This window comes from Coloeus monedula (assembly GCF_965178545.1).
Source record: "Coloeus monedula genome assembly, chromosome: 15".
NCBI classification, from domain to species: Eukaryota; Metazoa; Chordata; class Aves; order Passeriformes; family Corvidae; genus Coloeus; species Coloeus monedula.
This window is the reverse complement of record NC_138795.1, coordinates 9,036,323-9,101,009: the sequence shown is the minus strand read 5'-3', so window position 1 is coordinate 9,101,009 and position 64,687 is coordinate 9,036,323. Positions and strand designations below refer to the sequence as shown.

Below are 64,687 nucleotides of genomic sequence, written 5' to 3'. Positions count from 1 at the left end.
CGTTAGTGACAGACTTTTCCCAGCGGGCAAACAAAACAGGAAAGTCAAATTCTAACTTGAAAAATATGAAAAACCCTCGGTGAAGATGCCCAAGGGCCTAAGGCAGTGCATGGGCCAGGTACTCAGCTATCATTAGTGCATGAGGATCTGTGAGCACCAGTGAGGCATCCCCAGCTCATGGTGCTGCCAGCTCATTAGTGCTGGGATTACCCCGAGATTTACAGTCTGGTGAACATGGAGAGCTCAGGCCTGGCTGGCGCTTGCAGGTGATAATTTGATGGAATAGGTTAATTCCAGATGTTGCACAGCAATAAGCTGCTGTGGTATTTTCCCCTGGATCCTCTCATTGCTCTTGCTGCTGAGTTCATCTTCCCACAGGTAATGCCCAGAGCCGCAGCCCTGGGTCCCCTCCACACCTCCGCTGGCAGCTGGGAACGCAAAGGAGCCTCTGGTGGCAGCGAGGAGCCTTCTGTAGGTAGCAGGATGGGATGAATCATGGTCTGTGATTACATCAGACTCTGCAATATATTTCTCATTTCTTGAACTAAGGCTTTTATGGGACAATAGTTCAGTGTGTGCTCTGTAAAAGGCAAGGGAGTGAAGGATAGCAGGGAAACCAGAGCAACGAGAAATAAATAGGCCATGGCAAGTATGGAACCTGCTTCCTGCTCTCATTTTTGGTTTAAATTCAGTACTTAGATAGCACTGGACTTACCTTCCAGCTGAAATCAGTATTGCCCCATATCCTCCTTTCCTCCTTTAGGTTACTTAGACCCTTCCAAAAGTTAGAGAAAAAAATTATTTAATTAATCATTGTTAAAAAATAATAATTGGCAATTATTTAATGTAGTTGTTCATTAATCCATTAATCAGGATATATAGGAATGTCAGGCTCTTCTTACTACACCCAAGCAATCCAAAACCTTTGCCTGGTGGAGGTTACCAGCCCTGTTTTCAGTGCTGAGGTGTGGTGCAAGTCAGGGGGGCTGTGGTCAGGACCCCCGCAGGGCTGCCATTCCTGGTGCCAGTGGTCCCCTTTTGCAGGCTGTGCCCAGGCCGTGGAGCAATTGCAGCCACTGCAGGACTTCCCACACGTGAGTGCTCCGACACGAACACTTCATGTAAATCCTCCAGGGCTCATAACGCCATTTCTTTACAATGACTATTTTGGCTGAGAGCAGTATAAACTTACTGGAAAATGTTACAAGTCTCAAAACTAGACATTTTCTCTGCTCCCTGGTTTAATCTATCTCCTTTTCCCCTCAGCGTCTCTGTGTTTCCATCCCACCTCGTTCCCCAGGCTGGAGCTGGTGCCTGCGGGTTCCCATGTGTTCTGGACCAATCATATCACTTACTGGAAAAGAATTGCATGGTTTTGTCCTTCGTGGGGGAGGAATAACATGACACTTGTGCTGCCCACCATACTTGTCTGCACCTTAGGAGAGTTGCAGTCAGGGTCCAAAGTCCCCATCACTGAGATGAGCTGTGAGAGGAAGAGGGGAGGTGGAGGCAGCCTGAGATGGACAGGAGGGAGGTACTGGGAGGCATTAGGTGGCAGGTCTGGTGGGTACAGGCTTGGGGATGCACAGGGCTCAAGGAAAAGGAAACATGCTGTTATATTAGCACAGGGGACCCCAATTTTGCGGATTTCTGGGGTTTTGGTGAGGTTTTCTTTATATCCATTTCCTTTAAGGAACAACTACTATGAGGCAACTGCCCAGGGCATTGGGGAAGGGAACAGGAAGCATGGGAAAGGGTGGGGGGATGGACAGCAAACCCACCTTCCAGGTGGGGAGAGGAGGGAGAGGGCTCTGGGAGACAAGTTTCCCCAAATTCCCTCAGGGAAAACATGAAGCACCCAACAGGACCTCTCCTGGGGCCAAGGATCTGGTAGCAGTGGAGGAAAAAGGAAATAAATCATCACCAGGAACTGTGTGAGAGGCAATGGGCTGAGTCAGCACTTGTGGGCTCACTGTCACACAGACACATCTTCTAGTGGTTTTATCTCAGGAAATTTGGAGGACTGTTTCCAAGCAGTGTTGGCCATGTTGGGCTTGCCTGGCTGATGTGAATCTGGGAAGGGTTCAGCGTCCAGCTGCTTTTCAGATGGATGTGATGTGATCTATTCTCTGCACAACTAGTGGATTTGAGTTAAAATGGGGCACTGATGTCTCTGAGGAGATATCTGTGTTCTTTTACAGCACATGGTTGTGCTGTTTTGCAACCAAACCTCGTTGTTTGGGATTTTTGCTGAGTTGCTGTATTTTCTGCTTCACCCATTTATGGTACATTGCTGTGGAAGTGATGCTGATGGTGAAGCTGGCTTTACACCAGGCAGAAAATCTCAACCCATGACATCTCTGCAGCACAAAGAAGTGAGCAAGGGCTGACTTTTTGGTTTATCTAGCGAATGTCTGGTGCTTGTTCTGAGGCTGGAGCAGTTTCCAGAGGTGTTTGCCAACATTCTCAGTGCTTTGGGTGTCCAGATAGGGCATCTTGTACCCCATCACTGAGGGTCCTGTTGAGCTCCAACACAGGCTGTGGGCTGGCTCCTGCACAGGTCAGCTCTGAAGCCCATAAACAAGGAATAAATCTCCAGGAGCTGAACATTTCATCCTGTCAACCTGGGAGAGATTTGCTCAGATGACTTACATTAATTTTAATGGAAATTGTGTGCAGAAACCACAAGCTTAAATCAGAAAGATTATGTCAAAAGAGCAGACTTCATATTCATAAATCTAAATGACAGACTTCAAGTGGGTTTTTCTGTTCACTGCAAAGAACCCATCACTATTTTCAGCTTCTTAAAGCTGACACAATGCCCAGCCTTCATGGGGATCAAGTTTTGGAATGGTTTTCATATTTCAAAGGATAAAGGAAGAAACCTCCCCAAGTAGGGTCATGTTAATAAGCAGCTGCACTAAAGGAGCAGTTCTCAGAGACTTCAGCACAAGTTCTGGCTTGGCATCTCACTGCAGTCTCTGTGCCAAGGTGGGATGAACTGCTGAATAACATTTCCTTGTGGTGGTGTGGTTGGGAGCATGGCAAGGATGTTGCATCAGCCCATCCTGCCTGCCCATCCCAGTAAGGAGACTGGCACTTTCCATGGAAGAAACGGTCTTTCCTGTCCAGCTGTACTTTTAAAATTCTATCCATTAACTGCGATGAAAGGAGGGAAAAATATAACCTTCAGGAATGTCCACAATGGACAGTATTAATTTTTTGAGGATAATTTAGCTTACAAGGTACATCTTGAGCTTGTGTGGAGATGAGGGTATAGGACAAATCCAACACAGCAATCACAAGCTGATCAAAATGCAATTGAAGAAAGTTATGAAATTTAATGTATTGCAACAGGTCAAGAAACCCATGACATGTCTTTGGGCAAAGGAAAGGACCTGGCAGCCAGGCTTGGAACCAAAATCCTGTTGCATTCTGTGCCTGAGAGAGCCCCTTGTCACAGAGCTCCCAGCCTTCTCCATTAGCAAGACAAGAACACCACCACACGGCTCTCCTTGCTTGGGTGGAGGGAACCGTCAGAAGATGTCCCTCTGTTCTATCCTGAACTGCTTCCCAGGCAGCCCTCCCACCTGCTCATTTTCTCCAAAGCCATCCTGACCTCGGTGCCTGCTTGAGTTCCTACCTGTCTCCCTGGGGCTGACAATACCAACATAGAAGATGCCTGTCTAATGCCACCAAACTTTTGGAGAACCTCACAGCCTAGGGTTGTCAAACCCCACTGGCAGGAGACAGATCTGCTACTTGTTTCCTCTCTACAGATCCTAAAATGCCAGTGTGACGTGGTGCCCTGTGCCAGTGTTCCAGCAGCAGCTCTGGGGGAGCCTAGGGCAGGTCTCAAGACCAGCTGGGATGGAGATCTCCTCATGAGCCATCAGACAGCAGCCCTGCTTCTGGGGAAGGAAGAAAAAACCCTTCCTGAAAAACCTGCTTTTGGAGGCAGGGTGGAAAAAGCTTTTCTGCCAGGAAACAGTAGCCATCACTAATGAACAGGGAACCACTTGTCATTAGGCTCTTGTCAGTGACTGACATGTTTGTGGCTCTGGACATCTGGAAGGGATTTAGCAGAAAGGTCTGGTTCCTGTGACACTGCTAATCTCCCTGGCTGATGGATTTGAAGGGAATGAGGTAGAGAGAGAAAACTGAAGATCCAAGGGCTGATTCTTCCCACATGTGAAATAAATAAAGGACCTGCTCAGGGAAGAGGGTGAACAACCCCATTCTGCAGCATCAACCACTTTCTCTTGCTTTTCCCTTCTCTGGTTATTTATTGGAGTTAACTACAATATGCTGAAAGCAAAACACACTCAAACCCCCGGGGCATGGGTTTCTGCAGGGTAGTGGAGGCTCAGGGACTCTCCCCTCTCTGACTCCCCAGCCACCTTCCCCTCTTGAGCAGAGTGTTTGGGGCTCAGTGATGTTTCCCTGCAGAGGTGGTGAGCAGAGCTTGAACTATACTCCAGACCACCTCCTCCTACAAACTCTCACCCAGATTTTGTGAGTACTTTTGAGGCTCAGCCTGGGATCCTGCCTTTGGACCTTGTGCACCTGCTCAACAATATGACCCCAGCAGACCCCACTGCTGACCTGAGACAAACGTGGGAGTCCTCCCACTGCTGCAGACCTGGGGGAGAGACACGAGGACCCAGAGGCTTTAACTGTTGGCAAACCCGCATCTTCCTGTGGCATAAGAAAGAAGAGTTATGGAAAAAACTGGCAGAGAGATTTCCCAAAGCCAAATCTGGTGGCTGGTGGTTGGGACTCACCTCATCTATGGGAGGCCTGAGCTTGGCTGCAGGTAAAGGGGCTGCTCTGGGTTAGTCATGCTCAGAAATCACTCAGTCTTACAGCAAATTGCACAGCTAAAGTCTGGTTCAAAACAAAGGACATGATCTGCCTTTACAATCTCCTTCACTACTTGGTTGTCAGGTTCTTCTGAGAGTGACTCAAATTTCATCTTGTCTGAGGTTTGGGAAACCTTCCAGCTGTAAATGCCACCCAGAATGTTTTGGTTGTGTTCTTTCCCTTGGTTCAGTCCTGCTCAAGAGAACCTCATGCCTAGACATGGTGCTGCTATACATTGTGTACTGATGAGCAATGTATTTTACGTTGTTTTGCTGACTATGACACATTATTTGGACTATTATCTTAAGCATGGCATTCCTAAAATATACCATTGGATGTCTCATGGTTTTGAGATGGTCTTTTTTTAGTACCATCTGGGCTAAAATAATAAGGGTCTGTCCAGGACCCATGAGCTCAGACCTCAGTAGGATTCACATACAATTCCTAATTTGGACAATTTTGGATTCTAACAGTCACTGGAGGAAAATGGTCAGGGAATTCCCTGGTTCTTCAGTTTAAGGTGTAAAGCACCAAAAGCCAGTGAAAGCTAATGAGCAAAACAAAGATACCTTAGCCACCTAAACAAGTATTCCCAGCAGTAATCAGCTCAGAGAGCCTTTAAATGACCTTTAAAAAATATTTTATCATACTCTTTTCTTCACTTTTGAGAAGGGCTTTTACTTAAAAGAGCTTTCAGAGAGTTTGCCAATTGGATTTTGACAAGTTCTGAAAAGTTAGAGCAACAGGTGCCCCGTGCTGGTGCTGGAAATTCAATGTTGGCAGCCCTGATGTGCTCTGGAGCAAGTCTTTGTGTGTGTTCATGGGTGTGTACTTGCACATCATGTCCCTAAACCCCTGTGGTTTTTTCCTGGCCAGCCCCAGACAGGGATAAGTGTGCTCCATCTTCCACCTACCTGACCTGGCCTCTAGAAAAAAAGGAGAGTCTGGGATTCAACAAGCATGACCTCATCCAGGGAGTTTCACATTACTGCGAGGATTAGGACCATATGACTGGAAAGCCCATCTGATAAATATTTGTTCCTGCTCATGGATGAAGCATCTCTCCTGCAGCAGCTGGAGGAGGGAATGTTGTCTTCCCGCTTCTCCCAGCTCTGCCGGCACGCTGGGCTCCTGGTGTAAATCAGCCCATCCCTGTGCTATTATAAAAGAAGCAAATGTGTCAGCTTGCCAGCTTCAGAGTTGGAGAGTGATGAGTGTGGACAGTGCCAAACCATTGTGAAAAGCAGACTTAGAAAAATCAACAACTAATAATGAAAAAATTAGTCAGTCTTGATTGTGTTACAACTGCCAGACTAATCCTGCTGGAATCCTCCCAGGCCAGAGCATCACTTACTCACTTTCTCAGTAGCTGGCAACTCTGCTTTTTAAAAGCAGTGGTGGAAACTACTTTGGTTTTAAGAAAATCTTTATTTGTAGTGAGGTTTTGCTCCATTTGAATTCCAGATTTCCAGGCACTTGGGGCTAATGGGAATACAAACTCCTATTGCATCACACCAAAGAAATCACTCCTCTGATTCTTCCCGTCAATGCCCAAAGCTGAGTTTGTTGACCCTTTCTGAGTGAGAAGCCCCAATGAAATCAAGAGCTCAGTTTGCCTGAAGAAGAGGAACTGGATTTAGCCCAACATGTCTTGCTTTACAATGTGCTATGTCTCCTATAAAATCCATGTCTCCAGTTTCTCACTGCTTTGGCTATGCCAAAGTCCTGGTGCATGCTCAGACATCCTCTACAAGACCTATTCCCACACCTGCCTCTCCTGTAGAAAGCCATAAACCTACGTGCATGTGAGCTCAGAAACGTGCGTGTGCTTTGCAGGACAAATCAGCGCGTGCCTGCTTCAAATACTTGAGTGAAACCTGTAGAAAATGCTGCTCCTCATATTTTATGGAAAATAAGCAGCAGGGACCTGGCTGGCTGTAAAAGTGTTTTATCCAGGAACATATGTCTGTACATTGAACTTGCATAATGAAGGCAATTATTTTCCATTCAACTCTCCTGACATATATTGCAACATTTGTTCTCAGCAGTGGTGAGGAAACAGATCCAAACCACTCCAGCTCTGCCTGGCCCTTTATCAAGGAGCCTCTGTGAGCACTGCTGATCATAATATTAAACCATTCCCTCCTAGAAACAATCACTAGCCTTGTCATGTTATCTATTCAGCTGTAACTAGAAAACCACTGCAACTAAATTAAGGCATATGCCCCCCAAAATTCCTCATTGTGATGATGGACTTGAAATATCTAACTGAGAAGTGTGCATCCATATGGTTTTGGGGTTTCTAGGTGCATGTGCATCATGGACTGGGGGAAAGCTCTGCTGGACATGCAGTTTCAAAGCAGACAGTGGTGAATGGGATGTCTCTGTCAGAGGAAGCAGAAGGAAAAGGTGACATCCAGACATGAGGAAGCTGGTGAGGTGTAGAATCACCTTCAGAGTGCAGTGTCAAAGCTGCAGGAAAGCCTGAGGAGGTGTTTTGCTGCCAATGGTGTGATGCTAGGCAGGAGAGCACATCGAGTGGAGTTTTCCTCTTGTACCTACACAGTCCAGCCCTGTGGGGATCAGTGTGGAGGTGGCCGGTGACATCTTTCCAAGCTGTTACAGAAACCAAGAAAGGAGAGCTCTCGTTTTTCTCCCTCCCAGTTGTGCACAGCCTCTCCAGTGTCAGGTCTGTATAGAACAGAATCATTAAGATTGGAAAAGACCTTTAAGATCATCACTTCCAAATATTAACCCAGCACTGCCAAGCCCACCACATGAGCCACATTTATTGAACACTTCTATAATTCTACAGAACTGGGATATCAGTGATGTGCAAATACTACATGTAGCAGATACCAATAATTTTTAAATTTTCATTATTATTTTAAGCCCTATTTCTTCTCTTAGATGCAGCATCTCTTATTAAGGTGGGACTCAAAGAAGGCAAGGCAGCCCTGAGAAACACTCTGTTGTTCTCCAGTTTCTTCACTTCCTGGAACTTAATGATTCTAAATATTTTTAATATTTTCCTAACTGCAAGAACCCACAGGGCTTGGAAAAACCCTTGGGATTATTTCAGAAGTATGGATAATACGTTGGAAAATGTACAGTAGGGAACGTGCTGGCACTTTGATGCTTTAATGGCTTTTTTTTTTTGCTTCAATAACACATTAAATGCATTGAGAGATTTTTGTGCAGAGGCCCCATGATCTGTGGGCAATGCTCACCTTGCCACGTTGAGTGTAGCATAGTAAAATGTGAAAATCTGAAATTATTGTTCTGAGCCACGTAGGGGCTTTTTGAGGCTGGCCTTGAAGTCAGAGTTTTGTCATGTTTTCAGGGAGCTGAATTTCATCCAGAGTCTGCAGGCCAACAGGAGCAGCCTTCTGGCTACGCACCTCCGGTTACGAGATGGTCTATTGACATAATGGGGTTTGTGTATCTTTTTGGCAGGCAATGCCTTCTCCTGCCTGTTCTATTTAACCAGAATTAATGAGTATCTTGGGTTTTGTTAGGTTTTTTCCTTTCTTTTTTTTTTTTTTTTAAGGAAGTTCCAATATATCATAATAAACTAAATGAATTCAGGTTTCAAAGCTTAGTGTCCCAAAATAACACAGTTGTAATTTGGCTCACGATGCTCCAACGTTTGCTCTCTTCCTGCATTACAACATGGCCTAGGGCCAACCTCAGCAGATTACTGTGCTGACGCTGGGCGTCTATCAGACCTTTAAATCAGATGGAGAAGGCCAGAAAAAACTTGCTTTTATCTGTTTTGAGGTCTGCAGGCTCTGCTCGTCAAGTGGTTTGCTCTCCAGTGATGTCACAGACTTCTCCATGGCTTACGCAGCTATGCATGGAAATGAATACTCCCCAGAAAGATATGTCAGAATAAGATTTCTTAGGGGTTTTCTACTTCATTGCTGGCTTGCTGAAAGTAAGAAGATAAATTGCAGGATAAGGAATAAAATGAGAACATATGAGAGCTAGAAATGCCTTGTGGGAGCTGTTTTCTATCTCTCTTTTTTATTTTTCATATACATGGACGATATGAATAAGTGACACTGAATTATTCCCTGAAAGTTGAGTTGCTACTTCTTGTGACTTCCTGCTCTGTAAATCTACTGTATCACATATCTACAATATTGGGCAGTGGAAAGGAGGCGAAAACAGAAAACAGATGGGGAGATATCAGCTTGGCTCATAATTCTACTCCTGAGATTCAATGGGTTTGTTTTGTGTGTGTGCCTGTCAGCGAGAGAGCAACAGCAACAGAGAGGTGTTCTTAAAAAGACTTTACTCAAAGTATCTAATGTGGGAAGATAATTGCAAGCTTATACGATGAAGTAAGAGAATTGTTTTGTTTATACAAGAGAAGATAAAGCACATATTTCTTCCATCACAATGATACATTAAAAGGAAGCAGAATATTGTGTGTAATTGCTTTTTTGGCCAGTGCTCCTGAGGCCCCTGAGGACAGGACAAGGGGTGCCTGCCCCATCTAACCCAGGACAACCCTGCTTAAATGCTTGAGGAAGGCACTTTAGCACTGCTCAGTGTAGATTAATTGAGCCAGAACTAACAAGACCCACAATAGTATCTTCACCTTTAATCAGAGAGGAGACACCAAACAAACAGTCACTGCACATGGGCATGGAGTGACAGGACAAAGGGGAGTGGTTTTAAACTGACAGAGGGCAGGGTTAGATGGGATATTAGGGGGAAATTCTTCCCTGTGAGGGTGGTGAGGCCCTGGCACACCTTGCCTGTTACAGTGCAGATACTGTAACACGCGTATCAAACAAGGAGGCCCGTGGAAAAGAAATATTTATGGACTGATTCTTGATAGATGTTTCAGAGATGTTTATTTCTCCAGCCGCCTGGCCGGGATCTGCTGAGGAACTGCTGCAATCACGGGACCCGAGGGTCCTTTGCCCACGCAGGGAACACAAACCAACCCATGGGAACGAGGCTGAGCAGGGGCAGGGAAACCCCGTGTCTGTGCCCTCAGGGCCCCTCTCCCAGGGCTGCACGGCGGGGGAGGGACCCTGACATTGCCCAGAGAGGCTGTGGCTGCCCCATTCCTGGAAGTGTTCAAGGCCAGGTTGGATGGGTTGGAGCAACCTGGTGTCAGAGACTGAAATGTTATAATTTATGGCTGGAGAAATAAACATCTCTGAAACATCTATCAAGAATCAGTCCATATGTATTTCTTTTCCACGGCCTCCTTGTTTGATACCCGTGTTACAGTATCTGCACTGTAACAAATGGTGGGTAATGCAGGCAGAACCATCCCCGATCCCTAAGGACAGCAACTGATTTGTGAGTAAACTCTGGATTTCTCTTCTTCTTTTGTTTTGCTATTCCATATCTAAACTATGGAGGAACTGTGGAAAGACTCTTGGCTCTCAGAGCCGCATATGGACATTTATCTTAAACTTGAAAAGGTTCTTGAACAACGATTTGTAAATTTTAGCTTAATTCAAGCTCAAAAGGAACTGAAACACTTCCTGGCATGGTTGTTTAAGAACTTTTTCTGTGTTTCTTGGGATTTAATTCTTACCAAAGACTTTTGGAACATTGTTTGGACACAGTTAATTTTTGAGTCAAAATATATGCCAATGGAAGAATATTTTCATGAATATTATTTAATTACCGAGACTGTTGAGCAATGTCAGCTGTGTCTTGGCGAAGGGAAGCCTGGCTCAGGGACTGTGCGACCTCGGCCACATGGACCGAGCGCTCTGCGAGCAGCAGCGAGGCAGTTCCCGCGTGCGGGCAGAGTGACACGAGCTGCAGTGTCGGCAGCGGAGCGAGGTGTGGCGGGAGCAGCGCAACCCAGCAATGCCCACCCGGCCCCGCGCAGCGCGTGGTGGAGCGAGCCCCGTGAGAGGAGCGGCACGCGGGCGAAGGCTGGCGGCAGCGGAGCGGAGCCGTGCCTACCCGAAACGCGCGCTGGAGCAGGGCATGGGGGAGTCGTCGCTCGGGGGCCCGGCCGAGACGTGGGTGCAGCCCCAGGCAGCCGCAGCGCAGCTGAGAGCAGAAGCGGCGGCACGTGGGGAGCTGAGCGGCGCGGCCCGGCCCGGCCCGCGTGGCCCCGAATGCGACCCCGGGAAGAGCGCGCAGGCACCAGCAGCCCCGATAGCCCCAGCAGCCCTGGCAGTTCCAACATGGAAGCGAGCGAAGACAAAAGAGAAAGCAAAAACGCAGCGAGACAGAAAACAGAAGCCACTCAGAAAAAGGAAAAAATCACCCTAGCTAAGGTTTTAGGAATAGTAAAATGGTATAATGTTAAACAAAATTATGGTTTTATAACGAGATGTGACAACCAGCAAGACATATTCATTCACAGAACTGCTACTAAAAAGCATAACCCTGAAAAATGCATCCCAAACTTGGGAGATGGAAAGGTGGTGGAATTCAAAATTGTGCAAGGTAGAAAAGGGTTACAAGCAGCAGAGGTCACTGGGCCTGATGGTGTTTCTGTGAAAGGCAGTATATATGCTAAAAATCATAGTCATGTTAGACAATATCTCCATTATAAGCCCCCCCTACAGTCTCCCTTTCCTAATCCCACTTTCTCTTTTTACCCTATACCCAATATGAACCCTTTCCTAAGTTTACCCCATCCCCAGTTTATTCCTAATCCATTTTTCACCCCATGGCTTCCCTATACAATTCCCTTTCCCTACAACTCCTCTCCGATGCCGAGGGGGGGATGAAAAGGGGGAGGGAAGAAATTAAATCCTCTCCTGCCTCAGTTTCCCCACAAAGCATGACCGGAGAGTCCTGTCTCCCTTCTGTCAACCTTAGATGTTCCAGAGAATCTGTTTGGACATTTAAAGACTCAGAAGGGTGGCTTGTTTTGTTTTAAAGCTATTCTTGTTATGTTTATCCAGTTGTTTTCAATGTTAAGTTCTAAATCTCTTTTGTTAAAAATAAATGGGTGAAATGTTGGGGTCCCTCTCCCCGCTGTGCAGCCCTGGCAGAGGGGCCCTGAGGGCACAGGCACGGGGTTTCCCTGCCCCTGCTCAGCCTCGTTCCCATGGGTTGGTTTGTGTTCCCTGCGCGGGCAAAGGACCCTCAGGTCCCGTGATTGCAGCAGTTCCTCAGCAGATCCCGGCCAGGCGGCTGGAGAAATAAACATCTCTGAAACATCTACCAAGAATCAGTTGAAATGTTATAATTTATGGCTAAAACATGTTCAGGAAAGACTTTTGCCTATTATAACAAAACTGTATAAAAGCTGCAGAGAAGACTACCACACCCTGACTTAGGCCCTGCACTGCTCGTTGATGGAATGAGTGACTCGGGTGTGGGCTGGGGAAAGAAGAATACATTCACACAGGGATCAAGCTTAGCGCCTTTGGGTTGGAGACCACAGCACCGGGGCTACTGATGCCTTGAGAGGCCACCTAAAAGCAGAGACTAGACAAGAATAAGGGAACAAGGGTAGGTATTTATTCAAAGGGCCTCCAAGGTACACCCTGGGCAGGCCAAAGTCTACACCCAAGATGGATCCCGAGTCACGAATTCTTCACACTTTTATAAGTTTGGGCCATTTGCATATCAGGGTTAATTGTCCAATTATAACCTCAGTTAATGATGTAATTACCCCAAGTTTGTCCCCCTTCAGGGGCTTTTTAGTTTACACATTTTGGGGTCTTGTGTCCTTGAGGTGGAAACCTAGAGAGGCTCATTATGCCTAACCAGCATGAGAGAACAGTAGTCAAGAGGCCACAAGAAACTTCAGAGTTACACACCAGGCAGTACAGGACTTGAAAAATATAAAAGTTAAAACCTAAGGCATCACTATCAGCTGCCAGGCTTGCACAGACCCTCCCACCAAAGGGTGGTGGGGAGAGAGGTTTTGGGTGTGTAGTGAAAAAGCCTCTGATGAGAGGCAGTGAACGCCCATCCTCCGCTGTGCAGACCAGCTCAGCTGTGGGCCCCTGCACCCCAGGAAAAGCTGCATCCACATGAAAGACAGCAGAGGAGGTGACATGGCCCATCAAAGGCCCCCCAAAGGGGTCCCCAGACCCTGCACCAGAGCACTGCAGATGATGCAACAGATCCAAAGTGTTGCAAGGGACAGTGTCAAACTTGCCCTCCCCAGGGGAGGCACATGGGCGTTCGCACCTGGCCCAAACATAATTAATCCATTGGATTCTTTACTTTTGGATGGCGGGCAGCGGGGGACCCACACCACCAAGAAGACCAGACGGAAGGAAGCCACAAGACGTCGTTAGGACCCTCAAAAGGGTGATCTGTCTCTACCCTGTCACTCTCTCCCTGTCCCCCCACCCCGCACACCTCATTTTCTATTTCTTTATTTTTTTCTTTTCTCTTTCTTTCTCTTTGCCTCCTTTACTATTAAATAAAACATATCAAGTTTTTGGCACCAACATCTAGCCTCGTTTGGTACTAATCAAGTTGTGGGGTATATTTATCCATTTTATTTACAGAGACCTAGTTTTCCTCACTCTTCTGTGTTTAAACCAATTTGTAACACCTGGTCTAGGATCATCTTGTTCCAACCAACCTGCAGGGACGCCTTCCACTAGACCAGGTTGCTCAGAGCCCCCTCCAACCTGCCCTGTTATGTATGTTACTGCATGTTACTGTACATATATGTATTTTACTATTTTATTAGTATGTTACTGTACATAATAATAACACTTTAAACATATAGAGGGCCTTTTGGACACAGTTTTGTGTGGAGCTGGATCATAAATCCCATTAATTCCCTGCTGTGTGTGGTAGAGGCAAGTGGGATTAGCTCTCTTCCTTTTCCAGCACACTCTGGACACATCAAATGGAGCTGTCTGCAAAGGGAAATGAGGAGGATTATGTGATCTTTATCGGGATCTTTTTACTAGACTGATGTGTGAAAGCAAGAGCATGGTGTGAAGGACCATCTGCCACATCGTTAACACATTGGACATGGAAAACAGACCCAAAAGGTAAATGCCAGAGCATTTGGGGTGAAGAAGTTGTTCCAAAAGAACTAAAAAGACACAGAAGGGAAATATATTCCCCTGATGCTAGTATGGATAGTGAAAACAGGGAACAAAGTGAGAGTGTGGGATGAGATGGGATGTATTTCACACCAGTGCATGGACAGGCTTGTGGTTACTGTCCTTTCCCACCAGTAAGTGACTCCTCTGCACTCCCAGCCCAAGCCAGGCATGTCATGGCATGACTGGCTGTCAGCACTGCAGTCACCAGGAATATTGCTCTGTGATATTCTGTGTCCACCTCTCTGGACCACGTGTTTGCTTCAGCCTCATTTGTGCTGGAGCTGCTCTGATTGCTGTGTCCCGTGCAGGACTGTGCCTCCCGCCATGGCAGCGATCCCTCCCCCTGACATTTCAGGAACACCCAGGAGTTAATTGAATGAAGGGTCACCTATTTATTCTTCTGAATAAATTCTGCTGAGTTTCACACAAAAGCACAACAAGGATGCTCAGAGCTATTTTCAGTGCTTTTTCTCGGTGTCTGTGAGAACAAGAGCAGAGGCTTCTCTGGGTGAAAAGACATTCAACCTGAAATCACCATTAAGTAGAGCTCCAAATGAAATGGAGATTCAGCCTGTTGCAGGAATGTGAGGGTCACCAAACATCACTATAACTTTTTATTTTGGGAATTAGAGATCATACTATTATGAGGATAGTGGAAATTTAATATGGCAGACAAATACAAAGAAACCACTTTTAGTACTATGTTGTTGATTATTTGCCTTGAAACTATTCCTAGAGAGGTGGAAAGGGGTTTTTTTCTCCAGAAGCTCTCCTGGCCTTTCTGTGCAGCTCACAGAACAAAGTGAAAAGTATTTATGGTCTTAATGATTCAGTCACTTCAGCCTTCAGTTTTGTTTATAGAGGAAAAGGTTTTTAAATAATAGATGTTTATTATTGCTGAAGGTTTCTTCATTTGGCTTAGTGTATGTCTTTGGCTTCCTCCCTTTTGGTGGAGCAGCTGTTATGTCTGAAATGTCTACAGAAGGGTACATTTGTGTAAGTGCAATTTTCTATGTGATTGATTTTAGAGTATTTGTATGAGTGTGTGGAGAGTCCACTGCCCATGGATTTCATTTCAAACTAAACATCCGTCTGGAAGTAGAGGTTAAAACAAGTGCAAATCAAAGCACTGGTTATTCACAAATAGGTTTGTCACAGTCTGATAGCCAAGTGTATTTAAATATTTCTTTGCAACACTTGAACTGCTCTCAAACAGATTCTAGAAGCTAATTGAAGGCTTAGTCAGTACAGAAAGTCCTGTTGGAGAGGAATAATGAATAAAGATGCACTGAAGAAGAACGAGGAGGCAGCTGGACCGGGAGGGACAGATGGGGAGGAAGTAAACCAGCAGTGGTAGATAAAACCAGTGAATTTGCCTGCATGTGACTTGTGGGACCCTGGACATGTCAGTGCTGGGCACAGCATGGCAGTGGGGCTGCCCCATCCCTCCCCACACTCACCCTGACCCCCTACAGCTGGTTGTCCCTCCTCACTCCCTGTTTGCTTAATTTCCAGGGAAACATTTCACTGGGAAAAATCTTTGTCAAGTTAATTTCCAACATTTTGGGTTCAACAAACTTCTGCTGGATATAGTACAGGGTTTGGTGTCTCAAGGACATCAACCCTCATTCTGGAAGGTTATAATAGGAACATGGTCCTGGTGAGCTCATCCCAGGACAGGCAGCCCTGTGCTCCTGGGGAAAGATGCTCTTCTGAGGATCTGGGGTTCCTGCTCCTTGAGGTGCCTGGGAGAGAAGTTCATGCATCTGTTAACCAGCTTTGTGAGTGAAAGGGACCTTGCCATTCCCAAAACAGCACTCTAGCATGTGGGGGCAAGGCAGGAGCCTACACCCAGGGACTTGCCTCTGCTACCACGTGGGATCTTTGCTGTTCTTCACAGAGAAATTGCAACTGGCTGCTGTTTTCAGGGGACTCAGCAGCTGGCAATGCCTTTGCTTGATTCCCCTCCTCTTTTAATTCCATTTTTAAAGAGCTTTAAGCCTTCCCTTGGCAAAAAATTGCAATAGCTCGTGGAGGAGGAGTTAGACCAAGGGGTCTAACTCTGGCCTGGAAAAATGCACAACCATCAGATCAGGCTTCACAGCCGAAAACATTTTCCCAGAGCCAGGGAACCAAGTCACCCCTTTCTGGGCAGAGTGTAGATCACTCCTCTCTTTTAACCAGAGCACTGGAGGCTCATAAAATCGCCTCCATTTTATAGAGGTGCAGCTGAGGTTCTCAGGCAATACTCGAGAGGGTTTAAAACATCGCCTTTTCGTCAGAAAGACCTGAGACTTCTGTTTCTTATCTTTTAGGCTGGAGTAATGAGCCTTTGCAGGTAAGATTGCATGATTTCCTACTTAGATGGAGGAAGTAATGAAACACTCCCTGGGGAGAGGAAACCTGACTGAGGAATGGTTTTATGTATTTTATCCAATAAGCATTAATGGGTTTTATGCAGATCAGATTTATTTACTGTGGGGAAAAAAATCTTTGTAAATTTAAGGTGCTTAATATTGCCAAAGATTTTTTCTCTTTGGCTCAGTGGCTGCTTGCTGGACACATTTCAATTCCCATCCCTTGCTGAGCAGCTGCCCTTGTTGGCCACTGCCCAGTCTGCAAAGCCACAGGAGGATTTTGCAGAGATCTGTCCCTAAGGGCAAGTGGCCCCAAAGGACCCCTTTTGCTTCCCAGGCAGATTTAGGGAGGAAAGAGCCCTTCAACTTTGATGCCAGTCCAATCAGAGCAAACCCTTTACAAACACTGGGATGTTGCAGTGAATCATAGAATCACACAAAGGTTTGGTTTGGAAGGAACTTTAAAGCTCATGTCGTTCCAACCCCCCTGCTGTGGGCAGGGATGCCTTCCACTATCCCAGGTTGCTCCAAGCCCCATCCAAGCTGGTGTTGAACACTCCCACGGATGTGGCAGCCCCAGCTTCTCTGGGCAGACTGTGGCAGGGCCTCACCACCCTCACAGGGAAGAATTTCTCCCAAATATCAAATCTAAATCTCTCCTCTTTTAGTTTGAAACCATTCTCCTCTGTCCTAACACTATCTGCCCATATAAAATTTGCTCTCTTTCCTTTTTGTAAACCCCATTTAGGTACTGTTAGCGTCTCGAACATCTCCCTGAAGCTTCTCTTCTCCGAACTGAACACCTCCAACTTTCTCAGCCTAAGAGCTCCTGCTTTCGTTTGGGTTGGTATAAAGGCAGTAAGAAGGATGACCAAGGGTGACCCCTGCCAGTGCTGGAAGTGGCTGAGAGGGGGTCGACACCAGGAGGCACTGAGGGGACCTGGGGAGGCAGCGCGGGTGGCGTGGGCTGAAGCCAGGAGAGCCCCCGGGCAGGGAGATCACGAAGGGGCTGGAGCCGGTGGGACACCCGGAGCGTGGCAGTGCAACCACCCGCCCTGAGTCCTGACTGGGGGAAGGATGGAGGGAAAAAGTCTGGATGAAGAAGAACGTGGAGATGAAACACCGATCTGGGAAGGGGGATACAGGACATCCCTTGCTGCTTCCCCCCCCCGCCCCCGCCGCGGCGGGACTGCGAGGCACGGACGGAGCGACGGGTGGAAAGACGGAGGGATGCAAGGGCGGGTGGGCGGACGGAGGGACGGATGGATGCCCTTCGCGGGGGGCGGCCCCTCTCCCCTCTTTCCCTCCCCTCCCGCCGGGCCGGGCCGGGCCGGGCAGCTCCGCTCCCCCCGCGGGGCCGCTCCCGCCCCCGCCCCCGCTCCGCCGCCGCATTTAACGGGGCTCGCCGCCGCCGGCCCGGCCCGTCCCGTCCCGGCCGCCCGGTCCCGTCCCGCTCCCGGCCATGGTGCGCCCGCCGCTGCCGCTGCTGCTGCTGGCGCTCGGCCTCGCCGCCGCCGCCAAGTCCCCGTACCAGCAGGTCCTGCAGCACAGCCGGCTCCGCGGCCGGCAGCACGGGTAAGCGGCGTCCCGCGGGGACGGGGAGGGCAGGGGGTAGGGGTGGGGGGGAACCTCTTTTAACCCCCTGCGTTTTCCCGACTCCCGTCGGCAGCCGGCGGCCCGCGGGGGATGCGCCCGGAGCCGTCTCGCCCGTCCCGCGCAGCCCCGCGGGGTCTTTGTGCGGGCGCGGAGGCGGCGCCGAGCCGGGGCCGCGCGGGCACTGCGGGGAGCTCTCTCGGTAACCACTTCTTTCATTTCTTTCACTTTCATCCTCTAGTAACTGTTTTCTTTCGATAACTTTTCCGCTTTTCCGTCACGAAACTTAGTATTGCAGATGTCAGTTCAGACCCCTCAATGCTTCTTTACCAGTATATCCCTGTTGAGGAAAAAGGGGATAAAAATCCCTAGATTTTGAACCATTAAAGATTTTGTGGAAAGAATTGTCGCTTTCATGAATTTGTAGGGAAAAAAAGGAAAATCTCTTCAATGTCTCTATGGAGTCAGCACCAACTTACTCTTTGACTGGAAACCCCAGTCAGTCTTGGAAGTTTTCTTGACAAAAAGAATCACTTATTTACTCATAAACCTTACAAGATAAGGCCTACGGAATAATGCATGTAGACCTCTCTTGCTTGATACACAGCATGTTATAGAGTGAGTACTTTGAGACTTCATTAATAGGCAGAAAACTAACCCAATGTTAACAACCAAGTTGTTTCCACTGTTTTTAAAATGTATTAAGAATTCGGAGTGGTGAAAGGATGACAGACCTTTCAGCTGGCTTCCGTCTCTCAGGATGGTGACAGTGATTGAGTTGAAGCTTCTGTTTAAGTGCATTGCTGGAAGCAGGGTCATGAAATGCTTTAAGTAAAAAAAAAAGACTCCCAAGATTTAAATGTTGCAATTTGATACATTCTCTGGCAGGGATCCAGGTCAGAATTTATGACAAGGGATGTGCTGTTTGTATGTCTGATCAGGTACACAATCCAACAGGCAAATTATGAGCTGATGTCTACTTGTAGTAGGTCAATAATGCCAGAACTGCAGCGATTTATGTAGAAATACAGTGAGTCTTGTTCACCATCTCTGTGTGATGTGAAACTTAAGTAAATAGTTCTGCTGATAGCCCTGAGACTGAAGTTTGCTCAGGCTGAATAAGTTAGGGCAGCCTGGTGTAAATCAGTGCACTCATCTCTGCAGAGAGGAGCTTGTTATGTTACTCCCTGCTCAATTAACAGAGGCACTGGGTAAGATATGACTGCAGTCCACTCTGGTGCCTGAGATCTTTGGATGACCCAAGGAACTGGAATGCCAGAACTTCCATCTGAGTTGAGATTAACCCAGTGTGGCTGATCACAGCTCTTTGCTCCCTGCTCCCGTTCTGATGGAGAGAGGGATTTATACCAAGCTCATTTTTGAACATACACGGACTTTTGACCATTGATTAATGATGTGCCAAAGAGATACAGCAACACAAAACCAGCCCAAAACATCGTGGATGTGGGGCATGTTGTGTTGCTTGCAGAAGCCAGCTCCACAGGGATGTGCAACCAGGACTGCCACCCTTTGCTGTGAGCATCCCCCACACCATCAATGCCCCCATTGAGCCGAGAGTGAGTTGGGAGGCAGAGCTTGGCTCTACAGCAAAACTTGTATGTCTTAATTAACTTTTTTTTAAAATGAACCAGCTCAAGTCAGTGAGAGGAGCTGAAAAGTGTATAAGGAACATTAACATTTGAAAATGAAAATGTGGGAGTGCTCTCCCCAAACCCACCCAGCTTTGTGGGCACAGCGTGATGCTGGGGAGCTCCATGGCCACAGTCCTTGCATCCTTACATCTGGGGCTGTACATTAAGTCCTGCTCTTCTCAGGCTCTTCCCAAGGACAGCCCCTGTCCCAGCAGCTCCCAGCTGCCGCTGCCAAGCAAAAGGCATTGGCTGAAGGGGAACAATAGGCAGTTTTATCCTGGAGTCAGAGCGGCTGGCTGGGAACGGCATGGCAAAGGTGATGAACTCCAACGAGGAGAGGGAAGAGTGTTGACAAATTCATTTTAAGCCAGACTGGGCAAGGAACCAGAACATGCAATGCGGGGAGCCGCTACTACAGCGTGCCTGCAGGAATCGTTGATAACACAGTCCTGAGCAGGGATTTTTCCACACTGAGGAAAAACTGGAAAAAGGTTTTCTCCCATAAGGCAGGGAAGGAGGAGCAGCCCCACAGAACTGCAGGGAGGAGGGAGCAAGGCAGTTCAATACTGTCCTGGAGGCACAAGGGTTTTCTTGGCAGGCTGCTGCTGGGGATGCGGGGGAAGTGATCAAACAAGTCCTTCAGTAGCCAGGCTTGTCAAGATGAATATTAGAGGGATTGTCCACTGCCGTCAGCCAGACGCTAAAATCGAGGCAAGGTTTGGAATTTCGATGTAATTGGAACCATATTTCGGCACGGCGGGGCCGGGTGGCCAAGGTGGGCTGAGTCAGAGAGCACAGACGTCTCTCTAAGTGATGATTTGGCTTGGAAGTTGCTGAGTCTGGGCCAGTTTGCACCAGCTGAAAGTTTGGTTTTGTGATTTCTAACTTTTTTTTCAGTAGGTTCTTGCTCCTTGTTCCCTGCCTTATATACAGAAACTGAATGAAATCCTTTCATGAAGAAACAAACTACCATTACTGGATGTGGCAGTAATGAGGGAAACGATGAGCTGGGTCCCCACAGGTCCTCTCTTTCCCCTCGGGGCAGGATGAAGGTGCCTGGGACATGCAGGGTCGGATGCTGCCTCCGCATGGCCCTGCGGCAGCCGCACCAACAAAGGCTCATTGAAGGCAAGCCAGGCTCCCGCGGAGGCTGGCACTGGAGTCAGCCAGCATACAGGAGACCCTCAGGTTAACTCATGCTAATGATGGGCATGCTGGCCCGTTTCGGGATGCCGCTGAAAAGCAAGCACGGCCGCAGGAGGACTTGGTGGTTGGGCTGCAAACTCTGCTTTTGTTCATTTTGGGGGGCAAGCGGGCAGCGCCTCGGTCAAACGCAGCGGGACACAGGCTTCTGCCTGTTCTCCTGAGCAGATCAACAGGACCTTCACAAGAGCATCTCCAGACTCCATTTGGAGTTTCGTTTGTGCAAATGAAAACTCCGCCTTGGACAGCACAGAGCACTTCTGACAGGCTGAAGTGATGATTTATGCATTTTGCTTAATTATTTGTTTTCCCTTCATCTGCTTGGCAGCCAATACTGTGCATACTTTTGGTGATGCTGCTGCAACTGGGACATGGTGTTGGAGTTGGGAATCCAGCCTCAGCTGGGCTAAGCATCCTCAGCTTGCTTGGACATTTGCTACACCTCTGGTCAAGCCCAGAGGCAGTTGATAGCCTTGCAACCCAGATCCATAAATCATATCTTTTGTGCTGACCGTGTTTTGCCTACACATGTGGCCAGGGTTGCTGGCCACAAACCACAGAGCCAGGCAGAGCAGAGAAATGCTGTGCTGGCCAAACCAGCAGCAAGGAAACTCCCAGCTCCAGCTTGACCACATCTCTGCTCACGGTGATGCCACTTCTTAGAAAGCTGAAGAGCTGCAGTCAGCTCTCAGCAGGGTTACTCACACATGGAACACCAACCACCGGGTGTTTTGGCTGAACAGGAGCTCTTGGTACCTTATGGGCTGATACAGCCACTCTTGATCTGTGCTGTCATATCTGGTGTGTTGAAACAGGGGAGGGCAGTGCCACTGCTCCTCCTCCCCTCATTCAGCTCAGCATCCATGGTCAGAATTTGCTGAGTCTATCATACGGCAAAAGTTCTGGGTTTGGTGCAAGCCTGTAGGCTGATAAATATCTGTCTTACCTTTTTTATGTCCTAGACAATAAAATAACGGTTTCTTTTGGAAGGACTTGTATTATTACATAACTTTCTGAGGCTTTAGCTGTGATCCCAAATTTTAAGTAGCTGTTCACCATGGAAATTCTGAGCAAAGTATTTTTACTTGATTTGTTTACATTTTGGTGAGAGGTGGAACATGGAAAAAGTCAAGAATTTGCATTCAGTGAAGAAAGAGATGCTCTGGCAGAGTCCAGAGAGATCTCTTTCACTGCTTCCTCCATTTAAGGACGGTCATTATTGGCCTAAATTGAGCAAGTTGACCTGCAGCTCTCAAGGTTTCCTCCTTTGCAATCCCAGCAGGGCTTTTCAGGCACTGTCAGGTGGGGTCTGGCTCTGTGCTGGGGGTCAGCATTGAAGGAGGAAGGCTTACAAGACCCTCTTCTGCTCTGTCATTTCCTGCAGCCCCAACGTGTGTGCGGTGCAGAAGCTGATCGGCACCAACAGGAAATATTTCACCAACTGCAAGCAGTGGTACCAGAGGAAGATCTGCGGGAAGTCCACGTAAGTCCCTGAGTGCCAGACAGGGTCTCCCCAAAGACCCTGTTGTGGAGGTGGGTGCTGGCTGGGAGAAGCAGACAGCAGCTGTGGGATGTCAGAGCCCATGGTGTGGGTGTCACGTGTGTATGTGTTAAGAATTACTTTAGCTTTTTACCCCCTAAGAAATATTTGTTTTTCTAAAACACTTTGATGCTAAGAAGAAAAAGTGCCATGTAAATATAAACCCTGATGGTTTATTCTAATTGCATTTCTATGTATACTTATATAACTCTCAGTGCTGTAATGAAGTGTGTACCAGATGTTTTCTAGTACTTAGCCCTGTCTGTCTCCATGATAGGTTCAATGCTGCCTAAATTTAAGAAATAAAAAAGGGGAAAAAAAGGCAGCCCTGAGTTGATGGATATTGGAGAGAATGTAAAATTCATCTCCATCTGTTTGCTTTGGAAGGGAAAACAAATAAAAGGAAAGATGTGTCAGCTTTAGCCAACACTCTGATGACTCCACCAGGAAAGTTAATCAGACTTGCAGGCCAATTCCACGTCTAAAATTGCAAACAATAATATTCAAGTAGCTGTTGCATGAAGAATCTGTGTGAGCAGCCTCGGGACATTCTTTTGAAAGATGCAGTCAGCAGATAATTAAGGCTATGCATGCTTGACTATCTGCCAGGCTGTAGAGAAGGAGCGGGGAATCTTTTCCCTTGCTGTAATCCAGACTGGACTTTTGGACACACTGGCCCACAGCACAGACCATCACAACACCCAGGGTCAGTGCAAAGATTCCCTGAGCATTCCTGGCTGTGGGATCAGAGCTGTGGGCCAGGTCTCATCCTGGATCTGCAGGGTCAAGAACAGAGAGAAGAAAATCATCTCATGTGTTTCTCTTACGGTTCAATGTAAATTGGAATTAGAGCTATAGCAACATGCTGCTCTTTACTGCAGATTTGGGTTGCTGTCATTGGTGTAGCTGGGACACCTGGCCATTGGGATTCATGTCTGGTGTTGGTGTGGGGAGAGGGCAGGCAAGCCAGGAGTCACGGCTGTGCACAGCTTTTGGCTTTCGTTGTACTTCACTTGAATTTGCCCAAAGAAGGAGAGTTCTGTACTTCAGGAGGATGTATTTCTGGATGTACCATGTAGTGTGCACATACCATCATTTTCCTTATGTCCAACTGTCCTAAAAAAGGAGAGGCAATAATGTAAAAACAAGCAACCAGCCCCCCTTCCCTTAATTCTACGAACACAAAAATTTGGAAAGGCTTAACTTGGGTGATTAGAGTTCAGGCTGTCATCTTGGCTGAATAATGGCCTTCTTGACATAAAATGGACAAGTTTATGGCACAGCAATATGGTCTCATCATTGCCTTTTCTGATAACAGAGTAGCTTAGTATGCCTCCAAAGAAAACACAACCCAGCTGTGGATGTGGGAGAGTTTTCAGTGCTGTAGTCACTGAAAGGCAAAGCAGTCCAGCCATGGATTTCTTTAGCTCTGAAGCAAATGAGAAACTAACCTTATGTAACCCAAGTGTGCAGCCGTATTTGGCACAGACAAACTCATCCATCCGCTTATCTCTGGGAGGAGGTAGAATAACTGGCATCTGGCAGTATTCCATTATTTCATTTGAGGAGATGGGGTGATCTCTTCTACCTCATTTTCTCTGCTTTTACCCAAGTGTCTCACCCAGTGATGCATCACTGAGAGAAAAGCACACAAACCATTAACCTGCCTGTTAACCTATGAGGTAATCTTTCCATTATCCACGGAATTTGCTCACTATTCTTTGTTTTACATCATCTCCACAATGGGTGTTATTGTCTTCTCTCCTCCCAGTCATTCTTGAGCCTGGGCCCTGCTTTCTCCTTTAGCAGTGCTGGTGCAGAACAAAAGACACATGCCTTGACTCGGATTTTCCAGAGGGCCCTGGGACAGCTCTGATTACAAATGTTTGCTTGTGATGGCTCCCACTGGACGTGGTGTGCCTGGCATATGGAAGCAATCAGGAGTCATTTGGGCTATAAAGGACATGATGCATTATGCTGTAGCAGTCAAATTCTTTCAGCAGTGTCAGGAGTCTGATGTTGTGCTGTGCTCAGGTGCCAGAGCCCAGAGAGCAGGTGGGCACGGCTGATGGTCCTCAGCATGGACCTCCAAACTGGCCCCTTCTGTTGGACTGAGCTGGTCTGTGAGAGATTTTGAGAATACCACATACCCTTAAATGCCAGAAAAAGTCAGGATTTGGCATGTTTGTCATCATAACTCTGTGGATCCAGCCTTTGCTTGGGATCTGTACTCAGCAGTCCTCTCCTAAAGCTGTGTGCGTGGTACCCTGGTTGGTAGGGGGATCCCTTCCATCAGCATGGGCATTTTCTCCTCCTCCTAAAAGGTTTTTCCCACATGAGAACAGCAGTCCCGGGGAGGAGACACTTGACCCATCTCATCTACTTCACATTTGACCTGGCTGTTATCCTCCCTATTTGCTTAAAGGCTCAGTGGTGCCACAAGCTGTATGTGTGTTGCAGGTGAAAATGCCTGGCTCTAGGATGATAGTTTTGACTGCTTTGGTTTCTTTCCTTTCCCGGCTCTGAGGTAGTGGGGAGGGAGGTCAGTGACAACTGGCAGGAACTACCAAGGAGCAAAGCTGAGCTCCTGCAGAGCTGGTTCAGAGCAGACAAATTCATCCCTGAGCAAGGAAGACAGAAAAGGCTGCAAGCCTGTATAGCATAACTTCACTCGCTGTGGAATGATCACATCCTGCATCAGGTGGCTCAGAGTGACTGGAGCAGCAAGGAAAGCCAGCCTGAAAAACACAGACGTGCTTGGTCTTTAGTCTTAGCTCTGTGTGCCTCACCTTTGTGCTGCTGCTCCAGGCTGAGAGGGCTCAGACCCCTGGGCAGCAGCAGGTGCTGTGCTGAGCTCCTCCGTGGCTGTTGGCAGAAACAGAGGTTACACCTCGGTGGGGAGACTCTGGGGCTTTGTAGACTTGATGCTTCTGGCCCACAGGGGTGGAGTAACTCCACTGGGGCTGTTTGTGCACAATGGAAATTTTAATTCATGCTTCAGAAGAAGACTCCTACCTCTTTATCTGCTTTTTTTTTTTCCTTTGTTTTTCTCTACCAAAATATTGGCTCACACAGTTACAGAGAAATTAAGTAGAGGATTTATGTAGAGTTTTTATCGTTGCTGATGAAGTGAGATAAGACAGTTGGCAAGAATTCTGACACTGCTTGGATTTCAAGGAGCACTGAGACAAAATTGTTTTGGTAATTAGGTAATTTTCCACTGTTGGTTATTCCAAAGCCAGAGAAATAGTTCATTTAGAGTATCTTATCATCATTTTGCCTGTGTATTTTATATTTTTCTACCTCCCTTATGCACTGGACTCATTATTACAGAATTGGGGTTGCAATGGAACACATCCCCACACAATGTTTTATCTTGAGAATGAAAAGACAACTCATAAATTCTGGTTTGGATTACTTTTTGAGGAATAACCCATTAATAAATTCCTTTTTTTTTTTTTTTCTCTTTTAAATTAACTTTCCTTTTTTCATGTCTGATGCACTTTCCTCAGTTTAGAAAAAGATTACTGGCACTTATTTTACAAAAACAAAACATATGGGCTTTATTACAGGAAATTATTACAAATGGATCTTTTTCCACTAATATATGCCTAAGCTTATTTTTATTACCTTGAAAAATGCACTTAAAATTTAATTTCAGCTCCTAAGAATGCAACAGCAGTGGAACAATGACTAATAAAAGCCTAAACTAAAGGAGCTTGCTTCTGCAGGCAGACACAGATAGACATTTAAGAAATAGTGTTTCGAAACCAGAGGCTAAAAAACTATAGATTTGTCTTGAAATTACTCACTGAGGAGGTCAGGAAGTTGTGGTCAAGGCATTGCAGAGTGGATGACAAATGCTCTTTGTGTTAGGGCAGTGCTGATCTAACCCACATCGCTGGCATCCGCTGTGTCCCGGTGGATGGTCTGTGGCCACTGAGCAGACAGCAGAAACAGGGATGCACAGGGCAGTTCCAGAGGCTTTTGTGCAGAACCCACTGTGTGGAGCAGTGGCTGGGAGGTGTTCAAGGGAAGTACTCCTCCCTGGGCAGCAGACTGTGGCTCTGGCCCAGCTGGAGCCAGACGTGTCAAGAGCAGCCTCCCTCCCCCATGGATGTGTAGGGCACGGCAGCACAGAGGTGAAGAGCATCCTTCAGCCACGGCCCTGATGCTCCTTTCCAAGGGCTGGAGGTGGCTGCAGGACCAGTTGGGAACATGCCCTGGGCCCACCCCTGAGCAACCCCTTGAATGGTGCCTTTGGGTGGGCTGGGTGGTCTCGTGCTTCCACCAGCCATGGGAGGCCAAATGCCTGAAGCTGAAGCTGTGTTTAATAACCATCATCTCTGGCTCCTTGTAGGTGCCAACCCTTTGCTGAGCACCTCTGTGTTCACCTGGCCCTTTGCAGCAGTTTGCCAGTGCTTGGAATGGTGATGTGCCAGGCACATACCAGGTGGTGCTGAAGGTCACCTTCAGTGGGAGAGTGAGAGAGGGGACTTGAGGGAGTCCCTGCCCAAGTGGAGCTCACCCCATTACTGCCTTGGTGCTTCTTGCCATGAGCAAGCATCTTCCTGCTGGAGATGCCCACAAACCCACTGAAAAGCAGGAGATGCAGTCATGGAATCATAGAATGGTTTGGCTGGAAAGGGACTTCAAGCACCATCCAGTTCCACCCCCTGCCATGGGCAGGGACACCTTCCACTGGACGAGGTACCTGCATCCCTTCCCAGTGCCCTCCCCTCCTGGCAGGCACCTGGGGGCTGGGGCAGCCCTGACCCAGTGTGCCACAGGCTATGTTCATCCACGTCCTGCCCCTTTGGAGCAGCTCATTAATCTCCAATTGATCTATAAGTAAGGCTTTTAAAGCCTTCGTCAGCACTCAGGAATTATTTATGCTGAACTTTGGAATGATTTCTCTTTAATCAGTTCTTCATTTTTGATTACAGGTCTGAACCAAGGGAACTGTCTAGACTGGATTTAGTTTCTAGGGTGAAAAAAAGAAAAATTGGAGGTAGGGGAGGGAAGTGGTGAGGGAAGAAAGTGTGTGTTTCCAATGAACACGAGACAGGGGGGCTGGGAAAGTGGAGCAGCAGGGTGTTAAGATCTCCAGTAGTCAAAGGAAGGGATTGCTTTAGGCAAACTCTTTCCCACATGGAATATATAATGTCTAGACAATCAGTCTGGGTTTGCTTTGTAATTCTCTTAGGAAACCATGACACAGAATTTATTTGCTTCTGTCACAGAAAAGCAGGTATTTGTTTCACTTTCTGGCTCTTAATTACCCTGAAGAATTCCCTATTAAACCCCAGGCATTTCCACTGTTTGTTAACAGTTTTAAAATGATGACAAATATCTGAAGCTGGAGGATTTTCCTCTCCGTTTGAGTGAGTGTGCTGAGCCTCGGCAATACAGCATCCTACTTGTCTCAAATCCAGCTGGGAGCACAGAGGAAATCTTTGGGAGGAACACCTATTCCCTGGCTCTCTCAGCATATCAATCTGGTGGCCTTACTCCTTTCACACCAAGTATAGAGCAATAGGTGAAAGAATCCCCTGGGAAAAATAAACAGGCAACTTCTGGATTGATTTTTACTGATTTTTTTTTCCTTTTTCTTTTTGCTTTTTTTTCTTTTCCCTGTTAATACCAAGCCATGTTCCCTCAAATGGCCACCTTTGAGAATCAGATGATTTGTTTCCCATTGAGCTGCAGATGATGGATGCAGTTTTCAGGGAGCTCTGGCTTATTTAGGATCTGTAAATCGGCAGGACAGCCCAGGATGGTGTCTCTGACTCCTTTGGTTTTACTGGGCGAAAGTGCTTCCAGTCAGAAGGAAGTGCTGCTTTGAAGGTGCTCACATGGACACAGCTGTGCCCGGCTGCCTGTGGATGCACATCCCACTGCTGGTGAAGTTTCTCCTTGCAGGGCTTTTCCCAAGTCCTTGTGCCAGTGCACATATCTGAGAACAGGGTTCTCCTTTCCCTCCAGGTCTGTCTTGTGGATTTTGCCATAAGTAAGCAAATAATTTCTGGTGGTGGACTAAAACAGGGTGAAATGAGAGGGAAATGCTTGGCTGGTTTGGTCAAACAGCCACGGTGGAATTGCGGGTATTGGCTGAACAGTGATGAGATGTGACAGCAGCAGTCAGCCGAGGAGATCCCCAAATCCCGTGGGAAATGTGCCCAGATGAACCAGCACTGGCAGTCTTGTTGGGACTGTGGAATCAGTTTCCATCCACTGTTTGTACAAAGTCTCCTGGAAAGCGTGGTTTTGAAAAGAAATTGTGTCTGCTTTTGTTCTGTGGAGAAATTGGCAACATGCAGCCCTGAAGGAGATAAAAAGTGTGGTTTGTCTTTTGCTGAAGTCTGTATTTCTAATGAAGAGTCTGCTTGGAAACATCCCCAAATATGGATGGACCCAGAACTGTAGCAAACAGAGAAAAAGCAGCAAGATACTGTTGGTTAATCTGCCGTATCCATCTCTTATTCCAGGGTAATCAGTTATGAGTGCTGTCCTGGATATGAAAAAGTTCCTGGAGAAAAAGGCTGCCCAGCTGGTAAAAATATGTTTGACATTTTTTAGACTTCTTAAAATTATACAGCTGCCTAGTAAAGGGAAATGTTAGAAAATTGCTCAAAGTGGATTTGATTTTTGCAATTTATGCACTGTATTGCCATGAACAAGTCCAAAATGGACTCGGTGGAGGACTAGCCAAGGGTCAGATCAGCTCCAAAGCATGCTAAATGTTCCAGACAACTTAGAACCTTGGATATAATTGAACTTAATCGAGCTTGGGAGGGCCATAGGGAACTACTTATTCCAGCAAGTAATATATCTATATTGGCAATGCAATGCAAAGGAATGATAGAGTAACAGACAGCTCTGCCAATCTCTGCTCATTTTCATTTTCACAGATTCATAGAATGGTTTGGGTTGGAAGGAATCTTAAAGATCATCTGGTTCCAACCCTCTGCCATGGGCAGGGACACCTTCCACTATCCCAGGTTGCTTCAAGCTTCATCCAACCTGGCCTTGAACATTTTGGCAAGCATGGGGTTAGCAAAATCGCATTTAGTTGATATTGGGAGGGAATTAACTGGGTTTATTGAAGAAAGCCATATTCTGCTTTTGCTTTTGCTTTTGCTTTTGGTACACTTCCTTCCACAAAAGTCTGATGCCTCCAAGTTAACCACATGGGCTGGTGCAGGTGGTCAGTGGAGACTGAGACCAGCAGTGTCCAGCACCAAATCCCAAAAGCCTGAACACAAACAGGATTGTGTGAAAGCAATCAATATCTTTGCTTGCCTAAATCCCATCTGTATAAATCCAGAATAAGTCCATTCAAACTTGCAGAAATGCAGTAGATCCTGGATTACACTGCTGTAATTGAGGGTGAAGCAGTCAGGCTATGATTATTTATTATCTAATTAATGAACAGATACCAGTCCCCTGACGTGCTTCATTTCCCCAAGCATTCTCACCAGCTATGCTTTAATTCAGTCAGAAGAATGAATGATGTTTCTGGGAACTCAACCTTCTCTTCTTTCAGCTCTACCACTTTCAAACATCTATGAAACCCTGGGAGTGGTTGGGTCTGCCACCACACAGCTCTACTCCGACCGCTCCAACCTAAGGCCAGAAATTGAAGGACCCGGAAGTTTTACAATTTTTGCTCCCAGTAATGAGGCCTGGGCATCCTTGTCTGCTGTAAGATAATTCCTCTGCTTTCTCCTCTTCCTCTGATTTTCCCTAGTGTAAATCCAGCTCTGCAGGGGTCTGGCAGGATAGACATAGCACTGATAGAAGAAGGACTGCGGATTTCCAAGGCGGTCCATCGGCTCCAGAGCTTCGCTTCTGAAGGATCCCATCACTAGAGAGATGTGGATGGAGAAATCCCCTCATTCAGTTTTCCCTGCCTGTTGCTATTAGAGATTGCATTGAGACCTGCAGCAAGAAGCTTCCCATCCCTTTCCAGTTTTCTTGTTGACCCTTACATTGCCATTCTGGTTGTTCTTAATTTGTACAAATAGCCAGTCCCAACTGGAGCCTTGGTAATTCCCACGTGAGTGTTTGCCATGCTCAATTAGATGTACATTTCCTTTACATTCATTCTCATTTTCTCACTCTGTGTCTTGTGGTATTTCTACTCCTGAAATGGTCACTGCTGTCCTGCTGGTGCTCCCATCCCAGTTGAGCATCCCTGTGAACAAGAACAACTACTCGGGCAGGGAGGAGGGATATTTTTGGGTCTCCCCACTGCCAAGACTCTGCCCCAAATGCCCCAGCAGAGCCCCTTGCAGGGATGATGCTGTTGGGAAAGGTCTTTTGGTATGTTTGTCCACGGCCCTGTTGCCTTACTGCTCCTTTCAATGCAATGATCCCACTCTGGAGCTGCAATCATCTCTTTGTCTGCCAAGTACTGAGGGTGTCAGAGCTGTTAGCTGCTTTCCTAAGGCAAAAGATAAAGGTTTGAGAAAGTTGAGCACTTAATTTACACAAATGGCATGAAGCTGAGTGAATCACTTAATATTCATGCCCATGCCCCCACCCTGGAAGCACTCTGGGTGCAGCCAGACCTCCTGGTCCTCTCTAACAGCTGCCTAATTGCACTCAGTACTGAAAAATTGATTTTTCTGTTTTTCAGGAAACTCTGGATTCCTTAGTCAGTAATGTTAACATTGAGCTGCTCAATGCCCTCCGCTACCACATGGTGGACAAACGGGTCCTCACAGATGATCTGAAACACGGGACCACACTGAACTCCATGTACCAGAACCTGCCTATCCAGATCCACCACTATCCCAACGGGGTAAGGCACTCACAGAGTCAGAGTGGCTCAGGCTGGAAGGCACCACAGTGGGTCATCTGGTCCAACCTCCCTGCTCAAGCAGGGGCATCCCAGAGCACTGGGCACAGGATTGTGTCCACATGGTTCTGGATATTTCCAGTGAGGGAGACCCCACACCCTCTCTGGGAAACTTGTTCCAGTGCATGGTCACCCACAGTAAAGAAGTTCTTCCTCATATTAAACCTACCCACAGCATGCTTGCTTTTTGGCTGCCTTGCAACTCCTACACTGTCCTTGTGCCTCCAGGACTCTGTAAGGCTTAGGTTGATCCAAGTATACATATTTTGTATACTTAAATCATATGATTTAAGATACATACTTTGAAGGAGTTGGAAAGAATACTTGGTTTCCTCAATGCTGTTGCAGGGCAGTTGCCCACGCTGCTGTGTAACTGTGCTTGCCCAAGTATTGGTTGTGGCTTATTTTATTAGTCTTGAGGGTAGACAAAACCACTGACGATTTTCAATGCTCTTTGAACATTAAATATTTCAAACATTCTTGATAGAACATTCTCATTCTTGATATGTCTTTTAAGGAAATCACATTTCTTCTCTTGCTGATTAAATAAAATGCTCACTGCATTTGAAATAGAAATAGAAAAGCAGCAGAGGATGCTTGACCTTCTGGTTTTAGTGCATGAAACACCCCATGGCTCATTCCCTCTGCAGATTGTGACTGTGAACTGTGCCAGGCTGTTGAAAGCTGACCATCATGCCACCAATGGAGTGGTTCATGTCATCGACAAAGTCATCGCCACCACTACCAACACCATCCAGCAGATCATTGAGACCGAGGACAGCCTGGAAACCCTTCGGGTGAGTTCACACATGGGTGCTCCAGGTCTCCTTAAAGATGCTCAGTCACCCCACTCCCAGTGAATTGTCCTGAAGAGCTTTGGCATTGTCTTGGGCTGACCCTGGAGCTGCTGATGAAATCCTCGTACCAATGTAGCTCTTTTTGCTTTAGGAAGAGAAGTGTTTGCTATCAGTGCAAGTAGGGTTTTATGATAGTAATTGTCACACTTTGATGTCTGTTCAAAAAAAGAGATAGACTGAGTCTGTCTCCTCACTCTTGTGGGGGAGTCTCAGCCCTAGGAGGCATTAACTGTTTTAATTTGATGTGTCCGAATTTATTTGCTGAAAATGCACAGGGGATTTACAGTTAGCCAGCTGTAGGTTCTGATCTGAATTATTCACTGGAACTACTGTGACCCTTTCCAGGCATGTCTGGGTATTCGAACTAGCTCTCAGTCTTGCTAAAAAAAAAGGGCTCTTGTGCTCAAATTTCTGGAACACCAGAGAACCATGGGGCTGGGTCAAATTTATAAGGGGACCAAAGTGCTGAATGAAACTATTCAGGATTTTTTGTAAGTCCTCTGAAATTATAAAAGCCTTAATAAGTCTGGCCCTCAGTGTGTGCCTGGACAAAGTTTCTAACCTTTTTATTCTGTCTGAATGTGTTTTACCCTCTCTCCTTATTTCTCCAAAGACTGCTGTGGCTGCATCTGACCTCAGCAGCTTGCTGGAAAGCGAAGGCCAGTACACACTCCTGGCTCCAACCAATGAAGCCTTTGAGAAGATCCCACGAGAAACACTGAACAGGATCCTGGGAGACCCAGAAGCCCTGAGGGGTAAGTGCTTGTTTACTGAGGCCATTGAGAGACTGAAGAGTATTTTTCAGCTCTTCTAAATTTTTTTCTCAAGGACATCTCAACAGCTCCTTGATACACTCTGACAACAGCTGCAGTAAACAGATGTGACAGAGTCTATCTTTTTTAACTGGACAGCCCAGAGCCCTTTGGTTGTAGATGTGGCAGAAGGAGTGGCATCCAGATATGGATGAGGGAGCTGAAGCAGTCCCTTTTCTGAATTTTCTTTTAGCACTTTATGTGGTGGTGATTTCTTTTGATCCAGCAAGATGCAAGAAAAGTAGTATCTAATCAGTGTAACTTCCCCTGGCAAGTGAGTAGAATACCCACATGAAGCCTTTTGAAGTTGGCAAAAGTGTATAAAAAGTGACTCTTTTTAGGCATTTTATTTCACAGGCTGTGGAATTAAAATCAGCACAATTTAAAATGACTGCATTCTATGGAGTACACCCTGGCCATTGAACAGGATCCCTAAAAGCTGCCATACTTTCATAGCTGCTTTTTGCAGCTCACTAAGACACTCGCCTCTCTCACAGACCTGCTGAACCATCACATCCTGAAGTCAGCCATGTGTGCTGAGGCCATCATCGCTGGCCTGACCATGGAGACTCTGGAAGGAACCACCTTGGATGTGGGCTGCAGTGGGGAAGAGCTGACCCTCAATGGGAAGCCCATCATTGCCAACAAGGACGTCCTGGCAACCAATGGCGTTGTACATTTTGTTAATGAGCTGCTGATCCCAGACTCAGGTACTGGTGCCTCTCTGGATCTTTCTTTCTGTTGCCTTTCTTTTGTCTATTTTTCCAAGGAAATGCTGGATTTAGAGGGCACAGTGATGAGTGGATAGCCTTTAATGCAAGGCTACTATGTGTTGCTTTTCTTTTCAGCTAAGACTGTGTTTGAGCTGGCACAAGAATCTGAAGTTTCCAAGTCTACAGACCTTTTCAGACAAGCTGGTCTCAGTTCTCATCTAACTGGCAGTGAGCAAGTGACCCTCCTTGCCCCAGTGAATAATGTGTTCAAAGGTAAACCACAGATTAAATCTCTTTCTTCCATCAGCTTGGGCCACAGATCTCCTTCAAACAGTCTTCAGCCAAGTTTCAGTGCACAAGTATGCAAATCCTCTCTCAAATGCCTCGAGGCAGTGGCATCTAGCTTTACAATTTAAAACTGATGTGGGTAATACTCTGTATTTGAATGGTTTTTAGTGTCTCAATAGTCATTTTAAGTGGATCACTGGTTCTTTTCATACTTTTTGCTGCAGATGGACTCCCCATTATTGACAGCAACATGAGAAACTTGCTTCTGAACCACATTGTCAAAGACCAGCTCTCCTCTAAGTATCTGTATCATGGACAGAAACTGCAGACTCTGGGGGACAAGGAACTGAGAGTTTTTGTGTACCGCAATGTGAGTCCTTCCCGTGTGCTGAGTGATGCTCAGTGTTCTAAAGTTACAGCTATCGTGTAAAAAGTGTAAATGGTCATTGTGGAAAGTGTCAAAATCTCTCTTTTGAAGCATATTCTAATGAAGTCTTTTTTTCTGCGACTGTGTTTGCAGAACCTCTGCATTGAAAACGCCTGCATTGCTGCCCATGACAAGAGGGGAAGGTTTGGGACCCTGTTTAGCGTGGACAAAATGTTGACTCCACCAACTGGCTCAGTGATGGATGTTCTCAAGGCAGACCATCGCTTCAGGTGACCTTTCTGTGCTTCCCAAGCGCCAGTTAGGAGCAGAAGAGCTGCCAAAGCAGTTTCTATTTATTACGGGTTGTAGTCATGACAATGTGTATGTTTTTTTAGCATAGAAAGATCATCCAAAACCATGATCTCTCCAAATTATAGGGAGTGAAACTTCAAATAACCCTCAGCCAACTGTGAGCCAAGAGTAAGTGGTTCCCTTAATACCATAAAAATCTGGCTCTGAAGCCATCTCTGCCCATCAGGTCCATTGTGGCCAGACCTCTCTGTCTCCCCATACCATTTGGTCCCCATGGAGTCAGCACTCCCAGGTTCCTTTACCATTGCTCATATGTTCTCTTTGGACCTCACAGGCTCATTTCCTTCCTAACCCTCATTTTGGTTATTTGATTTGCTGGACTGCAGAGGGGTTTCACAATTGTAACTTCCCAGCTCTCTCTTGAGCCCAGCATGCAGTTGACCAACACAGTGGTTTGCAGTGAAGCATTTGATGCATGTTTGCTTTGCAGTACGTTGGTGGCTGCAATCCAGTCTGCAGGTCTGACAGAGAACCTGAACAGGCCGGGAACCTTCACGGTGTTTGCTCCAACAAACGAAGCTTTCCGAGCCATGCCCCAGGGGGAGCTCAACAAACTGATGGGTGAGCATGTCTAGAACATTTAGGTGGCGAGCTGCTGTGTGTGACTGCTCTGATACCTGGAGGAATGGCCAAGTTTCTCTGCTGTATCTCATTCTTTGGCTCTGTCTGTTGGAAGCATGAGCTTCCTACCCAATGGATTTGCATAAGCAGAAAGCTGAGGATGCACAGAGTGGCACTGAATTCCCCAAGTGGGGTTTATAGTGCCTATGTTCTTGGAAGACATGTTTGTAGTGTGTGTCACAAACTCACTACGACTTCAATTTGGCTGTGCTGGTGGTGTAAGCGAGATAACTCACAGATGTTTCTAAAGGAACCAGTGAGGTCTCTGCCCTTTTCAAGGATGAAAGAAGTGAGAATGTGACTCTTGACCACACCAGACAAGGGTGTCTAAAGAAAGTTTTGCAAAGAGAAGACATGATCCACATACAGCCTCAAGTTACACTGTCTGAAATTTAACTACTAAAAGGCTGGGGCTCTTTCTCCTTCTACATATAGATAAGGTCCAGTCTAATCCTGGGAAACCAACAAATGTTCCATTCTAGCTCAGCTGAAGACCAGTATCTGAAAAGCAAAGGCATGCAGGCTGGGTGTGGAAAAAAGCATGGGAATGTTTAATAACTCCCTTCTGGATAAGCAGCACAATCTTTTATTTTGTTCATGTTGAAAACTGGTTGTGGTTGGAAATAATGTCAGGTATTTGAATGTAATGTCTTCTTGCATTAAAACCCAGCCAAACATTGACGTCATAATTTGGGAAGCATCTGCCCATGGTAGCTGGTTATCCTTTTAAGTGCAGGGATGTGGAACCAGTAATATCAGTCCAGTCTTATGCTTAATATATAAATATTTCAGAAGTGTTTTGCAGCCATTGTAAATGGCTGCAGGAATGAAGATTCCCAGATGCAGACACTTCAGATGTTCTTTTCTCACACAAATGTTTAGCTTATGCCTCTGATGAAGAAGTGGATCATGCTGGTGAGGGCGTGCAGAGTGAACTGTGGCCACCCTCGGAAAACCACAATGGAAAAAAGCTTGCATACAATCCTTGAAAGCATTGAAAGAAAAGGTCCCCCTGGCTGAGGGTGTTGTAGATGGAGGCCACCTTTGCACTAGCTGTCTGTAGTGCTTGGCAGTGGCCCTGCATCCTCTGAAGGAGAAGATGAAGAAGCGCTGCTGGCCCACTCTGTGCATGTCACCGCCTCTTCTGGAAAACAGCTGGTGCAGGAAAAGCACCTTATCTTCCCAAAATCTGTTTCAAAGCACAGCTGTATGAGTAGAGACTCAGTGGGATGGTATCAGGGCGTCAGTCCATGAGACATTAGTGTCATTTCTCCTGCACTTTCCCCCTCCCTACCCAGCTGTGAGGATTGTTGCCAAGTGACACTGGCCTTGGTGACATTTGAAAATACCAGAATGCCCTATCTGCTTCTTTATTTCACATGGGTCTTTCCCTACCCCATCCCAAACTTCCTTGGGAAGTGAAAGCAGCAAGAGAAGCAGGTTAATGCTGTGCACAGTTGAGAGAATGAGGGATGAAAACCCAAGAAAAAGGGAATTCATGTGTAGGGCAGGCTTGGTAGCTACCAAGGTGGGACATTGGGAGAGTGTCCTTCTGGACTTGTTGGGATCCTCACCTGCCCTGGCAGGAATGGCCTCAATGCCTTAACCAGGTCCTTCTGCCAGGTTTTTGGTTTTGGTTTGTTTTTTCAATTTTACATTGTTTTTTTACACTTTCAGGAAATTATGGTGTTTTCCATGTAATTCCATTCCAGCATATTTCCAGTGAAATACGGGAAGCAAGTGCTGATACTGGTTTATAGATGTAAATGTCTTCTTCCCCCAGGTAATGCCAAGGAGCTTGCCAACATCCTCAAGTTCCACGTGGCTGATGAGATCCTGGTGAGCGGCGCCGTTAGTGCCCTGGTGAGGCTGAAATCCATGCAGGGAGATAAACTGGAAGTCAGCATGGTGAGTCACCTCAGATGGGGTTCTGTGGTCAGCAGGGCTGTCCAGTGTTTGTCCCTGTCAAGGACCAAAGCATGTCTGTGCTCATGTGGATGGTGGGGGAACATCTCCTGAATGTGTGCACAGTCCCACCAGTGTTTGCTGGGCTGTACTGGAGGGACTGTTGCCATGTGTTTAACAAGCTGGAAGAATGAAATGTGGTTTGCTTCAGCTTTCTCCCCAGAAGACCAATTGTAAATGATTTCCAGGAGCTGCTATAAATTTAACCCTGAGTCATGGGGGGGAAGCATAAATAAATGAAATGAATAGCTTGTTCAGCTAACATATCTCTTTTTGTGTAACAAAAATGATCCCTGCGTGGCCTCCCTTAGCACAGCAGGATTTATTTAGATATATAATTTCATTTCATAAACTCTATACTACATTAAGAGAATATAGGATCCTCTACTGAGGAAAAAAATAATTTCAGAAAATAAGTAATCATGGCCCACTCTATGCCTAAGAAAACACAGGACAAAAATGAAAGGGACAGTGTTTCCAGGTGCACTGAATTGGCCAACATGCATGCTAGACTCTTCCCATGTCCAGTCCTGCTCTGCCCTCTCCTGATCTCATCTCCACAGCCATCTCCCTGGCAGGTTGCTGGTGGATATGCTCTGCTGCCATGGGACAGCATTCCCAACCCATGCACTGAGGAAGTCCAAAGCCTGCAGCCATTCCAGGACAAACTGCTCAGGCTATAATTTGTTTTTATATTCTCCTTAATTGGCAAGAGGAATGAAAATGCCTTCAGCCATCCAGTAAATGAATGAATGCAAAGTGAGGGCTTTATTAATAACATTGGAAATGACAGAAGGTTCTCATCTACTTTTTTATTTTTTCTTTTACTGAACAGAAAAATAACGTAATACATATCAACAAGGAGCCTGTTGCTGAAAGTGATATCATGGCCACAAATGGTGTCATTTATGCTGTGAATTCTGTCTTACAGCCACAGGGTAGGTCCACGGTGAGAAATGTACAGAGCCAAGCCTTGTTATAGCAAAACTCCTTTGGGAAGGATTGGGGACACGGGGCAGTTGCTTTAGTTTGGTGAGGAGGGATTAGTCTGTTGTGGGATTTTCAACAGAAAATAGTGGAAGGAAGCAGCCTGCATGCTCTGACTAATATTTCAATGCTCTCAATGTCCCACCCTTAGCCTCAAGGCCACAAGAAAGAGGTGATGAGCCTGCAGATCCAGCATTAGAAATCTTCAAACAGGCATCTGCTTTATCCAAGGTAAAAAGGAAAAATCTCTCAATGTAAAACTGCCAAAATTAAATTTTTGGTAACAATGATTGGAGGATCATTTCATATTCATATGCTGACTTCCAAGGAAAGTGAGTGTATGTGTTTCATAGAATGATCTTCTTGCATGATTTAATAATATAAGAAATAATACATTTTTCAACACAAAGCCTCAGTTTGCAGCATCCTGTGAATGTAACCTTGGCATGGTACTATTATATATCAGCTTCCAATAATGAAGAGTCACTCATCCATAGTTTTTGGAGACTAAGGATAAATATATTGATGTGCAAACTGTTCTTATTGCTGTTGGAGATTTGTTGCATTTATGTAAACCCTGTGTTTTGTTTCCCTGCAGGTTTCTCAGAGGAATCCTCGACTAGGTAAAACAACTTCTCCAGCTCATTCCTAATTTCCACTGTGTCCCCCATCCTTTCAAGAGGGGTTTCTCCTGTTCCCTTGCTCTAAGCAAGATGTAGCATGGCTGGGAGGAGAGGGGGCAGGGGGATGGTTTGTGTCTGTCCCACCCAACTTGCTCTTCTCCTTGGCAGCACCTGTCTACTCCCGGATACTGGCGAGGATGAAGGAGAACTCGAGTGGATTCTGAGCCCATCGTGAGCAACCACAAGTCAGTGCCTCCATCCCATCCACTCTGGCTCACAGCTGAAGAGAAGGACAGAACCGTTTTTGAAAACCAAATATCACCCTCAAATTTATTTTTGTTTGCAATGAAACGGATAGGAAAAATGAAAAGCCATATATATATGTATATATTCTAAGACCATTTTTATTTGGGTTTGACTTTAAAGTTCCCAGACCAAGAAAATGTTTTGAGGTTGTTTGTTTTCATTTTTATTTTGTTTCTTTTTTTAATAAAAATTATTCACTAATTTTCAATTTCAAATATATCCCGTTTTGGGCTTGATAAGTACATCCAAGGGCAGGTGCCTTTTTTTTTTTTAAACAAGTATGTCCTTCCTTCTTCCCTTGGATTTTAGAAGTCTTCCATGAAATTCTGAATTGAAGGCTTTTATCAAAATTCTCTCTATTGACATTGAGAAAATTGCATAGTTATAAGCTATGGTTTGAAGCATTCTCTTTTTTTAACTGGGTTGTTTTTTTGATGCTTATGGGTTATAACTGTGCTGTATTTTGTTCACTAGATCTGAAATGAGAGTTCTCCCTGGCTGAAGATTTCCAGTAAATGATCCATTTTTAATAATGGTTGTTTTTTAATAAAAATTAAAAATAAAATCAAAAATATAAATATGAAAGGTGATGACAGTGCTTGGTTGGGTTTTTGTTTGGTTTGAATTGCCTGATGGCACCAGGTGGTCAGACCTGAGCACTGGGAAGGAGGGGAATCAGATTTGGCTGGATCAGCTGTAATAGGTCTAATAGTTATCTGAGTGGAATGGCAAAGCATTTCTCCTCTCTGATCCTGGCCTGGGATCATTTTTTGCTGGTACTTTCATGAGCAGTCACTGTCACACACTCCAAGGAGCACAGGGCAGCCATGCACATCCCTCCCACTGGCTGCTCAGCCACCTTTGCTGGCAGCTGGAGCTCAGTGCCACATCCCGAGCTGCCAGCAGCATTTACTCACCATCATGGCTTTATATTCACTCCCTGGTAGTTATTAACTCGGTGAAACCCAGCAGTATGAGGCAAAAAAAAGAGTCAAGTGCAGGATACAAAAGACTCAGATTGTTTTGGTTGCCCTGGCTGAGAAATACCCTGATATTCCTCCTCCTATTAAAAGCCCAAACTGAAATTCCACATGCTCGGAGCCATATGCATAACCCAAATGTGTGAAAAACATCCAGCTCTTCTTTTATCTCTTCTTTTATTCCTCTTCCTCACCATCCTCCTCTCATTTTTCTTTATTATTTTTCTGGCATGGTACAGTCCTGGTATTTAAGGCTGAGGAGGTGAAGGGGAACACTTTCAGCCACCTATTCCCAGCAGCCCAAGGCAGAATAGTTGTATCAGGGGATTGGCTCCTGGGGGAAGCTCAGTTTCTTGCTGTTAAACTAATTAATTACTATTCCTTCAAAAGCTTGAGAGAGAGGGAAAGCCACCTCATATCTGTTCTGTTTTTTTTTTTTTTCTTCCTTGCTGCTTCATAATTAAGAGATATAAAGTCTTCACAACCTGGAAAAGTGCAAAGTAGGTCTGCTCTTTATCTAGGTGAGTGCTCCTTGCTTGTTGCTTCTCAGCATCTGGCTTGGTGACTAATTAATTGTTTCACTGCAAAATGAAGCCACTGGAGTAGACAGGAGCAGGGGAAACTGCTTACATGAGCTTAATAACCATAAGCAGTGCCATCTGCTGAGACAGCAGTTTTCATCCCCTTTCAGCAGGGAATGCAGCCCTGGCTTTTCACTCCGTGGTTGCTGGGCAGGTATTAGGATGTGCGGTGATGGGGTGATGGTCTGCTTTGTATATGGCCTGGCTTTGCTAGGCTTGCTTTTGGGGGGTCACCAGGTTTATGAGTCCCGACAATTTCCAGTAGACAGAGGTGCATTGTCCTTTCAATCCAATTCCCTTTTTGCTCTCTCCCATTGCTTATTCTCCCTGGTCCCTTGGCAGTGCTCCCTCCCTCACTCCTACTGCCTGTTCCATCATCTGAGCTGCTGTGGGGTGGCAGCAGCAGCCCCCCACAGTGCTGTGGATGGGGGGCTGCTCTCCCTGTTGCGTTGACTCTCTAATTTCCCTGGGATCCTACACCCTGGGAAGCCATCACAGGGTGCCTTCCCACAGCCTGGCTGCTTGGCAGCCCCCCAGGATTTTGGTGTCTCCAGATTATAGCTCATGCTGGTGGAAACTCTTGAGCATTCTTAATGCCCTCCCTTTCCCTGCTCCAAGTTGATTTCTCACCCCTCTGTGTTTAGTGAGAGATACACAGATGGATTTGATCAGTGGCTGAGCTGCCTCAGTTGATCAGTAGGGACTGTGTCCCTTGCCTTCATTCAGTGACACTTTGGGGATATTTTTCCCCATGGATTTGTCACTGTGTCTTATCCCATGATGTGAGGGTGGGTGCTGCCAGTCATTCCACTGAGGGGAGTGAGATGTGAATGCTTCAGCCTTCAAGGGGTGTCCAGGGATGAAGCAAGAGGAGAGCAGCTGAAAGATGGGGAAATGGGGAGTGCTGAGATGATGGGAATAAAAACTTATCTGTCATTTTCTGAAGAAATATTTTTAATATTTTTTTAATGTGGCAAAAGGTGGAAGTGAAAGGAAGAAGGAAGTTGCTGGTGCTGAGGCAAAACATAACTTCCCTGGGGAAGTGCTGGCCAAGGGGTAGAGAGCTCCCATGGGCCCAGCTGGGTGTGGGAACCTGAGGGATGTCCCAGCCCAGGGCTGTGCTGGGATGGAGGAGTTGGATCCCATGCCTGGAGTTTTCAGATAACAACATTCAGGGAAGGGAAGAAGCAAAGCCCAGTTCAGAAAGTGCTTGAGTGAGGGTCGGGGCAGCCTTGGGATGAGCAGCATTTAGGATTAGCCTTCAGAGGCAAACAGCACTGGGGTGTTCAGCACAGAGCCATATTGCACCAGGGGGTTTTGGTTTCTCAATGTTGTCAGGGTATTTCCACATGAAACCCAGCGTGTGGTTGAACGTCACTGTGACCTTGAACCAGGTCTGTGCTCCACAGGAACTCCCATCAGGACTGGGGCAAAAAGAGTAAACTGAGAGCAGATAAGAGCCTTTTGGAGGAGAATGTTGCTTTTTCCCTCCTTAGGAGTCAAGAGTGTTTTTCTATTGAAAATTTGCAGGGATGTGCAGCTGCCCTTGTTTACTTTTTTAGAATAATGATTCCTTCATTTGCAGCAGCTCCAGTTCAGTAAAATAATTAAATGTATGCAGAAATCCATTTAGGAAAAATACAGCTTTTAAGTGTGTGCTGTAAGTCCTGTAATGATGCCACCATGGCTGGGCTGCTGCTCGTGGGTCACTCCTGTGCCAGCGGAGCCCCAGTGCTCTCCGAGGTTGGAGCAGTGAACAGAAAGTGGTGGCTCTGAAGGGCTGGAAAAGCAAACCTTGACTGCAAAATGCTGTGTTTTGGGAAGCTTCATGTTATGGTTTTGCTCATTTACATCTTGAGATATGAACCAGAGGTGCTTTTTTTCTAGAAAATTCTTTTACTTTCAGGCAGCCTTCTGCAAAGATATTTAAGGCAAGAGGAAAAAGCAGCACTGAGCTTTGTCCCCAGGGAGATCTCATACGCTGTAGTGGAAAACACGTGCTCCTGCAGTGTCACGGGGATCTCGGAGCCCTGTGTGCTTGGCTAAGAAAGGAGGTTTGGAGCTGACCTGCCCCGGTGCTGGTGGGGGAGCCAGGCTGGGAGGGCCGCGGGGTGGGCGAAGGCAGCTCCCTGTGCCTTGGTGTGGGAGCAGTGGAAAGGCAGCAGCCTTCGCCTGTGTCAAAGGCCAGGCTTGAGTGAAGCCAAGGCATCGCAGCCAGATGTGCTGCAGAAGGATGACCCCTGGAAGGGGTCACCTGGCGACGGGGGAAGCCACCCACAGGCCGTCACTGGAAAACTGTACTCCTGCTTTTCTGCTGTAGGGAAAGTCTTGTTTCTACACATGATTTATTGGAAAGTTGTTGCACCATTAGCTGGTGTCCCAGGAGGAGCAAAGAGAAAAACTAATGGTAATATTAGTGCTGGTGAAAGACAGGCTCAAAGGAGCAGTTGGGATCAGAGGCATTCAGCTGTGACACAGGCAACTCTTGCATTATTTTGTTTTTCTTTTGAGTACTTTTTGGAGACACATTTGAGAGATTTTCCAGAAACCTGTAAATTCTCCAAAGAAAAACATTTAGGGGGACTTTCTTTCCAACAGTGAATGATCCCTTTCTGTTTTGTAACATTTTTATGATCAAGCACTTTACAAAAGGTCAGCACTTTTCCTAGGAGAAGTCAATTGGTGCAGGAGCAGAGGGGCATCAATGTCTGGTGAGCCATGCACTGCCACGTGAGGGCATCTCCTGCTAAGGGAGAATAACTAAGGATTTGTTTTCATGTCCTGGGAAAGAAGGTGACAGGAAGGCTTGGTTTGCTGGATGATACCATTCATGATATACTGAAAAGTTCTTTTCAGAATTGCCATGGGTTGCCCTGGGCACATCTGTCCTGCTACACTTACCCTTGACTTTTCTGCAGCTTTTCAGAGGGCTTGGCTGCCTCTGGCTTTTGACCTGTCTCTTCTTTCACTGTTCAGTCTTTCCAAGGGGACTTCATCTGACTTCAGAAGTCACATTTACATTTCTTTCACATGCAGCTTGTGCATCAAGGCCTATTAGCTGGCAAATGCAAAACTCATTCTATTTTAATTGCTACTTCTGGGAGAAGAATCAAGATCTCCTGTTTGGAAAATAATTGTGCATAAGCTGGAGGCCTTCTTAGGGCATGTGTTAAATTTTGCAGAGGCAGGAGGATAAACTCCTGGATTCCAGGATTTCTCCCAGTGTTGCTGTGTAGTTTTCTAGCTTTCTACCTTTGTTTTGAAGCCTGCAATTGGGATAAATGATCTTTCTCAGCTACCTTTAGGAGGGAATCCCAGGTAATCCCAAGTACTACTTGTATTTTTACTACCTTTGTACATGTAGCACTTGGGAAGTTACCAACCTCCACAATGGAAGAGACAGAGAATTGCTCGGAAGGAAGGTCAAGTATCATGATGACCATGACAGCAGCCATGAATTTATAATTAAGGCTGGTTTTATAACAGTAACCTGAAAACACATCCATCTGCTGTAAACTGTAGGCATCCTAATCCTGTGCTCGGCACAAGTGTGTGTTCTCCTGCCAATGTGTTTGTGCTTCGGGTACCACACACACTCGTGGTGATGTGGCTTCCAGCTTGGAGCTGGCATCTCAAAGTCCGGGATGTGTGACTGGACCAAGCCTCGCTCTACCTGGTCCTACTCATAGTCAGACAACAGATCCTCACCCTTTTTATCACCCAGAACACAAAGTTCTCAGACAGAAATGTTGACAGGCTTGTCCCTGACAGTGGTAGATCCATCGTGGCCTAGTGGGAGGTGTCCCTGTCCACAGCAGGGGGTTTGGAGCTACATGATCTTTAAGGTCCTTACCAACCCAAACCATTCTGTGATTCTGTGATTCCTGCACTCGAAGCTGAAGGGACCTGATTTTGCAATCGTGGCTCACATGAATGGCAGTGACACACCCGTCATTGCCCCGCGGACGTGCGCCGGCACCAGTGAGGGATTAATGGCGCAAAAGGGGCTGGTTCCTTTCTGTAGCTCGTAACTAAAGAGCAGGAAAAGTGGAATAAACAAAGCCAAGCTGCAGAGCAGTCACGCAAGGCAAGGGGAACTGAGAAGCATCAGCAGAAAGTGCTCCAGGACAGCACCATCTGCGAGCACTTGAGGCTCAGGAAATGCTGCTCTTTAAGGAGTTGGTGGTGCTGCTGCGTAGGACCGGAAACAGGCTGGGGGTGAGGCTGTGCCATTCTGCCTTTTATTTGCTCAGCATATTTCACCTCTTTTTATGTAAAATCAGCAAATGAGGAACTTAAAGTCACTTCTCCCATAAAATTTTTTTACTGCAGAATGATTTTATGGACTTTCTTCTTCTGGGCTGCCTTACATTCCTGTGGGTGTTAACTCTGAAATGTAGGTAAACTGTAATAAAATGACTTGTGCTCCAAAGTTTTCTGAAGCTAGAGAGGCTTTGAGTTAAGGGCCCGAAAGATGGGACACTGAGCTGGATCAGCACTGAACTGTGAGCCACAGTACGATGGCTTGGACCATTTCCTGTGCTGTAGAGCTCCTGGTGCAGATTTGGGAGAATGTGTGTGCAGACAGGGCAGGAATGATACTCATTCACACCTGACTGCCTGGGCTTGGGCACGGGAAACTCTGCTTGCCATGAGGCCCCAGCTGCCCCTGGCTGTGTGACTGGTGTCACTGTGGCACAGTGGGGCTCTGGGGCTACCCTTCCTTTACACAGTGTAGGTGTAGCATCAGGGAGGTAAAAACCAGAGCACAGGGGAAAGCAGCTCACTGGTACCTATATCCTCTCCACCTGCCATTCCTCTGAGTAATCTCTCCCTTGCTCAGTACCTTGGCAGTAAAAAGGGCAGCTGCTCTTTCAGGTTAGTGGTTTTCGAGGCAACACCACTGCCTCACTGTTTATTGGGTGTCCTGACCCCTCAGAACATGCTGGCTCACTGGGAAGCCATGTTCTCCCTCTCCTCTGCCCAGCACAGGGTGCTGGGGCACCAGGGGTTCAAAGTGTGTCCATGCAGGATGATGTGCATCAATTGCACAAAAATCTATCTGACTCCAAGGAGATGTTGAGATGTTTGGAGGCTTTATTTTGTTAGGGACCAGATCAGCTGAGATCATATTGGAGGCTATTTAAAAAAGATGAGTAGAAATTTGCCCGGGGAAGCCCTGAAGTTAGGTGGTGGCTGCCTGAGGGGCAGTAACCTGCCTTTGGTTCAGCAGAGGTGAATGCTTCAGAAAGCCGTGGACAGACCTGCTTCAGAAATCAAAGGCTTGTCTTCATCTGGGCTCTTCCTTCTGCTCTTCACTCTGACTTGCTGATCTTTAACTCATATTAATGAAAATCAGGGGAAACTGAGGTTGTTGTACCCAGGGAGAGGATGACACGCTGGGATGTAAGGAGCTGGCAGGCAGGGAGGGCTGCTTTGCTTGGAGGAGTTTCTGCACTGCATAACCTGGGGATGCCTGAGGGCACAGGGGGTGAAGGAAGCACAATGAGCAATGCTCAGAGTAGGTGGTCCCAGGCCTGCTGACCAAATGTTCCTCTCAAGCTACTATATTTGGATACCACAAGCAAGTGATTTCACTTTCCTGTTTGAAAACAGACCCCCTGAAGCTGGGTTGCTGGCTGCTAACACCCTCCTTGCAGCACACACAGCTCACCCAGCAGCAGCCCCTCTCCTCCCAGGGGTCACCTCGATCCTGCCTGGGAGTGAGGGACTGCACAGCCCCATCACTCACTGCTTAATTGTAACCAGATTTCCCTAGAAATGTCTGCTGAAATATTTATAAATATTATAGCCAGCAGCTGCTGATGCCAAACAGGAAATTTTAAGCTGAACAAACTTTTCCACGTTTCTAAGTGGGGAAAGTAAACTGTAGCTAAGATCAGTATTTAAAAAAAAAAAAAAAGTCTAAATAGCAACAGGCTTCCAGTGTTCCATATCCTGAGGGAAGTTCATGATTTCTTGAAGTCTTGGTTCTTTCAGCCAGGCCATTTTCTATCTGCATATAAGCAGTGTGTCTGCACAGTGACATAGGAGGTGGCTTTAAAGAAGAAAATTAGGTTATTTCTCAACACAGACATGGTTAATGTAATTTCAAGGGAAAAAAGTAATAATACACAACTTAAAAGAAAACCAATGAGCTGGGTAATGAAGTTGGTGGGGGCAGCAGCCACCTGAGGGAATGCAGCCCTGTTTTATCTTGCACTTCATGTTTTGGGCTTTCCCCTCTTTCCCCCATTTCCCCTCCCCCCCCCCCCCCCCAAGTTCTTTTCTAGGACTTTCTTATTCCTGCTCAATCAGGTTTTGGTGTTGAGACAATATTTTTGAGCACTAAAACATGGAAAAAATGTAACACTAAATCTCTGTGGAATTTTCTGTTTTAAACAACTGCTACCATTCATGAATTCATTAAACAAAACTTCAGGCAAAAAGCATTATTAGGCTTTTAAAAACTTATTCATGTCATTTCCTAGTCAATGATATTGAAATAGAGATGGAATAAAGCAAATGTCCTCAGTGTGCATATAAAACCTGAAAATGTATCCTTCAGTTTGAGCATCTTCCAAATGAAGTGCAGATCAAAAACCTTGAGTCTTTTGAAGAATAAATTATCAAAGTAACTCAATTGCTACCATCCCCATACAGTTGCTACCTCCATATACAGATATTTTTCATCTCTTTTTTTTTTTTCAATTAAATTCTGTTCACTGTAGTACCTTAGTGGAAAGAGAAGAGCTTTCTGATGCTGAGAATTTGTTTGGTTTTAACTTCTGGCTGTTGGTAGCAAATCCTTATCCACTTTCTCTTTGGGAGTTAATTTTCTATGAAGCAGGTCAGTGGTGCATGGTGAGCTGCAGAGTGCATAGGCTGGATTGCACTGCACCCTCTGGGTGGGTTTTGATGAGCAGAATCCATCTTAAGAGGCAAAAAGATTGTTCAAGGAAATGAAGTTTTAAGAATTCTTGTAAATTTTAGAGACTAATAGTAGCAAGATCTCAGGAAGCTTTTATTGCAGTTTAAAGTGTGGAGTTCAGCAGCAAATTTATTCATAACTTTTCCACTTGAATGGATCTGTTTTAATTTTGGGTGGGAAATAAAGCACCCAGATGGGCAGCCCTGTGAGTACTTGGGCTTGTTATGAAACTGCAATAAAGGAGGGTCTCAGCCTGGTGTGGGATGAAGGGGAGCATTGCTGACTGAGCAGTCAGAGACATTGAAGGTGCTCAGAAGTCCCTGCCAGTTACATTGGGAATGTGGTGTGCTACATTGCCAGCTCACTGTCCAGAAATTCAGGACATGGGAAAACTGTGGGAGTTTCATCTCTAAAATCACACTTTCCTTTCTCCTGATCACCTTTCAGGTTTGGTCTTTCTCACTTGCTACCCAAGCACCCTGGAAGGATGCACATGGGGCCAAAGGAAGGGCTCAGTCTCCATCCTTCCAGGCAGGTGGTACTGGCAGTAATCCTGCCTCTGCTCTCTCCTGCATGACAGAAAACATCCCATTGCCACTACCTTTTCTTTTTCACACTGTCACTGCAGATACTACGTAGAAAACAAAGTGGAATTTTTTATCAGCTGGAGAGGTGGGGTTCTTTGGATAGTATCCCCATAAATGTTCTCAGTCACAAGGTTTTTAACAGGATACCTCGCTAGTTGTTTGTCACCACAGAGTCAATCCTCAAGCTCCCTTGAATGCTGCATCTCTCTCAGTGCACAGGTTTGCCAAGCTATAGTCTGTCATGCTTGAGTGACTTTTCCCTTGGGAATTGTCCAGAAGAGTGTTTGTCCTGTTGTGGAATGTATCCCGCTTAGACCTCAAGTCACCTGCAGCAGGGGCTTGACTTCTGCTCTCAAGTCCTGGCTGAGTACACATATGATGTACAGGTTCCTTAGCAGCTCCCTGTGTCTGCAGCACCCTCCTGCCATACCCTTTAAAGTATCATTGGATTTTCCTTTCCCTGCTTGACAGGAGGGACCAGGCTCCCCAGGGCCAGGATAGGCATGACGGAGCATGAGTCACGAGTTCTCCATGCTTTGGTATTTGGAACAAGTTCCTGAGTCTAATTTAAACCAGACACTTGGTGCAAAAGAAATGTGGCTCTGAGCCTCTGCAGATGTGTAGGCAGTCAGGAGGGGCGTCTCTTAGTGAAGGGAAATGTTTTGTCTCATTCCTAGTTAAAACTTAACTAGGAGTTAAGCAGGAGTTAACTGGGAGTTAAGCAGTAGGAGCCCCCAAAGAAACCAGGAGCCCCAAGTGTCACCAAGTGAGGCTTGAAAAGCAATTAAGGCATTTCCCTGCCCTCAGGTAAGTCATAAGTCTCTGAGCTCTTTGATGCACTCCTAGATACAGATCTAATAGTGTCAGCCTGGGGTACTCAGCTGGCTGCTCTTCTACATGTACCTTCCCTCCAGGTATGGCTTTTCATAATCCTCAGCAATGGCTTTACCCAAGGGTTGGTCAAAGCCTGGATGTGGATCTTGCATGTGAAAACACGGAAACACAGACGTGAGGTTGGCTCTGTGCTGTTGTGCATCAGCGCTGTTAGAACAGCCTCAGCTCTTCCCTGTCTGCTGTCCTGTGACTCCTGTTTAGACTCAGATGTCTCCATGGTCAAAGTCTTCCTCTGACCACAGGGATTCAGCAGCATCCTGAAAACGCAGACACAAGACAAAGCAACCAAGCTGTGGTTGGATGCCATGGCTGTGACAAGGAGCTCTATTTACAATTCCAGTTTGGAAAGGTCAGCAATTAAATCCATTTTCTGCATAATTAATGAGAAAATTCTGGCTGCCTACCACTAAGTTCTAAATAAGAATGTGGTTTAGAAAGGACTTTACTCTTCCCAGAACAGGGTGCTCTATGGCTTTGGGCTGTAGTAAATTCTCAGTCTGTGCCCATTAGCTTGGATGGGCATTACCTGATTCCTACCCATTTTTTGTAATTCTATCCTAACATAACTAGGTACAAAGGTGCTATTTTGACTTTCTTCTCCCAACCTCCATGGGGTTCATGGGGAATGGTAGGAACAGAGCAATGCCAAAAGTCTCTTTTGCAGGGTTTCGTGGAGAACACCACATAGGAGTAGAATGCCATGGCCTGGAAGGCAAAGCTGACTCACTGCAGACCAAGGCAAACACTGAATCATGAATGTGTTGGTCTGCACCAGCCACAACTAAACACAGGATTACAGATAGTTCAGAGCAAGAGATCACCATGACAGCTTGAACAGCAAGTCAGGGAAAAAAGGAGCAAGTTACAGATCTAACTGCAGCTGCCCTCTGCAAATTGGGTTGTTTAAGGTAAACTGGGAAGTCTCTAAAGAGCAAAAGGAAAACAGCTGGCCAAAGTGCTGTGTGCCAAGTCACTGCTGAGGTGGCATCATTCCTCCTTGCCTTGGGCACTGGAGCTGCAGCACTTGAGGATCTGGTCTGGAATTTTTATTACATTTAGGAGCAAATTAGATCTGGTTTCGGAATTTTCCAATGAAATCCTTCTTTGCTGGGAATTGTTGATTCACTGAATGTAAAACTTTGGCACTATGAAAGCTTTCTTGTTCTGACCTGGGGGGGACTTTTGGTAAGAGGTAGATAGAGACAATCACAGCATAGCTCACATTTGGGCTGGATAAACTGAGGTTGGTATTTTGGGCTGGATTTAGGCAAGAGGACACTCTCCCATCCCTCATGTGCAGCTCGGTGCTTTTCCCCACCTGAGAGATCCAGGAGATCATACCAGGCTCTGGGAGGACTCAGGCAGCGCTGTGAACTAATGCTGGGCAATTCTTGAGCTGGCTGGCTCCTCACAAAACTCAAAAGTAGTTTTTGGAGTTTGGAGGAGAGGATGTACCCTAAGCAGCCACCCAGTGCTCTGTGGGTCAGTCATGAGGCATCCCTTGAGGACATAGAACTTGCTGGGGGTTTAGGAGGAAGTTCACATTTGTTCTTGGCTCTGCAATGTAGAGAATTAACTTGTCAGGTTTAAGCATTTGACTCTTTCAGGCTGCAATAGTGGAACAGTTTGATTAAATCCTCCCATGCATTAAAATTTACCTCTCCTATTTGCACCCTGCTTCTGGTACTTCATCACAAAAGCAGTAACTATTACTTCAAAATTTCTATTAGACCCTTAAAACTGGGTCTTTCAGACGGACTGAGGCTCTGCTGTATTGGAAGCTGTGGTTGAACCTACTTAGATCCATGCAACAACACACAGTGTCAGGCTCAGAGACAAGAGCATAGTGACCAGCAGCCTGAGCACCCACCTCTGAGTAATTCTGGGCTTGTTCACCCTATGGATTGGAGCATGTATGTCTTGCTGGGCTGACTTATCCCTTACAGTCCCACCTTTTGGTGACTCGTTTATGCCACACATTGATCCAAAAGGAAAGACTTGTATTAGTGTTCTAAAAGAGCTTCACCCACTAGGGATCTATTCATAGATGTACCCTTGAGTTATCAACTTCAGCCCACACCTTTCTGGAAACCTTCTGTTTCCCATGTTATTTTCAACCATGTCCAGAATTTAAATGTGAGATGGTGCAGCACCAGCTCACAGCCCTTTCTGTGATGGCCCTGGACACCTGCCTGCCTCATGTGGGTGTGAGACAGCTCCTGGTTTAGCCCCTCCCTACCCCCTTTGTTCTGGGAGGATCACAGAAGAGTTTGGTTTGGAAGGGACCTTTGAAGATCACCTAGTGCAAGCCCCATGGTGCTGCAGCTCAGCCCTAAGTGCTTTGGCTACTGCTGTCAGACCAGCAAATCACAGAATGGTTTGGGTTGGAAGGGATCTTAAAGATCACCTAGTTGCAACCCCCCTGGACATCTTCCACTAGACCAGGTTTCTCACAGCCCTGTCCAACCTGCCCTTGAATTGCCTCCAGGGATGGGGCACCCACAGCTTCCCTGGGCAATCTGCTTTTCCACTCAAACACACTTTAAGTAAAGAGACACATCATCTACGTGCTTCAATAAATCACAATTACAGCAGTACTGTAATACCACTGCTACCTGCAGCAGCAGCAGCTCCATCCATGCAGTAAGTGCACATTCACATTAGTGTGGCCTTTCAAAGCATGGCACAAGATCTGTTTGGGAGTGATTACCCATCCTTCTGTAGCCACGTGCTGATGGGATGCAGACATCTAGAAAGACTTGTTCTCCAGTGACTGCAATTGCTGCTAGCTCAATCTGGCAAAGACTCTGAAATTTGTTCTGTGTTTCATCTGTTGGATTTTAATGAGGATTTTTTCTCCATCACTCTACATTTTGCACAGACAGATGCCTTGCATTTTATGAGCCTTATGTAGAAAACCTTCCACCAGTGTAAGGTTGTAGTGTAATGATGTTTACTATCAACTCCATCCATATTCTTCTGGTTCTAGTAATTTGTTTCTGGAGAATAGATATCTATGTCTCTGGCAGTCAGATATGTCCTAACTGTGTCACACCATTACTGTAGGAGCAGAATTGCTGTTACTTGCAGCAAGCCTGTGTTTTTATTTGTTCAAGGGTGACTATAATTGGAACCTCCTGCAGCCGCTGAAGCCAGAAGCCTTTTGGCTTTAACACAGTTTGCTGAAAAGGCAAATGCAATTACTTACATGAACTAATCTGTAAAGGATGTTTTTCTGTTGTCTCTGTCTTAATTGTTTCCAGCTCATGGCATGAAAATGATGTTGGCCCTGGGAGGCCAAGGGGAGAAGGGAAAGAAGGAATGTCAGAAGCAAATGGAAGGTTTGGATGAAAATAGGAGCTACTTGGAGTTTTTCCTGCTACTCCTGGATTCATTAAATCATGGGAACAAAGGTAAAGCTATTTAAGTCACACTTGGTAGAATAGGCCTTGGTCTGCCACAGGGCAGATGAGAACTGCTCTGTAGCCGCAAAACTTTCTTAAAACAGGTCATGCTGTTCTCCAGGTGTCTCCTGCTGCTTAGGAGCAGGTCCTCAGCCTCCCTTCTGTTCCTGGTGCGAAGAACTGGCTCTAGTAAAGGTGTCTGGGATTCCTCTCCCTCAAGAGAGCCCACAAACAGACTTGCCCAGGTGGCTGCTCTGGGATTCTGTGGGTTTCCTCAAGCTGATCTGCTGCTCTGCATCTGTGGGTGTTTTTAAGGAGAAAAAACTTGTGGAGAAGCTTTGTCCATTTTCAGCACTTGTGCTACTTGAGTAAGAAGGCTCTTTAAGTGGAGCTTGGAGCATTGGAACTCCCTGTTCTTGAAGGGCATGTTGGAAACAGTGTCTGACTCTCCTGTGTCTCTGAAGACCTCAACCATGCATGTCAGTGCTCAGATCTGAAGGCAGCTGTGCTGAAGAAATGTTCCCAGATCAGAATGACTCATTAGCAGAGGCTGGGCTGAGGCCATATGATTTTGAGTCAAGCTCTGCTTGTCTCATCTCCAACAGCCAGGCAGTTCCAGGGGCTGTAAGGGCTGGACGACCTTTGCTCACTAACTACCACACGAAATCTCTTCCAGCAGTAGCTTCCACATGCTGAATTACTCGCTTGACATCTAAATTTAAATGGAAAATGTCTTTTTAATACTGAAAGCTATTCCCTTCTTGCATTCATGTCCAAACTGTAGCCTTTTGAATAAGCTTCTGGCTGGCTTTTCCAGAGCAACCATCTCTTGTGAGGGGTAAGCAGCTAATGGAAAGAGAATGTTCTTTTGAAGCACTTGGAAAAAGAGGTCAGGAAGGTGCTTCACACAAAAGTGAAAATTTTAGTGACAGGTGAAGAAACTAGAATTCCTCATCGGAAATGCCTATTGCTTTGCACTGGCTGTTCTTTCTAGACATTAAAGTTTCTCCTAGAGAAGCAGGGCAGGAGAGGTAGGTGTTACAGAACATTGCCTGTCAGGGTGTTTTGCACATTTTTGTGTTGTTTTCTTGGGATGGTCTCTCACACTACCTGTTCCTCTTTTCTGTTCCATTTTGAAAATGAAAACAACTTGCTGTGTCAATGCCCACAGCACGGTGCCATGAAAAGTGGCAGTTTTGCTAAAGAAAACACAAGCAAGTTATTTGCCTATTTACATAGGGTTCCTCCAAGCATGTCAAGTATTTCAGTTGTGGAAAGAGCACAGTAGTTTTAATATGTTCAGACTGTACACAGACAGCCTAGGGATTTCAGAGATCATTTCCTTAAATTTATTGCCATTTCAAGCTTTCATTTTGTCTATAATACTGTGTGTCCAGGGTTTTCCTTTGCAGCCAACTCACCATCCACAAAATTGTTTTAGATACGCTACTGTACTGTGATCCACTTGTTCATTACCCAACGTTTCATAGTAAGTAGAAGTGCCTTTGCTTTGCCCTGTAGAATCAGGACTGATTTCACTGAGCCTCAGCCCAAGAGCTGTCAGTCCCCCCCTTTCAGATGTGGCTAATTATTAATTAAAAAGATGAATTGATGGTGCACTACTTGAATAGTAATTCATGGTCAAAACTCAAACTAGTATAGTACCATTAGGTACCAAAACCATTAGGATTCCTGACTGTTGCTCTACCATGTGCCATTTTTTCTCCTTGGTTGTAGTCAACATGTCAAATTCTCAGCGTGACCCTAAGGTCTTGAAGAAAGCATTCAACTCTGATTTTATTCAGAAAATATTTTGTTTCTATTGCAACCAAAAAGCTCAGGTCTTTGGCTGGGTCCTGTGGTTTTCAAAGACTGTGGCTCTCTGCGTGGATGCATTATTCCACTATGCAATCTGGAATGCTGATGGAGATGGAGAGCCAGGCATGGGCCATGCAACCATCAGTTGGCTCCTGATTTAACATTTCTAGCAATTACTGGTAGTGATGTTAAGGCACACTGGAGCCTTAGTCTCTCTGGGACTGAACCTCTTCTGGAGTCAGCACTGACAGTCTCATCAAGGAATCCTTCAAAAATAGACTACGAATCTCAAGTTTCAATTTCTTTATCATCTGTTAAACATCAGCACAAATATGTGTCTGTTGCCATATAATTAAGATTATTTCAATTTATTTAACAGTGTCAGGACTTGGTGCACTTTCTGTTACTCCATTGAAAAGTGGAACAACCTGGGTGTGGGCTAGTAAATGGAAAAAGTATTCTCTTAAATCCTTTGAATGCCTCCTCTGCTACCAGTTCAGCAGTACCATGTACATAAACTGTGGGGGAGAAATCGAGCCTTGGTGTGGACAGATGTAGGTGTCTGGGCATCACCCTCTCTGTCTCTTCTTGTGGAAAACAGCCTATAGGTATGAGGCTCCTCAAGTTTTTTGGGGTTTTTTTTGGGCTTCTGCTTCTCCTCTGGACCCTTTCACATTTTAACAATGGGCTTTTAGCTTTAAAGGCTGTTCTTGAACTCGTCTGTCCTGCCATTAGTGATTGCAGATTGAAAGTGCCTCTGTTCTTGTGTGATGGTAAAAGACTTATTTCTGTGTTCTTCTCTGTGTACTCAGTCTCTCCTACAACCTCTTGGGTTTTTTGCCCTGCAGATCCTCCAAATCACAATGCATTTCAGGGTTAAAGAAAGAAGGGCTCTTGACATCTGCTATTGCTTTGCTGTAATCTTCCACACAGACTGAGGAACTGTCTGTTGGCAGGACCTGGCCTTGTTGTCCCTAAACTTTCAAACAAGAGTTTATAGGAGGAGAAACCGAGGAGAGCGAGACAAACAAGTCTTCCTTAGAAATAAAAATAAAATGAATGGGATGCTGAGAGGATTTAAAGATAAATGCCTAATCTCCTAGTACTCTTGGAATTCCTGGGGGCTGCACAAGGTGAAAGAGAATTAAAGATAAATGTTGGCCTCCAGAATGGATTTCTCTCTTGAAGGTCTTCTGGCTTCTTCCTCAGTTCAACAAACCTCCTTGCAGACCTGTTTCATGCAGCAGTTATCTCTCCAGCTAAAAGTGATGCCAAAACCTTCTCTAAGAGCTGAAAGAGATTCAAAATAAGCTTATTTCTGCGTACCTGTGCTGGTCCATATTCTGCTGAAATTAGAAGTATTTTACAATGTTTCAGTGTTTTGTTTCTATGTATTTCTGTTGTTTTGTTCTCTGCCTTGTAGTAGAAATTAGAACTGTTAAAATATCAAGGGACTGGGATCCTCCAGTCCTCTCTTCTAGTAAAATGATCCCACCTTTTATATAACATTTGAATTGTCCAGCCTTTTCCTGTGATGTGAAAAACATGTTGACAATAATGAAATCTGCTTAGTTTCTGCAGGAATTATTGCTTTAGTTTGGTGCCACTGTAAATTTTGGCATGCTTTTACAAGGAAGAAGTCTGGAGTTTCATTTATAGAAGAAAATTAACAATAAGCATGGAAGACTGATAAGAAAAAGCTCTGCTTGCTTTTGAGCCAAGCAATTAAAAAAGTGGAAGAATTGTAAATGAAAGGAAATCTCTCTAGCTATCTAGATTCTAATTTTGTTGCCATAAATTAATTTAATTTAATTATACAGAATTTTTCAAAGCTGAATATTACATTTAAGGTGGATAAATGAAGTGTCATTCAACTGTTCTTTTAGAGGTAATATTACATTAATATTTATATTTTAATATGTTTTCCTTCTACCTGCAGAGAAATTCTGAGCTCTCATCTTTCAAGGTGGGGACAATTTAACTTCCAACACCAAGAAATGAGATGTAGAACAAAAGCACTGAGATGCTTTTGTAGATGAAGGGAAGCTGTTCCAGGAAGGTGACAGGAAGCAGCCATTGCACACCCAGTTCCCATAGCTTGAAAAAATTACTTTGACCATCTCTGACATTACTATTGAGCCTCTGGCTGTAGCCTATGAAAAATGTGGGAGTTCAACACCTTCTAGGATTACACTTGGTCAGTCATGCCACTAAGTGGAATGGCAGAGTCACCACCCCTAGAAGTGTTCAAGAAACAAATGGACGTGGCACTCTGTGACATGGCTTAGTGAGCAGAGGGGAATTAGGTCAAAGATTGGACTTGATGATCTTGGAGGTCTTTTCCAACCTTAACAATTCTAGGGTTCTAAGCCAAGTAATGCAGGAATGCAATGCAGTCAGTGAAGTTTGGGCAGGTCCAAACGGGCAGGGTACGTGTTCCAGGCACGGCAGCCAGCCAGCCAAGCCCATCTCTCCTGGCTCCTGCAGAAAAACACCCGCTAAGGAGATGAAGCTTTTTCATTTCTTCTGTTTTCTTAGTGTGATCCTGTTATACTGTCTAGAGGTACCACTGGCCATCCCTTGACAACATCCCATTCTGCATTGGATCTGTGAGTCTTGGAGGTCATGGGCCCTCTTGGAGGGAGGGATGAGTCTGGTAAAAGCCTTGGCCTTGATGTGATGTGCTTGAGGTACAGGTCAGTGATACAGGTTGGCAAATGAGATGGTGGTATTTTCAGGGCACAAATTGTTTGCCCAGAAGAATCCCCCAAAGTGGGAGTTGGCTGTATCTTTCCAGAAAGTCCAGTTTCTGGCAGAAAACATTGTTTATTATAGAGAGCCAGTTTGGGAATATGGAGTTGCTGCTTGTCCTCAGGCTCGTCCTGTATTTATCTGCCTTTATTTTAATTGGATAATTCTTGGCTCTGGAAATTACTCCTTTGAGTAATTACAGCTTTTTTTTCTTCCTCTGTCTCAAACACATGGTCTGGGGGAGGCTTCATTGCTTCTCAAGGGCTTCTCTCTCTACTACATTACCTCTCCCTGCCAGTGTCTTCAGCAGTCCCCTCTCAAAACACATCAGATGCTTCTAAATCCCTTTAAACTGACTTGAGTGGTAGTTTGGGGAAGCAGAAAAAGATTTACTTCCTATGATTGATTGTTTTTCCAGGTGTTCTTGAAGAGCTGTCTTGGTCTCACTTTGCTTAAACCCTTTTAACAGACAAGGCTGCTTATTTCTTTCAAATATTTTGAAGCTCTCCAGCCACAGAATTTACTGGTTAATTTCTGGTGTCTGGCTCTACAAAGCTGGGGGTGTAGCTCCTTCCCTGCTCCCTTGCTGCTCATCAGATTTCAGGTAACAGCTGAGTGCTGTGTTATGGTTTTGAAAGCCATTTCCCAGCATGATTTCCAGACATCTTTTGCCAGACTCCATGCTCTTAGGTTGTTGGTTAGACAAAGTTATCAGCGAGGGAGGATGCAATAGATAGCTGGCAACTCCTGCAACTGGTACAACCACAGCACTGGTGGAGATGCCAGGGAGCACCACTCCTCCTGGGTGTGCTCCCTGGAACGTGAGCCTGGGCAAGCACTTGTTTTGATGCCATCTAACAAAATGCCTTTTCAAACCAGTGTGTTCTTCTGAAACCCTCTTTCTTTTTCATGGCAACGTGCTATTTCAAAGTGGAGGGAACACATTTTTACTGTAGAAGGTGATGTTCATAAGGAAATGATGACATCCAGAGGAACCTTATTGCTCTTTACAATTCCCTGAAAGGAAGTTATAGCCAGGTGGGGGTCGGTCTCCTCTCCCAGGTAACAAGTGACAGGATGAGAGGAAATGGTCTCAAGATGTGCTAGGGGAGGATTAGACTGGATATTAGGAGAAAAATTCTTCACTGAAACTGCTGTCAATCATTGAAACAGCCTGTCCAGGGCAGTGGTGGAGTCACCATCCCTGCAGGGATTTAAAGGACATGTAGCACTTGGGGATGTGGTTTAGTGGTGAAATTGGCAGCGTTGGGTTGGACTTGATTAAGTTAAATGTCTTTTCCAACCAAAATAATTCTATGATTCTATGAAGGAAGAAATTAATTCATGTTCAAGCAGAAAGTTGGGAGGTGATGCTTCATGTTCTGCAGCCTACGGTCACCACCCTGTGTGTGATGCCAAGTGTCTGGTCATTAAAGTGTTGAGGTGACAGAAGGACAGAGCTCCTTACATAAACAGCAATGACAAGACAAAAGACCTAGTGGAGAAAGGAGCTAAATTTGGCTGTACATATAGATGACTCACACAGAAGTCTCATCCATTTATAGGTTGTCTCCTGGATAGCGACTGGCCCTGGAGCGAATTCACCCTGGAGTCAGCGGAAACACTTACGGGGATTTCAGTGGGAGTTCAGCTTGGCCACAGGGAACATTTTCCCCTTTGTAGCTCTTCGGTTTTTGTTGATCTGTTTCTTTCAAGCCTTGTGGAGTGCTAATGGGCAGCAGTATGATGAGGCAGACACATAATCCTTAGAGCATCGCTGCTTCAGCTACTGATGAAACAACTTTGTGCTGAAATCACATCTGGGGCACTGAGGAAACAGGGTTTGAAGCAGATGTTGGTGTGGTGCTGCCTGGAGATTGCTGCAGGGAGATGTTGCTCAATCACCCATCAAAACAGCATCTGCACCCGTGTGCCATTGAGTGAAAGCTGTGGGGCTGCAGAGGGACCTGGAGGGTGCCGAGGAGGAAAGGTAAAAGGCTGAACAGACAACAAGTGATGGGCCATAGGATCATAGAATGCTTTGGCTTGGAAGGGACCTTGTAAAAGTCATCTTGTCCAACAACCTTGTAATGACCCAGGGCACCTTTTAGACCAAACTGCTCAGAGCCTCATCCAATCTCACCTTGAATGTTTCCAGGGATGGGGCATCCACCACCTGTCTGGAGAGCCTGTGCCAGTGTTTTACCACCCTCATTGTAAAAATCTTCCTCACATCTAACCTAAATCGACCCTTTTTTAGGACAAAGGGTAATGATTTTTAAACTGTCAAGGGCCAGGAAAGGATGGGGTGTTTCAAGGACACCAGGCACTGTTGGGGAGGAACACCCTTTGCCCAAAAAGGGACAACTAAGACTAAAAACAGCACCTGAGATTTTTAGTGGCATGTTCAGGAGTTGGCACGGGGCTGCAATGTTCACAGAACAGCAGCCCCCCAGTGACCCTCCTGTGTGGGCAGCAAACAAAGGGAGATCTTGGGGGATTTCCTCCTCTGCCACACAGCAGAGCATGGCTGGAGCATCTCACTGCTGAAGTTTGTGGGATGATTCCCCCTGACACCACACTATGAAACTTGGGGAGCAGAGAGCTGGGAGCAGGCCCCCCACTCCAAAAATACTATCTCCATGGCCAGTACAGTGCAGACCTGCCCAACTACAAAGGGATGGCTCCCTTCCAAGTTCAGCAGTTAAAGGAAATTATCATATCAGGAAAGGAAACCCCCTTAACATCAATACAAGAATTAATCTGCACATAATTCAGAGCCCTGGTGATTCTTGCTTGCAGCCATTGTTTCTCACTCATGGAAAGGCTGCTTGTTTGGGACCTTATCATTCAGGCAAGAAAGCACAAGATATTTGCAAAGGCTGGGGGCAATTTTGAGATTGGAGTTTTGCCATCTCACTGTTAAACAGTACAAAGTTTATTATTAAACAGGTGGAGTCATGTATGTGGGTGACTACCACTTTTTTGAGGTACCATTTAGAACAACCATTTCTATCACTACTGAAACTTGTTCCATGGCAAAATTTTATTTAAAAATCTATATCTGATTTGTGGTGCATTCAGAGCATGTTTGAATTGAGGTGCCATCAGATTTGGGCAAAAAACTCCCAACAAGTGGTGGGTGTTTTAACAGCAGAAATAAAATTTGAAACTGCCAAACATCTCTTTGGTGATGATGTGAGCTGGAAGGGGCTTTTTAAACCAAATTTTGCAAAATTTGATGATATGGTTGGGAGATGCATCTTGGATGGAGGCACCAGGTGGTGCTGGGAATGCGGGTCTGGAAAGAAACCTCTGTGCTTTGAGCATTTCCAGATTAAAGTGTTCTTCCTGATAGCACCACACATGCTGTGATAGAGCAGCAATCCCAGAGCCTTTCCAAAGAAGCCATCTGGAAACTGCGCTTGATTGCAGACTTCTACTCATAAATGTTTGTGTGTGTTTACTCACCCCTGAACCTCTTCTGCAAATACCATCAGCAATTGAACCCCATCCCAGCATTACTGCTCTGAGGCTGCCTTTGCTAAGCCAGGCTCAGGGGAAAGGGGAGGCAGTGCTGCTCTGGGTGCTGCTGGGTCACATGTTCCCTGTTACGTGACCTGCTGGGTGCTGTTTGTGAGGCTGGTTGGGGTTTGCTGCAGGTGTGTGCTGGCACAAACTGCAGCTCCATATCCTCTCCTTGTTCCTGCGGCTCTCCTGGGGATTTGGGCAGGCAATCTAACCTCTAATCCAATTGCTGTGGGAGCTTAATTATACTCAGATTCATGCTAGAGAGAAAAAAAATCCCCCACCAGAGCGGCTAGGATTCACGGCTGCTTCCATGGGAGGCTCCTGCTGCCCCTGGGCACCCTGCCAGCTGAGCATCCTGTTAGGAGAGGGAGAAGGAAATTGCTCAGCCTTAAACAGACACTCTGATAATGTCCCCTTGGTCCATTCAGCCTCCAGTCTACCCATGGAGGGGTTAATTGTACATGGCTTCTTGGTTTTGGGCATTGATGGGTGTTCCATCTCTCCTCAAAGGTGTGGATGGGAAGATTTTTAATGGGTGATGAGGAATCCATTTACTTAAACCCTTGCATGCAAATGTACTGATTCGATTCCACTCTGCTTGAGAAATCCAAAAATCAGAATGAAATCCCTACATAAATGTTATGGTGGGGAATGAAATGTTCTTTCCCTCCTTGGGTTTAAACTGCAAATACAAGATTCTGGTCTAAACAAGGTAGAAAATGAATGTGATTCCCAGTGAAGGTTATTGGATCTTGGTCTGTCTGATGGGCGTGTGCACTTGCTCACCAAGGTTTGAGTCGGAACGGGTGTGGAAGGGTAGAAGTGGCTGACATGTTTAAGTCCCCGTGCTCTGGCAGTGGGTACACGGTGGATCCTCAGCAGCTTTGCCAAGCTGTGAGGCCAAAAGCACCTCGTCACTCCTGCACCTGCTTCCTCACCTGCACTGGCGGCAGCTGATGCTGGAACAGGGAGCATGTGTCTTGTCTTTGAAAATGAGAACAGGGCTTTGCTCTCCCGGGAGCTTGGCAGTTGTATCCAAAGATATTCATCCGAGCCTGGGCTCAGAGTGAGGGCTGCTGCTCCTCGCCGTCACTGCAGGGATTTGGCTTCAGCCGACAGTCACATTTCAGGGGAGCTGTGATGGCCTCGTGCTGAGGGGGCTCAGCCAAGGCGGGACTGCCTTTTTTCCCCGACCCCCGTGCTGCGGGAGACGGGATGCTGCCTGCGTCAGCCGCCCACCCTCCCCAGAAAATCCTGGGCTCTCCTCTGGAGGAGCTGAACCCAGGCGCTGACCCAGGGAGAAGCAGGACAACACCGAGCTGCCTCTGGCCACCCGGAGCGGGGAGCTGGGCACGGGCGGGATGCCGCCCGGCCGGAGCCCGGCGCTCCCAGCTCTGAGCAAGAGGTCCCTCTGCTGGGGATCCCCGCTCCACAGCCGGCCCGGAGCGGCACCGCCACCGCTGCGTCCCTGGGCTCCCCACGGGCAGGCCCGGACGCCAGCGGGTTTGTCCATCTGACCCCACGGCAAGCGAGGGAAAGCCCTGCTCCGGGAAGGATTCCTGACACCCTTTCCTTCCCGGGTCCCTGAGCCGCTCGCTGGCGTTGGCTGGGTCTCACATCGCGGCTTCGCTTTCACAAACGCGCCGGGGATCTGCCCAAGAGCCCTGCCAGGCTGTCCCGGGATCTCCCAGGGAGGGATCCCGGCTCTGTCCGAGGGCGATGGGGCTGGCAGCATCCCTCTCCCTTGCAGCACCAGGGCTGCCCCAGGAGCAGGGCATGGGCACTCGGCAGGGTGAAGGCAGCGGGGTACGCCCTGCGCCTCTACAGTTGCAGTTTCCTTAGTGCAAAAACAACCCAGGAGGAAAACCAGGACGCCTGGCTTGTTTGCCAGGAAGAAAGGAAGGGAGAAGTTTGCTTGCGCTGGAAGAAGCAGCTGTTGGTAGCACAGAAACGATCCCATGACAGAGGTCAGCAGGGAAGTTCATCCCTGCGTTTGCCGTGGGAGGGAGAAATCACCTCTCCCTCGCTTTGGACACGCTGCCGGTGGAGCCTTGAGCGCTGTGGCTTTGTTTATGATTTCTGTGATGTCCCCACCCTGCGTCCAAGGGCTGGGCAGGCCTGGGGAGGGCAGGGAGCGCAGGAGCGGGGTGGGAATGCTGAGGGACAATGCAGGCACGGGGTGCGCAAGAGCTCGCGCCGGGCCAAGGTCAGCTATTGTTCCAGGGAGTATAAATAGCTGTGCTGTAACAACGCAAAACCGAGCCTGGAAATGAAAACTTGATTTCTTCTTCAGCTCTGAAGAAGAAAGAGGAAAGTGGAACAAGTCACCAGGAGAGAAAGGAGCGTCTCCAGAAATGCCCTGTCTACAAAGCAGATCAATAAAACATTGTTATAGAGTCCCGAATAAGTGCCTAAATTTCCTGTTTGTACCAATAATAAGATTTTTTCCTCCCTACAAACTACAAGAGGTAAATCTGCTCTGAGCAGAGATGTAAAATAATTAGTGCTTTCCACTGTTATAAATAAATGTGATATTTGTATGCCACAAATACAAATGACAATGTTACTTCAAAATCAGGTTCAGAAAAAAGAATCAAGTTTCTCTTTGACAAATTTTCAGATACAAGAATTACATAGTGGTTTTTAAGGTTTTTTTTGGGTTTTTTTGTTCAACAGTATGGCTAAACCTCAGCAAAATCCTCACTGTATTCATCCCTTGGGTGAAGTTATTGGTTTTGCTACCGTGGAGAAGGACTGGCTCTGCAGGGCAGCTGTCTTCACCAGTGCAGGTTCAAGGACATTACAAGTGAAAACATTATTGTTCAGTGGCTCCTGGTGCCCACTTGCAGCCTGTTCAATGTGGTCTGTGGTTTCAGTCTTATCCCCACTGACCTTGGCCAACAAGGTTAATCCCTCTCTGGCTCTGGACTGTCCATGTTGTTGTCCAACATGGGGGGTTGGCTTTGGGACACTAGCAGAGCAGGATATCCCTTTTGATTAGTAGGGTTCTCCTTTCAGAGAAGAGACCTGAAATCTGTTTAATTGAAACAAAAGAACTTGTAAATCTAGTCATCCCCTTCCCCAGCCCTCATTTCTTCATTTGGGAATTTCACTTGAAAATGAGTATCACCCTAAACCCATCCACGCTTTGTAAATCATGTATGCATTGAGGGAAAAAGGAACCACAGATAAATTCAACTAGGTAAAGGGCAGACTGTATGTGGAGATCCTAAACCGGCTGAGAAAAAGGCAGTTTTAGAGAAGCTGCGTAAAATTAATGTCTGTTGTTGTGACAGTGTGAAGTACTTTTATGCTTCTCAGAGCTTTTATCCCCTTTCATTGTGCAGTTTTCTTTCTTCTATTAAAGCATTTATTGTTTCTAGAAATTGACTGAAAGCCTGGACTTGCATGTCCACTCTTTTTGTGAACCAGAAGTTGTCATGGGTATTTAATTGTTTGTGCCTATCTAACTGGATTGTGGAGTGACGAGAGGAGATGGTCTGTGCCATTTAGCATTGATGCTGCTGGGATCACACGTGTGACCAAACAGAAAGCTGTGCACTTCGGCTTCAAAACTCTGTTTGCAAGAAAAGTGCTCTGAATTGTGCTCTGGAGTGCATTGATTGGATTAATGACAGCATTACTGCACCTTATAGCTCCAGTGCATGTGTTAGTGTATATCCCGTCTTCCTCTGTCTTGTGAGTCCAGAACAGATATAATTACAGCACATCTTTCCTTTTTAAGTTTCCTGCAAGGATATTTTCTGCTTGAAATCAATGCCTGCCAGTGTGCCTGTGAAATTTCCTGAGGAAGTAGTTTAAATGGTGCTGTAAAAACCAGGACTGATTTAGTAAACCAGAGCAATCCAACATTGTTTCCAGAAACTCATTGTACAGTGGGAAACAGAGGGCAGAGGGGCTGGGGAGTTCATGCCCATCAGCTGCTGGCTGTACTGCTCTACAAATACCTGCATGGGAAGGAAAATAAGTGGAGAAAAAGGAACATGGATATGGAACAAAGCAGATACAGGACATCAGGAAGGACTGTATTCTTCAGAGCCACACAGGAAGGTCTAATGAAACAAGGGAAACAGCATCATTGCTTCAAACTGCTCCACTTACAGAAGGTGTCCTCGTCTCTCATTAGTACAATCTAGAGTTCCGTTGTGGGAAATAGCAGAATAATTCCCTTTTTATCTCCTCCAACT

General features: G+C 46.2%; 1 protein-coding gene across 1 annotated transcript; it reads left to right on the top strand.

Annotated features, from left to right (window-relative positions):
* Positions 1 to 17,702: 17,702 nt before the first annotated feature.
* Positions 17,703 to 39,054, top strand: TGFBI (transforming growth factor beta induced; the record flags this gene model as incomplete). Its single annotated transcript, XM_082291787.1, has 17 exons — positions 17,703 to 17,815; positions 22,073 to 22,171; positions 28,717 to 28,781; positions 29,775 to 29,932; positions 30,870 to 31,034; positions 31,742 to 31,888; positions 32,562 to 32,703; positions 33,258 to 33,470; positions 33,609 to 33,746; positions 33,986 to 34,131; positions 34,282 to 34,418; positions 34,931 to 35,061; positions 36,905 to 37,029; positions 37,922 to 38,024; positions 38,225 to 38,304; positions 38,672 to 38,696; positions 38,865 to 39,054. 17 exons carry the CDS (start codon positions 17,703 to 17,705, stop codon positions 38,918 to 38,920), a joined length of 2,043 nt encoding a protein of 680 aa, XP_082147913.1. The 3' UTR covers positions 38,921 to 39,054.
* Positions 39,055 to 64,687: the final 25,633 nt, after the last annotated feature.